Below are 72,089 nucleotides of genomic sequence, written 5' to 3'. Positions count from 1 at the left end.
GAGTGTAAACGAAAAAGGGTATGGTAATAAAATCCGGGATGGGATGGATGTATGAATTGGAGATCAAAAACGATGTTTTTGATTAAATAGATAATGTAGGGCATATAGTCCAAACGGGTCGAATGGTGGTGATAACACCATTTGACAATATCGACTAATGTGGTTGTCAAGTCTTATGTTAACAGGACCGATTAGCAAATCGGATAATTGCGCCACCATTGATGGTGTGATAATGAAAACGAGGTATAAATCGGGTCTACTTGTTGATCCGGGCCAGGTACGCATAATTATGTTGTAGTTAAAAGTGCTATTTTGGTCGAATAATTTGAGAGAGAGTCCTTCGTCGTAAAAGGACCAAAATCGACCAAAACGCCCTTGTAGGCTAAATTGAACAAACAACCCTTAAAGGTTGTATGGAAACGTGTTTTATGATTAGGTAAATACTTAGAATAAGTATAGAAGTTGAAAGAAGTATTGTATTAGTCAAATGGCACTATTTGAGTTTTTGCCGTAAAATAATGATCCGAGAGGTAAAATTTGGTTTATATAGATCACTACATTAAACCCACCATAAATATAGTTGTGGTGGGAGATTATAGGATAAGAAATGTAGTGATGGAATGCTAGAAGCAAATGAAAGCGATTTCAAGCTTTAAAGTGCTTAAATACCCCTAACGGGTCAAAATAAGCATATGAGCAAAAAACGGGTTTAAATCGTGAAATAAACCTATGATTAGAACCTAATAGGGTAGGTAACATTAATTTGAAAAAGTGTGTGTGATATAAGGATCAAACAAATATGTTTGTTTGATAAAATACATAAACGGGTTAAAAGTCGATAAAAAGGTAACGAGTCGAAGACGTAGAAGTCTCAAAATTTATTATGTTGGATGTTGGATTTTAACTCCACATGATGGAGAATTAAATTACGGACGCATAGGAAAAAGAATCGGGTAAAACGGATTAAAAACGAGAGAGTTATGCTCGTTTCCGTGAAATTGGGTCATGCTGGGTATGTACAGCAACTGATTAAGCATCAGTCTGTGAAAAAGGGGGCCTAGCGTCACGCGACGCCCCTTGGCGTCACGCGACGCCCCCTGTTCCGGAAATAAATTTCTTTTGTTGTTGTTTGACCCATGTAACTTGTTTATAGGTGAATGCCAAGAGTGCCCGGATGAAGATCAAGCTCGACGAGGAACCGAACACGATAAAATACAATCTTCCGCGCGACGTTTCGTCGTAACTTTTAAACGACGAACTTATTTATATTATGTTGAAAACTTTAAGTTGTAAAAGTTTTAAATTACTCGTATTTTCTAAGGATACTTAATCGTAATTACATGTTTATTTTCGTTATTTATACAAAAAACTTTAAAATAATAACAAGGGTGTTACATTTTAGTTTGTTTTCCATTGTGTCTTCATCTGCTCTCCATTGTGTCTTTTATCTGTTGTCATTAATTGTGTCTTTTATCTGTTGTCATCAATTGTATTTTTATTTAGTCTGATACTTATTGTGTTATATGTTATCGCCATTGTGTTATACGTTATGGTCATTGTGTTTTAGTATGTTGTCCATTGTGTCTTTATCTGTTGTCATTGATTGTGTTTTTGATCTACTTTACATTGTGTTTTACATCATGTCCATTTTGTTATTATCAAAACCTATAACATGATGTTAATTTGGGTTCTATCCATTGCGTTTTTATAAGAACCTATAACACAATATATGACACAATGAAGATGGTGTTATATCTAGGTTTTCTATAAATTGTGTTATTAGTTCAGGTCATTGTGTTTAATATGTTATTTATTGTGTTTTAATATGTTGTCCATTGTGTTTTAATAATTTGTTCAATTTTTTATTATCTTTGTTCATTGTGTTTTAGTTTGTTGTGAATTGTGTTTTTAGTTTGTTTTCCATTGTGTCTTCATCTGCTCTCCATTGTGTTTTTTATTTGCTGTCATTAATAGTATCTTTTATCTGTTATCATCAATTGGGTTTCTATTTAGTCTGATACTTATTGTGTTATATGTTATTGCCATTGTGTTATACGTTATGGTCATTGTGTTTTAGTATGTTGTCCATTCTGTCTTTATCTGTTGTCACTGATTGTGTTATTGATCTACTTTACATTGTGTTTTACATCATGTCCATTGTGTAATATGCAACTGGTTTTTTTTTGAAAAATATAACAATATGGTACTCATATTAAAGATAAAAAACGCTCGATTTTATGGTATCATTTTTTAAAAACAAATGATGTATAAAAAAGTTACGGACATTTAAAAATTGGGGGGGGGGGATAACATGTGACTTGCATGTGCATATTCTCTTTCCTCTTGTAGAAAAAATTACCCTTTCCATTTAACTTCTCCTAGGACACTTGTCACTCTCTACTCTCTGATGGCTTCTTACCCTTCTTATTTTTAAATACTTTGTATTATAACTCAACCCGTATTGTTAAATAGTCAAAGTAGAGTTACTTACAACAATTAGTTGACTTCCACATGTGGGGTAAGCAAACTGCCCAAGGCCTTCATAATTAAGAGTTTGAGGAGTATAAGGCTGAGCCACCCTCCATCCCGCACAGCAAACGGAGCGGACTCAAACGACGTCCCACAGAACATGTAAATCCCTTCAAGATGAGTATGTAACTTAGATATGCAATTTTTATGTTAAATTATTTTTCAAATACTCGCTGGTTACATACCTATAAGAATAATTTTCCAGTTTGGAAGATATCGTTGTGTTTATTCTTCAAGGATTACTTCACTTTCATTAATGTGTTGACCACTTACTTCATGAATTCCTTCACATTCATTAGATGGTCCACTGCCTTCTTCATGGCTGTCCAGGGACCTTTGTGTCGGGGTAAGTTCAAGGTCACAAGGAACATGATGCGTTGTTGGGGATTCGGGAGGGGTGAAGTATCGTGTTTCAATATTTGGTGTCGCTCCGATTAAGGGTACATGTGCGTTTACTTCTGCATCTCCAATTCCTAGCCAGAGTAGCACGTTTGCGTACCATCCCCAAAAAGAATTGATAACATCTTGCAACATCGGATGCATCTTTCCTTAATTTTGGTAATTTCCCGATAAAGAGAATAGAAAAATAGAGCTCATTAGTACAAGATAGTGTTTGATATGCATGGATGAGTGGTGTAATGGAATAGACTATTACAAGTTAATGAAAAAAAATGTGTTTGATTGGTTAAGGTAATGGAATCACCTCCCTCAAATGCATTCCATCCACACCCCTTGTTTTTTTTATTCCATCCCATCCCTCACCTTCATCACCAACAACTCCCACCACCTCCAACACTAGTAAACCACCGCCGCCACCACCACCCGTCGCCACACTACATCGTCGACCACTGGCGCCACCGCCGATCATGTTGCCGCCACCTGTCGGCACCACCGCCTATAACACCTCGGAAATTCCTGTCCAATAAAATAAAGACACGTGTCATGTGAAACAAGCGTGTCAGGAACCCGGATCAAATAAAAGATGTATGGTAGGATTTCAAAAAAGGGCGTCATGTTATTAAAATACCTCTGAACGACCCAAGGGCGACATGTTATTAAAACACCTCTGAGCGACCCAAATTATAAATCACAAGATCCTTAAATCGTTTGATAAACATATGATATATTAACCGATTGTTTCTAAATGAATAAAATTCCATCTTTTATATGGAAATCGGGTCATTAAGAATGTTACTACTAAAATCCTGATTTAAACCTTTGTATAAAAGGAGTTGAAAGTAGTTTAATAAAGCATGTTCAACCTTTATAAAAATCCAAGATAAATTCTTGTAATTTCTGTCAATTTAATCTTGGCATAAGAATCCAAAGTAAAGATGTTCATACAAGCATGCAAAACCTAAGACAATGGACCCTACACTGCAGTAAAAGCCTGAGAATTTGGCATTACACTTTTGCATGGTCAAGACTTGGAAGTTTGCAAGATTTTTGGCTTCTGGTCATCGGTTACGGACCGTATGGCTTTAAGCTTACGGTCCGTAAGGTGCATACCTGGGCGATTTCAGCAAAGGTCGATTACGGACCGCACCCGTTCCAGCATACGGTCCGCAAGAGCTGCATACGGACCGCAAGGACTTAGGCTTACGGTCCTTAAGCCTGTCGCTGGCAGCAGAAAATGGACAGCTGCCTGTTCAGCCTGTTGCACCGCCTTAGTTATATGGTTTTCGAAACCAGGGACTTGCTAGGCAGTATTTAGCTTATTAGGGACACCTGGGATGATCTTGTAACCATCCTAGACTTCCATGTCTTGATCTTAAGCTCCCTTGTTCACTATATAAGGACTTGAGTTGTGAAAAAGGGACTTGGTCATTCTCATTTGCACTCAAGGCTTTTCTCTGGAGCTCCTGGACAGCAACAAATCCTTCTTAGGCTCCATAAGCATTCTTAGGACTCTTGTAAGTGTCCTTAACCTCCCTTAATCCAGTTTAGCTTAGTTAATTAGCTAAAAGTCAAACCGTCGTAATTAAGGTTTGACTTCGAGATTAGTCAATAATTACTCAGTCAAATCTCGAATTAAAAATACCTATAAGTAGGTAATTATGTGGGTAACAAACCCTTAAAAGGGTATTTCCAGATTCCCACTCTAACCATGATAATTGTCGAGTCAAAGCTTACCTTAAAAAAGTCAACAGAATGCTTAAATCCAATTGAACACATAATTACCAATGTAGGATACATGCAACCTGTTTGATCATTAATATAACTTGGTAACTAATGTAGGAACATGTCCCAACATGTTCAACTCGACAATTTTCTGTTTAGACCCGGTTTGGAACCGAAAGTCGCATAGTTTGACTCTCGCTCTGATTTTCAGTTCTGACCCATTTTAGCCAAGTTTAGGATTGCCTTAGAGCTTCTTTGGACCTAGTTACATGTTAGTATAACCCTCTGTGATTATACGGCTTGGTTCACTAGTTGTCTAATTATTATGCAAGTTTCCGTTAAATGCCCATTTGTTGACCATTATGCCCAAATGTCCATAAAATGTGATTTTTGAAAATATAAAAGGGTAGACATCTTAGTTACTAAATTATAAACTTGTACCTAAAATTTAACATCAGTTTGAGGTCTAGATTAAGAGTTATACTCATTATCGTAATTAGAAGCTTTCTTAGTAATTAATTAGCATAATTAGCATATAGCCTATCTAAACCCAAATTTTTATATCAAACTTTATACCCGCTGATATATAATAATATTTTGGGATTTTTAGAGATTTTTATTTATTTTTAGGCTGAGCATAACTTAGAGTTCTAAGCTTAATTCGGTTATTGCCGGTTATGCCCTTCTAGGCTATAAAATGAGTTTTATAAGTCTTTTTGACCGCAAACCTTTTTCTACTGATTTATTATGTTAAATATATTATTTTGAACCTTCTGGAATTATAAAAATATCAGCTTTTCTTTCAAAACCCGGAAATGGCTCCAAATCGTCTTTTTATGCATTTTTACGACATAGTATGTATCAAAACTAGTTTATATATATAAGAGTTGATACCTACTGATATATTTAGTAAAATTTTATATTATAACAGTAAACTAAGGTTTCAAACTTAGGTTTCCAGTTTTGACCTTTTAGGCTTATGTGAAATTACCAAAATGCCTTTTCGGTGCATAAGATGATTATAATTAATAAAATTCACATATATTTGATACTATATTGTTATAACATAGTAAACTAAGTATATTTACTGATTTATTCAGATATGTAACTCAGGTTACTAGTTTAACCCTCTTATACCCCTTTAAAATGACCAAAATACCCTTATAAGGCATAATTTGAGTTACAATTATTTTGGGCATAATAGGACATATCTTACTGATATCACAACATATTTAGTGCATATAATCTCAGGAAACTTGTATATGATTATTATGGTTACCCGTTACGCACTTTCGCGTTCGGATCAGCTTATGTAACTAGTTTACACATATTAGCCGAAACGGGTCAAACCATATCATCTTTGTCTCAAAATCCATAATGTGATTATGTTACCCATATTAAACAAGCATGCAAGCTTGTTGGGTCAAAGCCACATTCTAAACCGGTTTTCGCCTTCCGCGCAATTAAACCGTATTCATTCCTTGAAACTAACCGGTCTAAGCTTAGGCTAAATTAAAGACTCATTAGGATTCTAATAGGTTATTATAAACCTTCGTTCCAGAATAGGAGATCCAGTAAAAGATACTTGCACTTGCTTGTTGTGGTTTATACTTGCTCAGGTAAATACTTTTAACATATTTTCCCTTATACGGCCTTGGGGTACGGTATATAAAATACCGCTTGGTCGGGCATTTGACCTTAATCGATTAGTGGTTAAGTATTATCAAGATGACCCGTTTGAAAATTTGTTTTGTTTGTTTACACCTTTGGGAGTTTAATGACCATGTCCCGGAAATCATTGGCATCATTCATGAAATGGCCATGACCCTGACACGCGGGTGTAGGCGTACACCCGACAATGTGTCTATATTTATTAAGGTATAACCGTTGGCTTCCCACCGCGGATTTATACTATGTGGTGTGTCTATTAATCTTAAACCCGGCACGAACCGGGCGACTGAACGCATAACAAACATGTAATTCTTTTACAAGTTTAGATTTGATTAATTATCCCAAGTTATAAAAAGTTTTGTGCCAAGTGCATTCAAATAAATTTTTAAAATGTTTTCAAAATGAGTCAGTTAAATTGTATTTACCAGTGTAAACTGATATATTTTCCCCAAAAAGAATAAGTGCAGGTTCTACACGTAATAGGCTGGTTACTCCTTAGCATCGTTAGAGTCTCGCAAGCCTGGATGCCATTTATCTGTTGAACAGTTCTCCTTTTTATTTTGATCCGCCTGTGGATCTATTCCAGCTACATTGTGATACTTGGATATTACAGTTGTTTGGTTGAAATAAATCTATCTTTTTGCTTCCGTTGTGCATTATAATTTGTGTTGTTTGACTATGATGATATCAACTACGTCACGATACTCCCCCACCGGGCCCACCGGTGACACGTAGAAATTTAGGGTGTGACAGGTTGGTATCAGAGGCAACACTGAGTGAATTAAACACTTGCCATTTGTGTTTAATCTCAGTGCACAAATTGCACATTCCTCGAGTTCCGAGTCTAGAAAATGAACATAGGACAAACTCTATTTTGTTTTTGTTTTTCGATCCTTATTTTTGTATATATTGGTCGTTATCTTAACCATGTTTGCAGGTCGAAAATGCCGCCAAGATTTTTGAGAGGAAGAGGCAAAGGCCCAGTTACGGGCCATGACCATGAAGCCGGGCCTTCGCACCGGCGAACGCCATCAATTACCATGAGTACAAGCCCTCAGGAGCCATGGAGGCTCTACGTCGAACCCGGGAGGCGGTCAGTCTCCCTCAGTTCCTCACCTTCGTATCTGCATTCATTTAGGCCCCAATCAGGGAACGAGCCCAACAACCAACCACCTTCTTTTATACCCTTGCAAAGGTCGAACTCACACCATTCCTATGGCGACCCTACCCCTGTCTTTCAGAGCCGGTTCAATCCAGCTAACATCATTCAGGAACCCGTGGGATTTAACCCACTAGGACCTGAGGATCATTTCTCAAGGGATCACGCTGACGACATGGACGAAGACACAGATCCCGTGGAGCCTGCGTCCGGAACACCGAACCACCCCATCGAAATCTCCGATGGGTCATCATTTCACGGATCACCTTTTCGTGGTCCCGACAGTTACCAGGCGAGGTTTAACAAGTGGGACTGGTATTTCACTCCCTCTCACCACTCTTCTCCATACCAGCAGCAGCAGCAGTAGCAGGATCCTTCCGAGGATTCTTGATTTGTGGCAGTTACTCCGCCACCACCACCACCAGTGGAATAGCAACCGCCTCCGGAGCCACCGAGGCGGAGAAGGTTAAACGCACGGATGTCCGTGCGAGGAGGAGTCCGTATCAGCACTCCTCAGCCCTCGAGTGGCAGTCACTATCCGCCACTCCAAGAAGAAGACCCGCAGATGGGAGGACCATCAAACCTTACCCCAGAGATCAACTCTGTGCCTATGGCGCCACCGTCGGGTTTTGACAACCCAATCCCTGCCTACGCTAGTTCAGCGGCGTATAACCCTTTCGAGCAGCCGGTGCATACTCATTACAACTATGCTAATGTGGACCCATACCAGGAGGCATGGGACTACAATGCTAGTCACCCAGAGGGACCATATGGTGGTCTTTGGACCACTGGTTACCCAACTTATGGGTACCAACGTCCGCCACCTCCTCAACCTCTGTACCAGCCGCCGCAACCGCAGTTGATCCCGCCTGAGCGCCAGCAAGAAGTCCTTGAAAGATTGGACCGATGTGAACGGGAAATCCAAACAGAGCGCAGTAACACTCGAGGCTTCTTCAAGGGATTGTCAGACTTGATCAAAGGGAAGTCCAAGAGAAGGGGTCATTGAAGGCCTTTGTTGTTTTATTTATTTTCGATGTAATCAAGTCCCTGTGTGGACTTTTTGTTTCAGTACTCAGCCCCTGTGTGGGCTTGTCTTTTAGTATTCTGCCCCTGCATGGGCATGTCTTTTAGTTAACCCCTGCGTGGGCTTGATTTGCTTTCCGCCCCTGCGTGGGTATTTATTTTCGTAGAAGTCCCGTTTAGGGCAAAAGATGTACTTGTTTAAATTATTTATGAGGTGTTTTAGTTTAAATTTTTCATTTTACTTATTATTATTAATTATGTGCATAAAACATGAAATAAATGAAAATAATTAAAAGATCTGCCATTATGCTAAAATGGTAAAATCTAAAAAGGGACAAAGACCTAGCCATATGTTATCATAAAACAAGGCCAAGATGGTAGTTCCATAATTAGATTAAGATCCATACTAACATCTCAACCTAGGACTATTCCGCATTAATTATTAAAGGAATCTTAGAAGTAAAACCTAGCCTATATGTTGTTGCAGACATGGCCAAAATGGTAGAACCCACACAATAGATCCCAATTATTGTTAACATCTGTAAGCGTGTTAACCTTCTTGGCAAAATGTGAATCGTTAAAGTCACACAGGCCATCCTTTAAAAAGGGTTAATCTAAATTCTCTTAATTATATAACCGCCCCTTAAGGGCGAAGTGCCTGTGGGCAATAATTAAATGTCCTCTGGGAATAAAAACAATGGTAGCTTATGACTCCCTGTTAATAAAGGGTGATGAACTGTGGTTCAAACCTGAATACCGGGACCCTGAAAATTCCTGGTTTATAATTAAATTAAATTGTCCTTGTGACTAGGCCTTATATTATCAATTCATAATTTAGGGTAATAATAAAGATCCTAAAATTTTAACAAATTAACCTAAAATGGCAATTTAAAACCATGGTTAATAGAATAGAAAATACTGTAAAAACCTCTATATAAAACCTTGCCCATTATTTATATGTAGCAATTGAAGCTACATGGCTGGGTCGGATGAAGTAAATAGCCATCCGGTGGAAAACCACGATAACACCAGAATACAGTTGACTGGTGCGGAGCTGCAAGCACTAGTGGACAACGCCATCACAAAAGCTTTGGAGAGGCAGAACAGTGAGTCCTCTGGGACCCAAAGTAGAACCCTGTCTACACCTCATTCCAAGCCAAAAACCCATTCTGAGGCTCATAGCAAACCACCCTCTGTCCAGCCTAAACCTAAGAAGGATGATGATCGACACTCATCAAATGAGAACAGTGTTCACCCTAAGAAGATAGTGTTCGATGATGCACCTCGTGCCAAGGGTTGCACATACAAGTACTTTGTTTCGTGCAAGCCCCAAGACTTTATTGGGGAAAAGGGCGCTGTGGATTGCATGACCTAGCTGGATGAAATGGACACTGTTGTGGACATTAGTGGTTGTGCTGAAAGGGACATAGTAAAGTTTGTATCAAAGTCATTTAAAGGTGAAGCCCTAGCATGGTGGAGATCATTGATTCAAGCTTCAGGAAAAATTCCATTGTACAACATGTCATGGGAGCAATTTGTTGCTCTTATCAAAGAAAATTACTGCCCTCAGCATGAGGTTGAAAAGATAGAGTCTGATTTTCTATCTCTGGTCATGAAAAACCTGGATTGCCAGGCTTATCTCACGAGCTTCAACGCCATATCAAGATTGGTTCCGTACCTTGTGACCCCGGAACCCAAAAGGATTGCACGTTTCATTAGGGGTTTGGCCCCAGAAATAAAAGCAAGCGTGAAGGCCTCTCGGCCCGCTACATTTAGATCCGCAGCTGATATATCTCTGTCCCTCACACTGGATGCAGTGAGACAGAGATCATTGAGAAATACTAACGTGGAGAAAAGGAAACGTGAAGATGATAATTCACGTCGGTCGGGCAAGAAGCACAAAGGAAACCAAGACCGCAAGAAGGGGTCTGAAACTAAAAAGAGTGATCAACCATCGGGTGATAGGCCGAAGTGCAAGATTTGCAAGAAGCACCATTTCGGGAGGTGCAGGTTTGAGCAGAAGTCCCAATCCTAGCCAAAGGCATGTGGATTTGCAAATCCTCCGAGCACAGGACCCTTGAGTGCAAAAAGCTGAAGGATGCAACTTGCTATAGTTGCAATGAAAAAGGGCATATCAAGACCAACTGCCTAAAACTGGCAAAGAAAGCTGAGGAAGGGGAAAAGACCAATGCCAAGGTCTTTCAAATGAATGCTCAGGAGGCCATCCAGAATGACAACGTCATAACCGGTACGTTTCTCATTAATGATGTTTACGCAAGAGTATTGTTTGATTCTGGAGCAGATAAATCCTTTGTAGATAATAAGTTTTGTGAGTTGTTAAGATTGCCTGTTAAAGCCTTAAGTGTGAATTATGAGGTAGAATTAGCTGATGGGACTATGGAAACAGTCTCGACTATGTTAGATGGATGTGTTATGTCCATTAGGAACCACTCTTTTCCTTTGTCCTTGTTACCCTTTAAGTTAGCCGGTTTCGATGTAGTGTTGGGTATGGATTGGTTATCGCATAACCAAGCCCAAATTGTGTGCAACAAGAAACAAGTGGTGATTAAGACTCCGTCCGGTGAACCACTTACCATTCAGGGAGATACTCATCATGGATTGCCTGAGCAAGTGGCTATGCTAAAGGCATCCAAATGTTTGAAGAAGGGTTGTGTCATTTATATGGAACAGGTAACCATTGATGAGCAGAAGCCCAAGATTGAAGACATCCCCGTTATTTTTGAGTACCCTGAAGTCTTCCCAGAAGAACTACCTGGTTTGCCACCAGATAGACAAGTGGAGTTCAAAATCGACATCATTCCAGGAGCAGCGCCTATTGCAAGAGCACCGTATAGATTGGCACCAACAGAAATGAAGGAATTAAGAACGCAGCTAGATGACTTACTAGCCAAAGGTTTTATTAGACCTAGTTCATCTCCTTGGGGAGCACCGATCTTGTTTGTCAAGAGGAAAGATGGGTCGATGCATTTATGTATCGATTACCGAGAGCTTAACAAGGTTACTATCAAGAATAAGTACCCTTCGCCCAGGATCGACGATCTGTTCGATCAATTGCAAGGAGCAAGCAACTTTTCTAAGATTGATTTGAGGTCAGGCTACCATCAGTTGAAGGTTAAGGATGAAGATGTTCACAAGACTGCATTTAGGACTCGTTATGGTCACTACGAGTTTCTAGTGATGCCTTTTGGGCTCACTAATGCACCTGCCGCATTCATGGATCTCATGAATCGCGTCTGCAAGCCTTATTTGGATAAATTTGTCATTGTCTTCATCGATGACATTCTCATATATTCGAAAAGTCAAGCTGACCACGAGAAGCATCTTCGATGTATTCTTAAACTGCTTCATCCAGAAAAGCTTTACGCCAAATTTTCTAAATGTGAATTTTGGCTACGAGAAGTCCAATTCCTTGGACATGCAGTCAGTGAGCGTGGTATCCAAGTAGATCCCGCTAAGGTTGAAGCTGTCATGAATTGGCAGGAGCCGAAGACGCCTACGGAGATTCGCAGTTTCCTAGGACTAGCAGGATACTACAGACGCTTTATCGAGAATTTCTCAAGAATTGCAGCACCCCTGACTTTGCTGACTCGCAAGAATAGCAAGTTAAATTGGGGGCCTAAGCAGCAAGAGTCATTCGATATTTTGAAGCAAAAGTTGAGTAATGCACCAGTGTTGACGTTACCTGAAGGAATTGATGAGTTCATAGTCTATTGTGATGCATCACACACCAGAATGGGTTGTGTGTTAATGCAAAAAGGCAAGGCCATTGCCTACGCTTCACGACAGTTAAAAGTGCATGAGAAGAATTACACCACTCATGATTTGGAGTTGGGTGCCGTTGTATTTGCATTAAAACTATGGAGGCACTACTTATATGGAACCAAGTGTGTGATCTATTCCGATCACAAGAGCCTCCAGCATCTGTTCAACCAGAAGGATTTGAATATGAGGCAGCGACGTTGGATGGAAACTCTGAATGACTATGATTGTGAAATAAGATACCATCCAGGCAAGGTCAACGTAGTCGCAGATGCCTTGAGTAGAAAGGAAAGAGTAAAGCCAATAAGGATCAATGCCAAGAGCATTGAAATCAAGAACAGTCTGAATGAAAGGTTGTTAGCTGCACAGAAGGAAGCTGTGTCAGAAACTAACTATTCTAATGAAAAACTAGGAGTGACTGAAGAACAATTATCCTATGGCAAGGACGGAATCCTGAGATTAAATGGAAGAATATGGGTTCCTAATTATGGAGGACTTCGAGACGTCATCCTTTAGGAAGCCCACAAATCAAGATATTTCGTTCATCCTGGAGCTGATAAGATGTACCAGGATTTGAAGGCGAATTATTGGTGGATAGGCTTGAAGAAGTCTATAGCTACCCATGTAGCTAAATGTCTGACGTGTGCTCAAGTCAAGGCTGAGCATCAGAAGCCGTCAGGTTTGCTACAACAACCTGAAATCCCCACTTGGAAATGGGAAATGGTAACGACGGATTTCATCACCAAGTTGCCAAAAACACAGAGGGGAAATGATACTATATGGGTCATAGTTGACAGACTGACTAAGTCAGCGCATTTCCTACCCATTAAGGAGACTTACAGTTCGGACATGTTGGCCCAACTGTATGTTGATAAAATCGTATCCCTGCATGGGGTACCAGTGTCTATTATCTCTGATAGGGATACTAGATACACTTCGCATTTTTTGGAAAAGTTTCCAACAGTCTCTGGGCACGCAATTGAATTTTAGTATAGCTTACCATCCTCAGACGGATGGGCAGAGTGAGCGTACCATCCAGACCTTGGAAGACATGCTTCGTGCATGTGTAATTGATTTAGGAGGAAGCTGGGATAAGCACCTACCTTTGGTCGAGTTCTCCTACAACAATAGCTATCATACCAGCATTCAGGCTGCGCCTTTTGAGGCACTATATGGTAGGAAGTGCAGAACGCCCATCTGTTGGGCAGAAGTAGGAGATACTCAATTGTCAAGTCCCGATCTAGTCTTTGAAACGACGGACAAGATTGTTCAGATTCGTGACCGCCTAAAAGCTGCCCGGGATAGGCAGAAGAGCTATGCTGATAAAAGGCGAAAACCCCTCAAGTTCGAGGTTGGTGATAAAGTTTTGCTCAAAGTATCACCCTGGAAGGGGGTGATGCGATTTGGTAAGAAAGGTAAGTTAAGCCCGAGGTATATAGGACCATTCGAGATCATCGAATGTGTTGGGTCAGTGGCTTATAAGTTAAACTTACCAGAAGAGCTCAGTGGTATTCACAATGTATTTCACGTCTGCAATCTAAAGAAAGTCTAGCTGATGAATCACTAGTCATACCACACACAGATGTGCACATAGACGAGAGCTTGAAATTTGTGGAAAAACCTGTGTTGATTGAGGATCGGCAGGTAAAGAAGCTTCGAAGGAAGCACGTGCCTATTGTCAAGGTCAGATGGGATGCCCGCAGAGGTCCCCATTATACATGGGAGTTAGAGTCCACAATGAAAGAAAAATACCCTCAATTATTTCAGTAAATCTCGAGGTCGAGATTTCTTTTAAGGGGGTGAGGATGTAACACCTCGGAAATTCCTGTCCAATAAAATAAAGACACGTGTCATGTGAGACAAACGTGTCAGGAACCCGGATCAAATAAAAGATGTATGGTAGGATTTTAAAAAAGGGCGTCATGTTATTAAAATACCTCTGAACGACCCAAGGGCGACATGTTATTAAAACACCTCTGAGCGACCCAAATTATAAATCCCAAGATCCTTAAGTCATTTGATAAAATCTGATATATTAACCGGTTGTTTCTAAATGAATAAAATTCCATTTATTATATGGAAATCGGGTCATTAAGAATGTTACTACTAAAATCCTGATTACGGTCCGTAAGGTGCATACCTGGGCGATTTCAGCAAAGGTCGGTTACGGACCGCAACCGTTCCAGCATACGGTCTGCAAGAGCTGCATACAGACAAAATGCCCTTATAAGGCATAATTTGAGTTTAAAATTATTTTGGGCATAATAGGACATATCTTACTGATATCACAACATATTTAGTGCATATAATCTCAGGAAACTTGTATATGATTATTATGGTTACCCGTTACACACTTTCGCGTTCGGATCGGCTTATGTAACTAGTTTACGCATATTAGCCGAAACGGGTCAAACCATATCATCTTTGTCTCAAAATCCATAATGTGATTATGTTACCCATATTAAACAAGCATGCAAGCTTGTCGGGTCAAAGCCACATTCTAAACCGGTTTTCGCCTTCCGCGCAATTAAACCGTATTCATTCCTTGAAACTAACCGGTCTAAGCTTAGGCTAAATTAAAGACTCGTTAGGATTCTAATAGGTTATTATAAACCTTCGTTCCAGAATAGGAGATCCAGTAAAAGATACTTGCACTTGCTTGTTGTGGTTTATACTTGCTCAGATAAATACTTTTAACTTATTTTCTCTTATACGGGCTTGGGGTACGGTATATAAAATACCGCTTGGTCGGACATTTGACCTTAATCGATTAGTGGTTAAGTATTATCAAGATGACCCGTTTGAAAATTTGTTTTGTTTGTTTTAAGCCTTTGGGAGTTTAATGACAATGTCCCGGATATCCTTGGCATCAGTCATGAAATGGCCATGACCCTGACACGCGGGTGTAGGCGTACACCTGTCAGTGTGTCCATATTTATTAAGGTATAACCGTTGGCTTCCCGCCGCGGATTTATACTATGTGGTGTGTCTATTAATCTTAAACCCGGCACGAACCATGCGACTGAACGCATAACAAACATGTAATTCTTTTACAAATTTAGATTTGATTAATTATCCCAAGTTATAAAAAGTTTTGTGCCAAGTGCATTCAAATAAATTTTTAAAATGTTTTCAAAATGAGTCAGTTAAATTGTATTTACCAGTGTAAACTGACGTATTTTCCACAAAAATATTAAGTGCAGGTTCTACACGTAATAGGCTGGTTACTCCTTAGCATCGTTAGAGTCTCGCAAGCTTGGATGCCATTTATCTGTTGAACAGTTCTCCTTTTTATTTTGATCCGCCTGTGGATCTATTCCAGCTACATTGTGATACTTGGATATTACAGTTGTTTGGTCGAAATAAATCTATCTTTTTGCTTCCGCTGTGCATTATAATTTGTGTTGTTTGACTATGATGATATCAACTACGTCAGGATACTCCCCCACCGGGCCCACCGGTGACACGTGGAAATTAGGGGTGTGACACCGCCACCACCACTCTCCGCCATTGAACATCGGTGCCACTGCCACCACTACTCTCCGCCACCAAACATTGGTGCCACCGCCACCCGCCGACCACCACCACCCTCCGCAACCAAACACCTGTGTCGTCGCCGCCACTAGTCGTTGCCGCCACCACCACCCGCCGTTGTTGCCGCCACCGTCGCCGACCACTCCCACCCTCCGCCACCGAACACGGGCCCCACCGCCCCCTCCGCCACTGAACACCGGCGTGTCGCCGCCACCGACCGCCACCGCTATTGACCGACGCCACCACCCGCAACCTCCACCCATCGCCGATTTTATTCCTTCTACTAAACAACACGAGGTAATGATTCATTCCATTCCCGCATAGTAACCAAACAATACCATGGAATGGAAATGGAATGATCTATTTCGTTCCTTTTTCCATTCTCCTAAACCTTACTCCTAAAGGATCATGAATTTATTCTCCTAAACCTTAATCCTAAAGGATCATGAAGACTATATCATGAATTTCTTCTCCTAGACCTTAATCCTAAAGGATCATGAATTTATTCTCCTAAACCTTAATCCTAAAGGATCATGAAGGCTATATGTATACTTATCAACTGTCTATCTGAAGACTATATGTATACTTATCAACATGTAAAAGAAACACATATGTAAATTTACAAAGAGTGGCAAAACCATAACTAGAGTCACAATAGTTTCTCCTTTACGATTCTAGGTATCTATCTACTATAATAAATGAAACCAAGTTTTAAACACATGTCAATAATTGAAGTCATCTATTTTTATAGATATAATTAATATCAATTAAAAGATAATTATACAATTAAATTTAAAATAAATTTAAACAATACATATAGGAGATAATATATATAATATTTTAAAATAGAGTAAATTACAAAAATCGTCCTTTATGTATGTCATTTATTGCAAACTGTGTACTTTGTCTTTAATAATTACAGAAAACGTATTTGATGTTTGTAAACCCTTGCAAGTTATGTCCTTTAGCCCTAACTCAGTTAATTTAAATGATTTATTTATTTTATTAAACTAAAATAGTTAAGGGTAGAATCTATTTCAAAAATGTTTAAAAGGTGTTTATTGGTTCTATACTTATATTTTCGTGTTCAATTCTCAACTCAAATACGGTAATCTACATCTATAAGAACAATCACCACAATCACCCCATCCATCATATATCGAGTATATCCGTTAGTTTTTTTAAGACATAAATTTTTATTAGATTCATTCAACCCGTGTAACAAATGAGGTTTTTTAAAGATATAACATTTTTTTACTATACAAAATTACATTTATGCAACTCGTGTAATACTCGGGGTTTTAAAAATATAACTATTTTTGTTATGTAGTATATAAAATTAGATTTATTCAATACATATAATACATAGGATTTATAAAGATATCACTTTTTATTGTTTGGCATATAAAATTACATGTGTTAAACCCATATAACACAGCCTCCCGCTTTAGTCTCCCTAACGGTCGAACTTAGTCTCGCTCCTCAGCTCGACGAGGTTCTTAAAAATGTAACTTTCTTATTATTTAATATCTATCTACTATAATAAAAGAAACAAAGTTTTGGACACGTGTCATTCATTGAAGCCATCTATTTTTATAGATACAATTAATATCAATTAAAAGATAATTATACAATTAGATTTAACATAAATTTAAGCAGTTCATATAGGAGATAATATATATAATATTTTAAAATAGAGTAAATTCCAAAAGTCATCCTTTATGTATATCATTTATTGCAAACTGTGTACTTTATTTTCAGTAATTACAGAAAACGTATTCGATGTTTGTAAACCTTTCTTATTATTTAATATATAAAATTAAATATTTTAGTCTCGCTCCTCAGCTCGACGAGGTTCTTAAAAATGTAACTTTCTTATTATTTAATATATAAAATTAAATTTACTCAACCCGTACAATACACGGGGTTGTTAAATATATAATTTTTTATTATATAATATATAAATTACATTTATTCAACCAATATAATAAACGAGATTTTTAAATATATATTTATTATTTGGTATATAAAATTGCATTTATTCAACCCGTGTAATAAACGAGATTTTTAAAGATATATTTTTTATTATTTAATATATAAAATTGCATTTATTCAACCCGTGTAATACACGGGGTTCTAACCTAGTACAACATAATATAACACAAATTATTTTGTTTTACCAGTCTATTTAAAAGAACAAACGTATTATTGCTACACAAATTAATGTTAAAACCATTGAAAAGGGATTTATTTTTTTAACTTGCAAAAATGTTTTCCAAACAAAGTACAGATAAAAAAACAAATAAAGTTATAAGTCTCGAATTTGTTATAAACCAGACATTTTAGGCACAACCCATTACTTATGGGCTTTAGGGTTTATGGTTATATTTATCTTTATATATTGTAATGTTGAATATGGTGAAGGATTGAATGAAGATTTATCTCTTTTCTCTTTGGTTACTGCTCGTCGCCAGGAACATCCATCGATCTTCATCAGGAATTCATTAACACCACTTTTTGATTCAGATAATTTTCCGTTCATCACAATCCGGGTACGCCAGACTGTATATGGATCAATATATTTTTCAACTATATATATTTTACAAGGTTTCATATATTGACGTATTCTGTTAATTTTCGTATATCTTATCATAACTATATATTGGTTAGGTGGGTACCACGAATTTTCCAATCTATATATAGTGGTATATATATAAAACATAGGATTTCCCTTTGATTTTGTAGCATATATTATGAACGCATACAACAATTTTGAGAATCGATCCACGTACAAATCAATGAATCGATCGGTACACAACGGCGGTCACTACCGCCGTACACAAAAATCTTACCCGGCAATTTTTTTTTTCCGGTGATTGTCCTCAATCGCCAACTGTTTCTGTTGTGGTTCTTCAACCGTTACTGGATCCCTCGACATCATCGTCCCCTGCGTGAATGCTTCAAATGATGTAGTGACAGTATATCTTTTCTCCGACATCATCATCCACTGCCGTGCAAGTTTTTCACCGGCGAATCGGTACCACCGGCGGTCGAGTCGTTAGCCATTGACCGGAGTTTGGCCGGATTTTGTTATCTTTTTGAGTCACGTATACTGGGGAAGGAGTAGGAGGGAGAAAGATGAAAGAGATGCCTAGAGGATTTCTCTGTAAAAGTTTCCAATCGAAAACCTAAAACCAAATAGTTCATCTTCAAGCGAACAATGACCGGTGTTGTATCTTGTTTTTGCGATTTTGCCAGATCTTTTCTTTCATGCTATTTTTGTGTAGCAATAACAATGGCAGTTCAAGCTCATTATCATCATCCTTCTAATCTTCTTCATCTCCACAGAAACGACGATTGCTCATTTGTTAACGATCAAACTTCTAATCAGATATTATTCACCGATTTTCCAGTAGAAAACAACAACGGAAATAATAACTCGAGAAAAGTAAGAGAAATCGATATCGTTTGATTCATATCGAAACTTAAAAGAAGATGCAATGGGATACAGCCCTTCTACCACATATAATGTTATATAAATATACTTTATATTATATTCAATCTTTGGCTTTTATTGGTAACTCTGTGGGTAGAAATATTTCTGTGGGTAAAAAAAAAAACATCCAGTGGTTTTCTAAAGATGATTGGATTATAGCTATTATTATTATTATATTATTATTATTTATATGATTTAATTTAGGGTAAATTACTTTTTGAGTCCCTGTGTTATATGTGTTTTAATTAGTTGAGTCCAAAAGCAAAAAGTTTAACGACCTGAGTCCCTATAAGCAATTTGTTTAACCATTTGAGTCCAAATTTCTAACTCCATCCATCAAGTCTGTTAACTACAAGGGCAATTTAGTCATTTACACACAAAGTACAACTCTAATATGCATAAGAGTATAATGAACAAGTCTTTAATGCACAGGAGTAAAATATTATATATTATTCTGCACATTCTCTCTCTCTGGAGATCCAACCACCACCACCACCCTCCATCACCGCACCACCACCATCCCTGCCACCGCACCACCACCATTCCCACCACTGAACCATCGCTAACAGACATCGCTGAATGAGATTTCGAAAAGCAGAGAAGACGGTACGCCTGATTGCTGCCAAAAACGATAGAATATATAAGAATTACCTACCTCAACGCCTCACAAACTGGTCTACACAAGCAAATATATAAATTACACGCTCTTCTACCGTTAACATCTTGCTGGAAATAGGGGCATAAATCTGAAAATAACGCAATAAAATAAGCGTGACAATAAACAAAACACAGTTCTACCCACTCTAATATCAAACAAAGATCCAACACCCAAAATCTCAACACCATTCTAGTAACATTTTAACATTAACCTGAGCCACAAGACATAGGTGTTCTCCACATGAATCACAGCTAAGAAGATCCGGTCTAATAGCAGACTCAGAACAAGGAAAGTCCTGCAGAATAATACCCGGTTCGAACCGTACCATTACCAGCCTAACCCAACACCTGAAATGGATCCGACCCGGCAAGAGAATCAACTTTGTATCCAAAACCCCTAAAACATAAACACTAATTTACATCGGTGGACGACTAAATGTAAATGGCAGCAATCAGGCGTACCGTCTTCTCCACTTTATCCAATTCTCCATCGCTGAATGGTGGTGACGGTGGAGATACAACGGTGGTGGGTGTTGTGGTGGTGACGGTGTAGTGGTGATACACTGCACACACACCCATTTCAGTTCACACCCATCCCTCCTCTCTCTCTTTCTCATCTAGACCACCATTAACACCACCGCACCATCAGTGCACCACCACCTGAACGTTGGAGGGGGGCTTCTTTCTTTCTTGTGAGACCTCTGAATCACCAGAAATTGACTTCTCCACAGAGTTAGGGTTCACCACATCTGGAATTGCTGTGTTGATGCTCAAATTAGAGAGGGGGCTTCTTTCTTTCTCTGCTCTCGATTGCTTGTGGATACCCTAACTGCTGGGAATCGTAGCTCCAGAAGAGTATTTCGCAGCCGGAGATGGAGCTTGGACATGAGGGTTTTGATGGTGATGATGGTGTCGAAGGTGGTATTGATGGTGTGGCGACGATGGTGTTGCTGGTGGAGGTGTGGTGGTGGGTTGGAGGTGGTTTTGGTAGAGAGAGAGAGAGAGAGAAAGTTCTGGAGGTAATGGTGAAGATGAAGATTGTTTATGATCTGGACATATATATATATATATATTTAATAATAAAATGGTTTTTTAATATAAAAGGGTGTTTTGGTCATTTTAAAAAAAGTTAACTGAGATTATCTAACTGAGGTTGAAATTTGGACTCAAATGGTTAAAGAAATTGCTTATAGGGACTCAGGTCGTTAAACTTTTTGATTTTGGACTCAACTAGTTAAAACACATATAACACAGGGACTCAAAAAGTAATTTACCCTTTAATTTATAACAAAACAATCATTTTATTGAATAAATAGAAAGAACCGAACACTTTTAGCTATTTGGTCCTATGGTCCACACCATGTGTTTTGTGTTGGTTCAGGCCCCACTCTACACACACTACAAAATCACTATGTATCTATATGTATGTGATCACTTTCTAGAGAAAGAAAATATATTGAGAATGAAGAACGAGACAGACTTCAGTTTCTAATGAAAAGTGGGTGCATTATTCAATAAAACAAGGAGGCTTTAAATAGCCATACATAATACAAAACGTGGGAACATGCAAAATAATAAAATACTACTTCTCCTAGAAATGAGGACTTGCTAAACAAGTCAGACTAATAATTCAAACTCACGTTCACAATAAACTCGGTCAAACTCAACGTCCATTTACCCTCTCATACGCAACTCACATGGATAACCCACTTTCTGCTATCCAAACCATGACATGTTGACCCATATACTGAACCGAAATAACCCTCAACATCAAGATTACCCAACATTCACCCCCGTAATCTTGATCTATATCGGTCTTGCTTCTTACTACGAACCACGCAGGCCCGTCTTCCCCTTTCTCTTTCTAGCGTGAACCGTTTTCGGTCTTCGGCTCACGGCTCGGTGTAATGTGAACACTTTCAGTCTTTGTTCACAATCTCGGTCTTTCTTTCTCGGTCATTCGGTCTAAGCTTTCTTTCGATAAAAGCTTCTTTCGGTCTACGATCTTTAAGTCGCCGGTCTCGTGCGGCTTCTTCGGTCTTCTCGGTCTCGGTCTCACTCCGAAATTAATTTCTAGAAACGGTCTTTGTCTTGCCGGGTCTGATCCAGCGTCGGTCTGTAGCGGTCTTCTCTATTTCCCACCGGAACTCTCTTTCCGGCAGCGGTCACGGTCAAGGTCTTCGGTCTTCGTTGTCTCCCGTCAGAACAAGCTTTCCAACGGCGGTCTAATTGTCACCGGTTCCTCTTCTCCGGCGACGACGGTCTTGTTACTTTCTTTCGGTCTGGTTGGCAGCGGCCACTTTCTTCTTTCTCTTTCTTGTGGCACTGCTACGGTCTTCTTTCTCATTCTTTCTGGTTAACGACGATTCTTTCTTTCTCGTGCCCTTAACGACTTGTTTCTTCTTCGATCACCGACAACTTTCGCTGTTGTCGTAAAACTAACAGCCTTCTGCGAATTCATTCTCTCTTCTTATTCTTGCAGTTTGAAGGGTTGCTACCCTCTTCTTGCATAACGACTCTCAAAATGGCCCTCGTTTCTCACCTTGCTCTGATACCAAATGTTGGTTCAGGCCCCACTCTACACACACTACAAAATCACTATGTATCTATATGTATGTGATCACTTTGTAGAGAAAGAAAATATATTGAGAATGAAGAACCAGACTTCAGTTTCTAATGAAAAGTGGGTGCATTATTCAATAAAACAAGGAGGCTTTAAATAGCCATACATAATACAAAACGTGGGAACACGCAAAATAATAAAACACTACTTCTCCTAGAAATGAGGACTTGCTAAACAAGTCAGACTAATAATTCAAACTCACGTTCACAATAAACTCGGTCAAACTCAACGTCCATTTACCCTCTCATACGCAACTCACATGGATAACCCACTTTCTGCTATCCAAACCATGACATGTTGACCCATATACTGAACCGAAATAACCCGCAACATCAAGATTACCCAACATTTTGAATAGGTCTGCACTACTAGCCCATTCTTTTGATGGTTGACCTACTACTCTTAGAATTATATGAATTTTTTTAATAAACTTTTATATGATTGTTGTAAGAAATTACCAAATATTAGAAAATTTCAGAGATAAACCTGTTAATACAACACGACACGATACGAACCACATTAGGGTTCCAAAATTAATAAACGAGTTTGTTTTTCCTTCTCTATTTTATAAACATACTTAAAGTTTAGAACCTGCAGTTCTAGCAAAATAGAACTTGAAGTTCTCATCCAATATACATTTCATTTGAAGGCTTGTTTTTTTTAAATGCCTTATTCTTTCCTTTTGTAGAAAATATGTCGAACTTATCAAATCTTGAATTCACTGTACTTGAAATCTCGGGCAACAACTACCCATCGTGAACTCTTGATACTAAAACTCATCTAGAAGCAAAGACATGTTAGAGAAAATTTTCTCAACGTTCCATTCATCCAACATGCTCCTGACGCAGTATTACAGAAAACATAAATTTACCAAATATACTGATCTAATACCATGTTAGTCGCAGAGCAAAATAACAAGCTCCATCTACAAAATCAGTAAATGCGACCCGTTATTTAATGTTGAAACTAATATTTTGTTTCATTTAAAAACTAGTGATGTTCGATTCATAGTTGTATGATGTTTTTTATCATACTCAAACATGCAATTTCTTATATTTAACGTGTTTCATTATTTCCAGAAGAAATATGTATACCAGCTCCAGCAGAGCTATTATTGGTGATGAATGTCTCGTAGACAGCGGTAGTACTAACACTATTCTCAAAGACATGAAATTTTTCTCTGAGTTGTCTCCGGTAGAGACACCGATTGGTACTATATCTGGTGTCAGTAACCTTATCGAAGGCTCCGGTAGAGCACACATAATATTATCTTCGGGTACCCAACTAACTATTGATAATGCATTATATTCTAGTAAATCCAGAAGAAATTTACTCAGCTTTAAAGATATTCGAAAAAACGGTTACCACCTAAAAACAATATCTGAAAATAATATTGAATATCTTCAAATTACTTCAAACAAAAATGGCAAAGAAATAATTGTTGAACAATTAGAAGCCTTATCCTCTGGGTTATATTGTACTAATATCAATCCTATCGAATCATACATGGTGAGTAACCAAAAGCTGTTAGATAAAGATACATTCAATATATGGCATGATCGTCTAGGTCACCCTGGTAGCATAATGATGAGACGAATAATCAAAAGTGCAACCGCGCACCCTCTCAAAAACTTAAAAGTTCTGCTACCACAAGACTTATTATGTGCAGCATGCTCTCTGGGCAAACTTATAACTCGGCCCTCACAAACTAAATTGATACATGAAACCCCCTCATTTTTGGAAAGAATCCAAGGGGATATTTGTGGGCCTATCCATCCTCCGTGTGGACCATTCCGCTATTTCTTGGTCTTAATAGACGCATCCTCTAGGTGGTCACATGTGAGCCTTTTAGCTACTCAAAATGTAGCATTTGCCCGACTTTTAGCTCAGATCATACAATTGAGAGCAAATTTCCCCGATAATCAAATTAGAAACATCCGAATGGATAATGCGGGAGAGTTCACATCTCAAGCTTTTAATGACTATTGTATGTCAATCGGGATCAATGTTGAACATTCAGTACCTCATGTTCACACACAAAACGGTTTAGCTGAATCTCTGATCAAACGATTACAAATAATCGCTAGACCACTCTTAATGAGATGTAAGCTACCATCTTCTGCATGGGGTCATGCTATTTTGCATGCCGCTGCACTGATTAGATTGAGACCAACTGCTGATCACGAATACTCCCCATTGCAACTGGTCTCCGGACGAGAACCAAGTTTGTCCCACCTTAAAATCTGTGGTTGTGCGGTATATGTACCAATACCGCCACCACAACGTACTACAATGGGACCCCAAAGAAGATTGGGTATCTATATTGGTTTTAACTCCCCATCCATAATTAAATATTTAGAACCAATGACGGGAGATATGTTTACAGCACGGTATGCTGATTGTCATTTTGATGAAACAATGTTCCCAATCTTAGGGGAGATAAGGGCAAAGAAAGACTGGTAACACAAGAAATAACGTGGAATGCATCATCGTTATCAAATCTCGACCCCCGAAGTGGTCAATGTGAATATGAAGTCCAAAAGATCATACATTTGCAAAGAATAGCGAATGAATTACCAGATGCATTCACAGACACGAATAGAGTGACAAAGTCACATGTACCAGCATTAAATGCACCTGCTCGAATTGAAGTAATCCCAGAAGCGATTACTATACAACGAAAGCGTGGGAGACCAATCGGTTCCAAAGATAAAAACCCACGGAAACGAAAAGAGCAAAGTAACGCACTTGGTGAAAACTCACAAAAGATTATAAGTGAAACCCCGGTAGAGGTAAATGTCCCAGAAGAGACAACTATGAATCCAGAGGAAAATGAAGTTTCAGAAGAAACACCGGTACCGAACGAAAATGAGATCTCTATTAATTATGTACAAGATAGTACAATGTGGAACCGGAATAAAACACGTGTTGATGATATATTCGCATATGCTATAGCAACGGATGTAATCAATGAAAATGATTACGTACCTAAAACTTTAGAAGAATGCATGCACATAAATGATTGGCCAAGATGGCAAGAAGCCATAAATGCCGAATTAAATTCGCTCGAAAAGCGACATGTATTCGGACCTGTAGTCCGAACGCCCATAGACGTCAAACCAGTAGGTTATAAATGGGTATTTGCAATAAAGAGAAATGAAAAGAATGAGATTGTGTGATATAAGGCTCGACTTGTAGCACAAGGGTTTTCCCAAATCCCAGGAGTTGATTATGAGGAAACGTATTCCCCTGTAGTGGATGAGATAACCCTTAGGTTTCTAATCGGCCTCACAATCTCTGAAGGACTTCATATGAGACTAATGGATGTCATCACAGCATACTTATACAGGACACTCGAAAATAACATCTACATGAAAATCCCTAAAGGATTAATTTTGCCTGAAGCATTAAAATCAACACCTCGAGATATGTGTTCTATAAAGCTCCAGAGATCTTTATATGGTCTCAAACAATCTGGTCGTATGTGGTACAATCGACTTAGTGAATATCTCGAAAAGGAAGGATACAAGTCTGATGTAATCAGTCCATGTGTCTTTATAAAAAGATCACTCTCAAATTTCACTATAATAGCAGTTTATGTTGATGATACCAACATCATCGGATCTCCTGAAGAGATAGAGAAAGCTGCTCAGTTGTTAAAAAAGGAATTTGAAATGAAAGATCTTGGTATGAAAAAGTTATGTATCGGACTACAATTTGAGTATCTGTGCAATGGCACATCTGTCCACCAATCAAACTACATCCAGAAGATGTTAGTACGTTTCAATATGGATAAAGCACATCCGTTTAGCGTACCTATGGTTGTCCGACCGCTAGATCCGCACAAGGATCCTTATCGCCCTCAAGAAGAAGGCGAAGAAGTACTTGGTCCAGAAGTACCGTACTTAAGCGCGATCGGTGCCCTTATGTATCTCGCAAATAACACAAGACCTGATATTGCATTTGCAGTACATGTACTAGCGAGATACAGTTCGAATCCAACACATAGACACTGGAATGGCATAAAACATGTATTCCGGTATATTTGCGGGACACAAGACTTAGGTCTTTTCTATCAGAGAGATCAAAAGTCCCAGCTTGTTGGGTATGCTGATGCCGGATATCTATCAGATCCTCACAAAGCAAAATCTCAGACAAGTTACGTATTCACATACGGTGGCACAGCAATTTCTTGGAAGTCAACTAAGCAAACACTTACAGCAACATCATCAAACCATGCCGAATTGATAGCATTATATGATGCTGGCCGAGAATGCGTGTGGTTGAGATCAATGATTAATCACATACAAGAAGCATGCGGATTAGAACAGATCAAGAAGGAGCCGACAATTATTTATGAAGACAATCCTGCTTGCATAGCTCAGATCAGAGAAGGTTATATCAAGGGTGATCGAACAAAGCACATCTCACCAAAGTTCTTCTCAACATATGATTTGCAGAAAGAAAGGGAAATCGATGTTCGTCAGATCAAGTCAAGTGAAAATCTAGCAGACCTGTTTACAAAATCTTTACCTAGAAGCAGTTTCGAGCAGCTATCACACAAGATCGGTCTTCGTAGATTAAAAGATGTTTATTAAATTCAGGGGGAGAATTATACACGCTGTACTCTTTTTCCCTTAACTAAGTTTTGTCCCACTGGGTTTTCTTAGTAAGGTTTTTAATGAGGCAGCATAGCTGATCCAGTAGTATCAGTTTATTTATTCAGGTCCTGAAGTACCTATTTAACATCATCCTAAAGTATGTTGTTAACTGTGTATAATTCTAAATGTCTGAGGGGGAGTGTTATAAACCAGATATTTTAGGCCCAACCCATTACTTATGGGCTTTAGGGTTTATGGTTATATTTATCTTTATATATTGTAATGTTGAATATGGTGAAGGATTGAATGAAGATTTATCTCTTTTCTCTTTGGTTTTTATCAGAATTAAAAATAACTGATATCTAATGCATGCATGCAATAACCAAGGACGGTTAGGAAGATCCATTAGAAGTGAGTTGATTTTGGTTGGAAACTTTAATTAATTAAGGAGATGCAATTAAAACGTTAAAAATGGAATCAAAAGAATAGCGATTTGTGAGATAATAGGATTGGGGATGATCCATACACCCAATACATACATGTTTAGAATGAGTATATACAACAAACAAAAAGTCTATATCCGTAAGTTCATACTCATTATATTTAATAAAAATAATCTAACTTTTCTTATTGTGTCGTAAAATGTGGTTGTGTTGTATAAGCATTAACTAGATGTGATCGGTTAGCTCCATTGATAGCATTTTCTCGTTTGCCCGGGTTTCTTCGGTTTGTGGCCGAACGCCTGTCTGAGAGCTCTTCTGAGGCATTTGTCGGATCATAGTCCCATCGTGCTTGTTACTAAGGAGTCTAATTTTGGTCCTAAACCCTTCAGAGTTTTTAACTCTTGGATCGGGCGGCCGGGTTACCATAACGTGATTTGAGATGCAGCCCAATCGTTTACTTGGGATGGGAAGGCTGATCTTCGGTTGCTAAAAAAATTTGAACATATTAGAAACCGAGTGAATGAGTGGAGGGATGAGATGCTTAAGAAGGAAGGTGAGATAGAAGCTAATGCGAGGTCGGAATTAGAAGAATTGAAAAAAATGATGGAAGTTAAGGAATTATGGGAGGAGGAAGAGTGGGTTTTTGCGGAAAATATGAAGCGTGTTAAAGAGATTGAAGAAAATAAGACGAAAGATTTAAGACAGCGAGCGATCGAGGGTAAAGTGGGCCAAGGATAGAGATGAAAACTCCAAATTCTTTCATACTATACTATGATTAATTGTCGGAAAGCAAATAATTGGATTCATGGGTTGCATATTAACGGTTCCTGGAGCTCTAAGCCATCGATCATCAAAAAGTATGTTTTTGAATTCTTTCGGGGTAAGTTTAAAGAGGATTTGGGGGATCGGTCGTCAATGCTTTGCGATAATTTCAAAAGACTTTGTCAGGTGGATGCAGACAGTTTGGTTTCGGATTTTAAATTGGAGGAATTAAAGGCCGCGGTTTGGGATTGTGGCAGTGATCATGCGCCCGGTCTGGACGGGCTGAATTTTAAGTTTCTGAAACACTTTTGGGATGTTTTTGAGGCTGATTTTATGTAAGTCTTGAATGATTTTCACGTTAGGGGTTCGGTTAGCAGAGGTTGTGCCTCGACGTTCATTACGCTTATCCCAAAAGTCCGTGATCCTACGGACCTGAACGAGTATCGTCCGATTAGATTAGCTTGGTTGGGCTATCAATAAGGTGATCTCTAAGGTCCTTGCGAACCGCCTGAAAAAGGTCCTTCCTACGGTCATCTCGGAAAATCAGTCGGCCTTCCTTAAAGGGAAGCTTATTTTGGATGGGCCTCTTATTATTAATGAAACTATCAACGAGATCAGAAAGAATAAAAAGTTGGCGTTTTTATTTAAATTGGACTTCGAAAAAGCCTACGATAATGTGAATTGGGGTTTCGTTAACTTGATTATGTCGCATATGGGTTTTCCTCAATTACGGTGCAAGTGGGTTCACGGGATTTTGTCTTCTGCTAGAGCGGCGGTTTTGGTCAACGGTTCTCCGACGTTTGATTTTCAGTGCCAAAAGGGTATGCGACAAGGAGATCCCTTATCTCCTTTTCTTTTCCTCATAGTGATGGAGGCTCTATCGTGCTATTTTGCGAAGGCTATTGAGATCGGTGCTATTTCTGGTGTTCGGCTTTCCAATAATGGGCCGGTCCTATCGCATCTTCTTTATGCGGACGATGCGTTAGTTATTGGGGAATGGTCTAAGGAGAATATTCTTAACGTGGTTAGGATCCTTAGATGTTTTCACATTTGCTCGGGTCTCCGGATTAATTTGAATAAGTCGAATATTCCTGGTATTGGTGTTCTTGGTCTTGAGCTGGTTGCGATGGGCTCAGTGATTGGCTGTAAAACGAAGCAGTTTCCCTTTAAGTATCTTGGTTTTTCAGTGGGTGCAAACATGAACCGTATATCCAATTGGAGGCCAGTGATTGAAATTTTTGAGTCTAGGCTTGCGCTTTGGAAGGCCTCGGTTTTGTCGATCGGAGGGAGACTCACACTTATTAAGTAAGTCTTGCAAAGCCTTCCTATTTATTTTTTTCTCTCTATATAAAGCTCCTGTTGGGGTGATTTAGCATCTGGAGGCCATTATGAGGAAATTCCTGTGGGGTGGTACCGGGCCGGTTAATAAGATGAGTTGGGTTGCTTGGGAGCGTGTGGCGTCTCCTGTTGATCGGGGTGGTCTCGTATTCGTAAACTTAGTTATGTGAATATTTCTCTTTTGCTGAAATGGGCGTGGAGTTTAAAACAGAATTTAATCCCTGTGGGTGAAAGTCATCAATGCGATTCACTCACATTGCAGGAGCTGGGAATTTTTACCGGTTAGAACGTCTTTGGGTGGAGTGTGGGGGAGTATCGTCAAGGCTGCGGACAGACCTCTGTGGGGACAGGAACTGTTCTGACACTTGATTAGAGGGATTGTCGGGGATGGGCTGAACATCGCTTTCTGGCTGGACCCATGGCTCTGCAAGGAGCCGCTGAAGCTGTGTTATCCGAACCTTTTTCGGTTGGAGCTCGACAAGAATTGGTTTAAAAATATGTCTAAGTGTATAGATATTACATGGGAGGATTGGTGTAAATTTGTAGTTGGTTTTTGTTTAGTTGGCTGCCCGGTGTTTTCGGACTGACCATTTTTTAATGAAGTTTTCCTTTTAAAAAAAAACTCTACTAGTTCACTAGTGATCCAAATTTGCCATCCCAAAATATTGGTCAGACTTAATATAGTTCTAATCGTAAATACACATATGTCCATCATGGTGATTTGCCAACTATACATATATATATAACTTAATAATTTAGTTCTAAGTGTAAATAGTAGTTAAATACTACTTATGCGATCCCATGTATAACCCAGCAAAAATAAACATTTAACGAGGTTTAGGTAGTAGCATTTTTGCACATTTGATCATGTTGTCAATCAAATATTTAGAGGGTGTGTCACAAGTCACTTACCCAATATTTTCTCTCTTTTCTTCTCACAAATAAATCATCCATAAAAACTTATCTTCTCTGTCCTACTCTCCAACATGATACTCACAATTCAATCCATTTTTCTTTTCATGTTTACTCACATATATTACCACACCCTTTCTCCTCTGCCTCACATCCTCTCTCCTCCATGTCACACCCACCCTCTTTACAAACACTAACAAATGCTTTTATAATTTGCCACATATTATTAGAATACTTAATATCAAATGAAATGTGATTGTTAAATTTGTCATCATCTCAACTGAGTGACGAATGAAATAATCTACTGTTTGATTACAATTTATAAGTTTACAAATAATAACATGATCACTAGGTAACTTGTATCTTCTTAAAATATATATAAAAAAACAGTTCGAAACGATTTTAACGTTATCTTAAACCAAAAGACGCAGTAAATCAATTTACAAATTTGTAAATGAGGGACTCAAAACAATAGTTGATTTCTAGTCCCGGAGTTAATGGAGAGAGTACGAAAATGTGGAAACCAACTCTCAGCGAAACCACCAGTACAGCAGCGAAACCTACAGTCCGGCGAAACCTCCAGCAAACTCCGGTCCGACGAAACCTTCCGCAAACTCTGGTACGGCGGAACCTCCGGCAAACTACGGTCCGGCGAAACCTTCGGCAACTAAGGTCTGGCGAAACCTCCGGTCTCCAAAAAAACAAAAGCGAACTGATTTACTCCTTGAGTTTGTTTTCAGATCAATCCAGAACATTCAATACGTAGTTTTCAGCACATACAAATGATGAACTTAATACTATACGTTCGATCAATCAAATCGTACGTAAAACAACTCACTTAATCAATCAATTTACACGTAAAATAACTCATTCAATCAATCATGAACTCAAACAACTACTAAATACGAATTACAATCATGTAAATACTAACAAATGAAAATAGATAACTCTTAAGTTCAGTTCACATGCATTAACAGATTTCTTCAATGAAATCAAACAAGTTTAAAGACGGAAGAAAATGATAATCGAATCAGTACTAATTACAGCAATAGATATCATTTCAAAGAAAAAGTTAAGTTCGTTTACCTCAAAACCGAGCGAAGATTCAAGAACCAAAGAGAAACCGACTAATAACTTGCTTAGGAGAAACCGCACGACTAATAACTTGCTTGAGCAGCCATTGTGAGGTTCAAGCTTTGTGAAAAATCGTCCGCCATTGTTAAGAGTTTCAAGCTTTTTCAAAAACTGTTTTAGAGAGAGGAGAGAGGAGTGAGAGAGAATGTTTGTTAGAAAATTTGCAGAGTGAGAATGTCAGGTGCAAAATGTTATTGCCCAGCTCACATGCTTAAATGGATTTGGATAAAAAAACATACGGAGGAATCATGATTATTTACTGGAGTTTATATTTTTGTGAGGTTGTTAATATCGGGAAATGGATTTTGGGATTGTCAATAATAACTAGGGAATATATTGTCAAAGGATTCAAGTGATCGAACCAATGAAAATATCATCGGGGTGTCACTGAATTGAAGTCAGTTCAAGAGAAATGAGGGTTTGCATGCTTCCTTTATTAATCTAAGAATGGATTATTAATGAGTCTATGTCGAATAAAAAATCATCAAATCCTAGACGGATTTGAGTGGAAACGTTCAAGTTATCCTAAAACAAATAATTCAAGGTTTTAACTTAAGGTGTTATTAAGTTGGTTTGATAATGGGGAAATGGGATAAGATTAATCGTAATACATAGGATGTGAATTAAATCGTAACATTTAAGATATACAAAGAGAGAAAAAAACCTACTGTCAATGTTACTTTGTTCCATATTCGTACACTAAAGCATAGAATAACGTCGTAACTATTTGGATTAAAGAATATAAAAATCAGAGGCCATGAGGGTGATATAGGTGTAGATTCAAGTTAAGAAGGCACTTTAATGGAGGGATACTACAAGTGATGAAGGAGGCGTTGATAGATGGTAGAAGAAAATCCTGAATTAGGAGAAGGATATATATAGAAAGAGGAAAGTGAATTAGATGAAATATATATAGAATTAAGACGTTAATTGAAAAATAAAAAGTTAAAATTGATTTAAAGACTGTTGAAATATGATTGGTTGGAGGGGTTGTTTGACCAGCTTGTTTCTTCTTCATGTTGTACGAAAGCGACCTTACGGGGATATCCCTTCTGCTAGCGACTCATGTTTTGTTTTGCTTTGACTTTTGCTGGAACACTATCAAAACTTAACAAATCAATAATTATTTTGAGTTTTCACCTACAGTATTACTATACTCGTCTTTTCCTAATTTTTATTATCATGTAACATGCATGTATATGGTACATGCATGTATACGCCATGAAACGTTTTTCTTTTTGCTTTTTTCATGCAATTTATCACTCAAGACACAATAATATGATTTGTGTAACAAACAATACATTATTCTAGAAAGCTTGTAAAACTTCTAAATGAGATCATTTAATTGTAAAACTTCCAACAAATCGAAACCCTAGCAATTTATTAACCCTGCTCATCGGCTCCAATTAATCTATGATTATCTCAATTCTGCGTTGTTTTGGTTATGTTTTACAGTCTCCGATATTGTCTCAATTCCTTCCCCCAACATAGAAACACTAGAAATCGATGAACGAGAGTTGAAATCAATTAAATGGTACCTGTAATTGCACTCGTTTTGGGTTAGATTCAACAAATGGTGAAGAACCGTTGTCCTATGGTTCCGATGGAGACTTCCTGAGGTATGTTTTTGGGTTTGATTGCACTCGTTCCTGGGTGTGTTTGTGAGTTTTGTGGCGGTTTGTGAATCACATTACTTGAATGTCTTTGTGGGTTATGAGGGGTTTTTAAATTTGATTGTTGTTCTTTTTTATTTAAGGTTGAGTTAATAGCCAAAATGGTCCCTGAGGTTTACTCACTTTTGCCACTTTAGTCCAAAATCCAAAATTTTAACATCCGGGTCCTTGAGGTTTGCATTTTGTTGCCATTTTAGTCCAAATCTCAAATCAGGTCAGATTTCTAAAAAAAAAAAACTGGTTTTCGTCATTTTCTTCAGGGGCAAAATAGTCATTTAAAAAACCTTGTATCTCTCTCTCTCTCTCTCTGCATATATAAACACACACATCCTCTCTCTCTTCACAAGCACCACCACCACCATCTCCCTTTCTCCCTCTACTCCTCTCTGCCGCCACCACCACCACCACTGCTACCGCCACCCGCACACCACATGCTTAGAGAGAGAGAGAGATGGCATCAGGAGAGAGTGAGAGAGAGAGCGACGGTGGAGAGAGAGAACAGTGAGAGAGAAAGAGAACAAAGAGGGGAGACAGCGCCGCCACCTCCACGGAGGTGCGACGACGGACTGACGGCGACGCCACTGCTTACAGCGACGGCGGTGGTGGATTCTGACGGTGGTTCAGCGGCGAACTTCCCCAAATCGAGTCCCTGAACGTGATTTCCGGCGGAACCCTAAACGCCGGAATGCTAACGCCGCCGTCATATAATCGAGTTCTGAAGCCTTTGCCAGAACCCTAACAACTTCTAATCGGGGCCTGAAGCCTTTGCCGTCATCCAGATTCATCCTCAACTCATCCAGATGTAACACCCCGAAAACAGGTTTGGAAATTAAACCCCGTTAATACTAAAGACGGGGAAAGTACCGTTAGCGGTAAAAGTAAACCGGAAAATATTAGGAATCAAGTGAATAATCCTAATATTAATTAAAGGTGAATAAGAGCTTCCAGGAAAATAGAATGGATAAAAGGCCCGATTTAACGGGACTTAAAATAAAACGGGTTTTAACTCCCGGAACCCACTAAGTTAACTAGGTAAAATTAACCTAGTTAGTAATGAGTAACTAAATAATAAACTATGGGTTATAGTTTCATTTATGAATCTCTAAACTTGAGGGGCTAAACATGGGCAACTAGAGAAGTGTTTTATTAAAACACTTAAATAAAAAAAAAAAAAAGAGAAAACACACATACATGTGTGTACGTATGCGATCAGAAGAAGTAGCCGGGAGAGCTCAAACCCTAGTTCAGCAAATCCTCCAAATCGAAGCTCAAATCAAGCCCGAATCGTCTGCATGATTACAAATTCGTGATCGCCTAGTCGTGGGGATCATAAGGTATGTAAAAATTTGATGATTTGTGAAGTTGTAAAATTTGAATAATCTTCATAATCGCGAATTATGTATGGATTAGAGAGGCTATGGCTGAATTAGTGTTGTATGATTTCTTAAAAACAAACCCTAGATGTAAACTCGCTAATTTAGCACCATAAATTAGTGTTTTGATTAACTAGTTATGTAGGTGCTAAGTGGGTTTTATGAATATGGGATGAACACTAGAATTATAGTGTTAAAATAGATGAACATTAGGTAAGTAATGCAAGTTCTAGTTGTAACTTATAAACACTAGACATAAGGGCTTGAAATTGATGCTTGAAGCTTGGTTGGAAGTTAATCAAGAACTTGACAAAAGAAGTATACGAATCTTGCACACTAGGTGTTTGTTAAAATGCCTAAATGAAAACTAAAGTGCTGAAATAGATGGTATTTTTGACATCCCTTAGCCTACAATCACTGTGTTATAGGTTTCTAACCATTACCAAGAGTTTAATAAGGGTTATAGCCATGGAAATAGGTTGCATTTGATGGTTTGGGTCGAATTTGAAAGGAACCTAAACATGATTTCCGTAGCTTTTTATATGGATTTTGACTAATCATAAAAAATCATATAAAATCAACCGTTTATCCGATTTGGGTGTTCTATACCTTTTCGGAAAGCTTATGAAGTAAATCTTTACTGTTTTCAATCATAAGAAACAAATGTGGTTGTTAAAGAGGTCAAAAATGTGATTAAAACTGCTGTTCAGAAAACTTAAAAGCTGATTGAAAAATGAAAATATAGTTGCTGTGCTGATTTTATAAAAATCATATAAAATCATAGAAAATTCGTTAGAAGGTGTACCTTATATGCTTGCGAAGGTATTGAAGTTTTCTATGATCCATTTTTGAACAAGTTAATCTTGTTCGGACTTTAAATGGGTCATAATGGTCGATTACAGCAGCTGAATAGAAAAATCGCTGCACATTAATAATGTTATTATTAATCCGGAAAAGGCATATGATTGCGTATACTTGTTTAGTCATGAAGTATTTATTGTTAGGAACAAATAGCACTTTATGTGACATGCTTAAAGTGTTTAAAATCACTTACTAAGGGGGTGTTTGGGGTTGAGTTTTGAAAATAGATTATGCGTTTTGAATAATCAGAATCAGATAATTAGCTGTAACAAAACGTGCTGCAGAAAGATAGTGTTTGGATTTGATTATGTTGTTTGATATCACAATAATCAGATAATCAACATTGTTTGGATTTGATTATGTTGTTTGATATCACAATAATCAGATAATCAACTATTTAGTGTTTGGCAAGTATATATATTTAAAAAAATAAATAAGTGAAAACGTAAAAAATCAGTTTTTGGATTATCACGTTTTCCTGCAGCAAGGGGTAACCTACTTATGGGTTATCACGTTTTGAACTCTACAAAACGTAAAAAATCACTTTTTATTAATTTTTTACCAAACACTCAAAATAGATTTTTTGCGATTTCAAAACACAATAATCAAATAATCAGGTTGAAAACGCAATCCCAAACACCCCCTAACTTGTTATATAAGTAATTTCACTAACGGGTCAAACGATTAGTGAATGAAAATAATTATGGTATGAAACTAGTTGTTGAATATATGGCATGCTTTGATTTATAAGTGTGTAAAAAAAAGGGGTCCATAGGGTGATGGCCATTATATAGAATGACCAATCTAACCATCTTATGGATGTTATGATATAGTTGACTCTAAACAAGCTAGGTGGGAGCTTGAAAAGGAACGGGTCAAACGGATCATGGATGCGAAGAATGTTTGCGCGGACGCGAGGTAAGTAAAGCTTACACTTTTTTTAGGATACGTATTTACTTTATAGATTATAAACACGACCAAGGTTATATCCGAAATATGGGTTCCGACACGAAATGATACGGGTCGGGACGAATAAAAGGATAAAAACCATGTTTAATAGCAAAAAGGGGCGAAATGGGTTAAATAATGAAATGGTAAATAAATACCATTCAAATATAAGTGCAAAATGTTGGTCGTTTAGACTAAACAGGTCAAATGGTAATGTTAACACCATTTGACGAATAACGACTAACAAGTGCATGTCGAGTCTAATGCTCACAGGGTAAAACGGCTTGTGGAATTTACGTGGCTATGAATCAGCAAATTATTAAGGCAAGGCATTAAAACGGGTCAATACTTTGACCCACGCCAGGTACGCGTAAATTTGGTGGAAGATATGTGAATACCTTAATGTAGAAAAATGACATGTGAAAGTAGAGAGTGGGATTTAAACTTAAATGATTAAATTCTCTCTAACGGGTCGAAATATGCATTTAAGCGTAGATGGGTCAAAATCTTGTAAAAAGGTAATAAGCCAAATGCATAAAAGTCTCAAAATTTATTAAGCCGGATGTCGGACTTTAACTCCATATGATGGAGAATCAAATTACAAACATGTAGGAAGAAATGGTAGGTCAAACGGACAAGCGAATTTAAAGATACGAAAGATTTCGTGTCAATTACGGCAAAATGGAAAGGCTGAATGCAGGGGCCACCGTAACTTACGGTGCCACCGTAAGTTACGGTGGAGCTGAATTATTTACGGTGGTTGCCTACTGTTGTACGGTAGGAAAATTTTATTACAGAGGCCACCGTAACTTACGGTGCCACCGTAAGTTACGGTGGAGGTCACTTTCAAATTTTTGTTTTTGGAATCAATGGTTTCCCGGACTCGTTTGGACACGTTTTAAAGCCCGTAAGACTAAAGCATTTCGTGTTTATGAAATGTAGGTACATTTTGGATGCCGGAAGACGATCAAGCTCGACGAAGGACCGAACACAATATAGATACATGCTTCCGCACTTTAACACTTTGCAAATTTTAAACAACGAATTCAACCACGTTATGTAGAATAACTTATGAATTATAAAAGTTTTAATAAATTCGCATTTTTATAGTATGTGTAGGCTTAACTACACATCTAATTGTTGGCGTTTACATATAAAATTGTTAATTAGTTAACTAGGGTGTTACAAGTTGGTATCAGAGCCCTGGTTTAAGAGATTCAAGTATGGTGGGGAAAACCATGCTTGGACTTAAACCTTATGCTCTTGACAAAGATTGGTGTTCGGTTCGAGGCTTGATCGCAAATCCGGTAAGTACATCTATGCTAATAGTTTAGCATGCTAAAGTGTTGTAAACAACACATGGGGTTATCGTGTGATACACGTTACCTCAATTAAGCGATAAATGTAGTTGACAAAGTTACGCGTGTTGACACATATAGTACAAAAGTCTTGTATTATGATACGGGCATTTAGTAAAGTTGACATTACTAACTTTTGTGAATGTCTTGATTGAAGGACACTTGCGTTTAAAGATGACAAAGGTTAAACAAATTAAAGATGTGATAGAGGAACGCCCGAGGCATGACGAGAGGAACATGCTCACTAAGGACTAAATCGCGTAAAGACCGCGAACAAGGTTAATGGCAAGAAACGCCCGTCGGGGCAAGCATTATCAGGTGCGTGCTTTTAAATATAATCGCGCAATTAGCAATGTGCAACAAACATGTAAAGAATGATTGTCGCATATGTAAATTAGAAACTTAAGAAACCTGAATAGAATACCTATCCAGGATATTATCTCCAAGAAAACTAAATAGAGGTGTTACTTACATGGGGTATGATGTGAAAACTATAAAAAGGTCGTGTATGTCATGTGTTAATCGCTTACTCTGGCCAAGTAAGTAGTGGCATATGATACCATGAGTTTCTAATAGCGGACACATTATATCTGATGTAGTAAGGACGGGGTAAATGGGACAAATTAAAAAGTACCCAAAAGAGTCAAGTGAGCAAAATATTTGATAATAATGTAAACACACAGCCGAGTGACGGAAGCGTATTACATTAAGATAATGAGCCCGAGTGAAGGGACAAAGAAACACGTAAGATGATCAGAATATGTATCGGGAGGGGGGTGTACTTACACTCAAACCCGGAAAATGCAAATATGTAAAATGATGTAGACATGTATTGGGAGGTAGTGTACTTACACTCGAACCCGGAAAATGCAAATATGTAAAATGATGTAGACATGTATTGGGAGGGGGTGTACTTACACTCGAACCCGGAAAATGCAAATATGTAAAATGATGTAGACATGTATTGGGAGGGGGTGTACTTACACTCGAACCCGGAAAATGCAAACATGTAAAATGATGTAGACATGTATTGGGAGGGGGTGTACTTACACTCGAACCCGAAGAATATAAACATGTAAAATGATCAAGATATGCATTGGGAGGTAGTGTACTTACACTCGAACCCGAAGAATGCAAATAAGACTCTTAACGGGCCGATTTTGTAAAACACCAAATTTGAGAACAAAGTAGGAATATAAAAGCGAAACGAAGTCATAATGCATACCGTAAGGGTTGCAATAATAACGACTTCGGTAAAACACCCGGTTGGTGGGTAAGGATTTAAACACATGCGTAGACTGAGAAACAGGAACGCGCATGGAAAGTCAAAAGACTCGGGTTTTGGGTCATGACCAAAGGTCGATAAGATAACGGCAAATAGAAATTTTGATGAATTACGCTCAACTATTTTAAAGTTGAACGGGTCGAACAAAGATTGAAGTTTGACATTTATAAGTGATGAAATTTTCACACGAACAAGTCAAACAAAATTTAAAAAAAAGGATGACTCTTGCTAAAGTAAGTAAGCACGAATCAAAAAAAAAGTGTGAAATATTAGTAAACCTATGTAAAAGAGTTAAAGGTGTTAAAAACATTAGAATAAAAGAACCCGGGTAATGGGACGTAAAGAAGTATAGGTAAGAACTGGTTAACAGTAAGTGTAGGGCAAACTGACGTGTAATTGACGTTAGAAGTCGAGGAGTCAGAAGGATAATTCGAAAGAAAACAATGTAGCCTTAGACTACGGTCAAGGTCAAACGAAATCCAAAAAGTAAACGTGAATAATTCTAAAACATAAGAGGGGGTGCCTTAATGCCATATGCGTATATAAATGTATACATATTTGAATAAAGACTTGAATAAAAGATGATCTACGGGATCATCATAACCTGCGGGATATGAATTAAAGCAAAAGGATCATAAGGGTCTCACCTTAAAAAGGTGAAAACATAAGGAAATAGCCTACGAGGTTAAGTGAAGGAACCTACGGGTCAATAGTGTAAGGTGAGGGAATTTGTTACGATTCCCCGCATAAAGTAAGAACGGAAAACAATAAATTATGAGTTATCAATTTCCTTGATATGGATAATTGACAAAAGTTAAAAGGAAAATGCTAAACTAAAACTCCGGTTTTTGCAAGAAATGACGTTTTTACGAATATGAATTTTGATAGACGAATATGTAATAGGCATGAAAGATATAAGTCTTGACACTGATAAGTGCAAGACGATACATTTGAAAAGAAAGGTTGGAATAGACCTAAACATGACGTGATGCGATCACGGTCAAGAGAAGTAATGTGAAGTAATCATATTATGACCCGAGTGATGGGTACAAAGTAACTGGACTGATAAGTCTAGTTAGTGAGATCGGTTAAGGTCGAAACCCAAATTAAGAAATTGTTTAACACGTTATTCACTACGAAGATTAATGTAGAATAAACATAATTTATAAACCTATGTGACTAAGTGGCCAACGTTTGGCGACTCGGTCAAGTAAACAACAAAGGTATATAGATCCAAGAGATAAAGTGACGGCCCATGAGACCTCACTAACAGAAAATATTGATCACTTATTTGAGGGATCATAAAGCTATAAGTTCATGAACAAAAGAATAGTTGCTAAAAGTGAAAGATTTCACCAAGGACCTTTAAACGGGTCAAAACGACGGATTCATAAATAATTTGATAGTATATGAAAGCGATGAATATCGCTAAGTTAACCGGACTAGTGGAAATAACGAGGTTACGTTATTTCAAGATTGCACTATGTAGTATGAGATACGTAGACAATTAGTAACCAAAAGGATATTGCCATACTTTTCTGGTAATACTAACAATTGGTCAAAGTAAAAGTAACGTTTAAAAGATTTCTCGGATCAAATGCATTGAGTTTGAACTCGATGAATTAAGCAAGAAAAGGTTTCGAGGACGAAACCTCTTTAAGGGGGGTAGACTTGTAACACCTCGAAAACAGGTTTGGAAATTAAACCCCATTAATACTAAAGACGGGGAAAGTACCGTTAGCGGTAAAAGTAAACCGGAAAATATTAGGAATCAAGTGAATAATCCTAATATTAATTAAAGGTGAATAAGAGCTTCCAGGAAAATAGAATGGATAAAAGGCCCGATTTAACGGGACTTAAAATAAAACGGGTTTTAACTCCCGGAACCCACTAAGTTAACTAGGTAAAATTAACCTAGTTAGTAATGAGTAACTAAATAATAAACTATGGGTTATAGTTTCATTTATGAATCTCTAAACTTGAGGGGCTAAACATGGGCAACTAGAGAAGTGTTTTATTAAAACACTTAAATAAAAAAAAAAGAGAAAACACACATACATGTGTGTACGTATACGATCAGAAGAAGTAGCCAGGAGAGCTCAAACCCTAGTTCAGCAAATCCTCCAAATCGAAGCTCAAATCAAGCCCGAATCGTCTGCATGATTACAAATTCGTGATCGCCTAGTCGTGGGGATCATAAGGTATGTAAAAATTTGATGATTTGTGAAGTTGTAAAATTTGAGTAATCTTCATAATCGCGAATTATGTATGGATTAGAGAGGCTATGGCTGAATTAGTGTTGTATGATTTCTTGAAAACAAACCCTAGATGTAAACTCGCTAATTTAGCACCATAAATTAGTGTTTTGGTTAACTAGTTATGTAGGTGCTAAGTGGGTTTTATGAATATGGGATGAACACTAGAATTATAGTGTTAAAATAGATGAACATTAGGTAAGTAATGCAAGTTCTAGTTGTAACTTATAAACACTAGACATAAGGGCTTGAAATTGATGCTTGAAGCTTGGTTGGAAGTTAATCAAGAACTTGACAAAAGAAGTATACGAATCTTGCACACTAGGTGTTTGTTAAAATGCCTAAATGAAAACTAAAGTGCTGAAATAGATGATATTTTTGACATCTCTTAGCCTACAATCACTGTGTTATAGGTTTCTAACCATTACCAAGAGTTTAATAAGGGTTATAGCCATGGAAATAGGTTGCATTTGATGGTTTGGGTCGAATTTGAAAGGAACCTAAACATGATTTCCGTAGCTTTTTATATGGATTTTGACTAATCATAAAAAAATCATATAAAATCAACCGTTTATCCGATTTGGGTGTTCTATACCTTTTCGGAAAGCTTATGAAGTAAATTTTTACTGTTTTCAATCATAAGAAACAAATGTGGTTGTTAAAGAGGTCAAAAATGTGATTAAAACTGCTGTTCAGAAAACTTAAAAGCTGATTGAAAAATGAAAATATAGTTGCTGTGCTGATTTTATAAAAATCATATAAAATCATAGAAAATTCGTTAGAAGGTGTACCTTATATGCTTGCGAAGGTATTGAAGTTTTCTACGATCCATTTTTGAACATGTTAATCTTGTTCGGACTTTAAATGGGTCATAATGGTCGATTACAGCAGCTGAATAGAAAAATCGCTGCACATTAATAATGTTATTATTAATCCGGAAAAGGCATATGATTAGGGGTGTTCAAATTCGGATATCCGGTGTTTCGGATATCCGATTTTTGGATATCCGCAAATTTCGGATAGTGGATTTTAATATCCGAATCCGTATCCGAAATTTCGGATATCCGAAATTCGGATATCCGAAATTTCGGATACGGATTCGGATATTTGAATCGGATATCCAAATTCCTATTCTTGAATAAATATTAAAAAATCTATTTCCAACATTCATTAAAGATAAACCTCATCTTCATCGTCACCTAAATTAGCCAGCCATTATTTATCATTCTCTGATTCAAATATATCAATCTACAAACAACGAACATATACCAATACAAGGAAGTAAATATTTTATTTAATTTTCTGGAGTATTAACAGATATGAATCTACTTAATAAATTGACAATTCATCAAAAAGTTACTCATGAGCTTACATTAATCGTGTAAAGGGGATTAAAGAAGATACGATGAAGTTTAGACCAACCAGTTAACAGAAATCGTTATATACTTACAAATCGAATTGTAAAACTACATCTTTCTTAAAAATCCGATTAAACGATGGAAAGGCATGGAAGAGTGTAGATTGAATTCATCTAAGCAAGCGCAAGTTGAGTTAGAGGAAGGCCGGTGACTAGAACGATGTGGAAGAAACGAAACGGCGAGTTGTAGATTGAAAGATGAAGTTTGAAGAATGGGTTGGACTCTCAGTAAAGAAAAGGGGCTGAATGGAAGCCAGGAAAGGAGGGTTTCTAGAAATAAATGGTTATATTTATATTTATTATTTTAAAAATATAGTTAATATTTCGGATATCGGATATCCGAAATATCCGAAAATTTCCCATATCACTATCCGAATCCGAATCCGAATTTTCGGATATCCGCGATTCGGATATCCGAAATTTCGGATATCCGAATTTTCGGATAATTCGGATTCGGAATTTCGGATAATTCGGATTCGGTTTCGGATTCGGATTTTTTTGAACACCCCTACATATGATTGCGTATACTTGTTTAGTCATGAAGTATTTATTGTTAGGAACAAATAGCACTTTATGTGACATGCTTAAAGTGTTTAAAATCACTTACTAACTTGTTATATAAGTAATTTCACTAACGGGTCAAACGATTAGTGAATGAAAATAATTATGGTATGAAACTAGTTGTTGAATATATGGCATGCTTTGATTTATAAGTGTGTAAAAAAGGGGGTCCATAGGGTGATGGCCATTATATAGAATGACCAATCTAACCATCTTATGGATGTTATGATATAGTTGACTCTAAACAAGCTAGGTGGGAGCTTGAAAAGGAACGGGTCAAACGGATCATGGATGCGAAGAATGTTTGCGCGGACGCGAGGTAAGTAAAGCTTACACTTTTTTTTAGGATACGTATTTACTTTATAGATTATAAACACGACCAAGGTTATATCCGAAATATGGGTTCCGACACGAAATGATACGGGTCGGGACGAATAAAAGGATAAAAACCATGTTTAATGGCAAAAAGGGGCGAAATGGGTTAAATAATGAAATGGTAAATAAATACCATTCAAATATAAGTGCAAAATGTTGGTCGTTTAGACTAAACAGGTCAAATGGTAATGTTAACACCATTTGATGAATAACGACTAACAAGTGCATGTCGAGTCTAATGCTCACAGGGTAAAACGGCTTGTGGAATTTACGTGGCTATGAATCAGCAAATTATTAAGGCAAGGCATTAAAACGGGTCAATACTTTGACCCGCGCCAGGTACGCGTAAATTTGGTGGAAGATATGTGAATACCTTAATGTAGAAAAATGACATGTGAAAGTAGAGAGTGGGATTTAAACTTAAATGATTAAATTCTCTCTAACGGGTCGAAATATGCATTTAAGCGTAGATGGGTCAAAATCTTGTAAAAAGGTAATAAGCCGAATGCATAAAAGTCTCAAAATTTATTAAGCCGGATGTCGGACTTTAACTCCATGTGATGGAGAATCAAATTACAAACATGTAGGAAGAAATGGTAGGTCAAACGGACAAGCGAATTTAAAGATACGAAAGATTTCGTGTCAATTACAGCAAATGGAAAGGCTGAATGCAGAGGCCACCGTAACTTACGGTGCCACCGTAAGTTACGGTGGAGCTGAATTATTTACGGTGGTTGCCTACTGTTGTACGGTAGGAAAATTTTATTACAGAGGCCACCGTAACTTACGGTGCCACCGTAAGTTACGGTGGAGGTCACTTTCAAATTTTTGTTTTTGGAATCAATGGTTTCCCGGACTCGTTTGGACACGTTTTAAAGCCCGTAAGACTAAAGCATTTCGTGTTTATGAAATGTAGGTACATTTTGGATGCCGGAAGACGATCAAGCTCGACGAAGGACCGAACACAATATAGATACATGCTTCCGCACTTTAACACTTTGCAAATTTTAAACAACGAATTCAACCACGTTATGTAGAATAACTTATGAATTGTAAAAGTTTTAATAAATTCGTATTTTTATAGTATGTGTAGGCTTAACTACACATCTAATTGTTGACGTTTACATATAAAATTGTTAATTAGTTAACTAGGGTGTTACACCAGATTCCAAACTTCATATGGTAATCGATCTCGAACAATACATACCGGATAGAGACAGTGATTTTCTTCGGTCAATTTCACTGCATTTAGTGTTTAGAGGTGGGTGATTTTGAGAGACGGTGGTGGGTTTTTTTGGGGAAGATGTCGACGGTGGTGGGTTTTTTGGGGAAGATGGCAGGTTGTGGTGGTTATTGGTGCAGGTAGCAGGTGGTGGTGGGTGTTAGGGTTAATGGTAGCAGGTGGTGGTGGGTGTTAGGGTTAATAGTGAGTGGTGGTGGTGGTGAGGTGGTCACGGTTGGTGGTGGTGAGGTGAGGTGATGGTTTGTGGTGGGGGTTGTTGGTGATGAAGAAAAGAGAAGTGTAGAGAGAGAGGGTACAGAGATAAAGAGATGATCAGGGTTTTTTTATTTTTTTTAATATAAATTAGTTTATAATTTTCTATAATGACAATTTTGTCTTTATGAGAAATGAGGAAGAAGACAAAAGTCTGTAAGAAATCCTGACAAAATTACATTTTTTGAAATTTGGACTAAAATGGCAACAAAATGCAAACCTCAGGGACCCAGATTTAAAAATTTTGGATTTTGGACTAAAGTGGCAAAAGTGAGCAAACCTCAGGGACCATTTTGGCTATTAACTCTTTAAGGTTTGATTAATTTTGTTGAATTAAATTTTAGAATCGTGGAGCGAAATCAAAGGGAATTCCAAGAGCGATTACTGTGGTTTTCAAGTTGGGAATTGCTCAGAATTAAACTGACCCTTGATTTTTATTTTTGAAGCTTGATTTCACTGGGTTAGTGTGATGTGGACTAATCAGAGGTGACCTTATTCCATGACATAGCGAGTGCAGATTACGGTTTCTTATCGATGGATGTGAGTGCACTTCATCCTCACTTTGGACAATTTGTTTAGTTTTTATTTTCTTTAAGTGGTTTATATTTATTGGAATTTTGATAAAGTTTGCTTTAGCATCTCTCAGTATCTGCTATTATCCTTTATTTATCATGACAAGTGTCTGACTTAAGCACTATTATTGGTTTACTAAACATTCAAATTTCGTGTTTTATACAGCTTAATGCATTCTGGTTGAAATGGGCATGTTTCGAATTTGCTTTATATCAAATTGGCCAGATATGATATGTTTTTTTGTAAATGGGTAATCATATGTATCTGTAAAAGTTAATTCTTTTTTCGCAATAATCAGAGTATCATATAGTATAAGATTTGTAATTCAACATGTGTTGTTGGGTTGATGCAGGTACAACTAGGTAATTCTCTTATATATATAAGACTATTAGAAAGTTGAGTGATTGGCGAGAAATTAAGTTGAGTGATTGGTTAGGGACTCCACAAGTTGCTATCTCTCGTCGACGGTTATTTCTTGGAACAAATACTTTGGAAGATTGAAGTTTCATAGTCACAAGTCTCCAAAATGAAGGACAATCTCGACACAGTAATGACTGAAAATGCTGGAAGGATCTCATCCACTAAGGACTTGATCTTGCAAGAATCTAATAATCAGCTGACTTGACCGGTTGGGGGACTGGATTTTTCAACCAACATGGAAGGACCGTCTATAGTTGCTACATTTGCCATCTCAGCTAATGAAATTAAATACAGGTGATGATGTTGTCAAACCTGAAAATGCAACTTTTGAGTCCACTCATGTTCAAAATGCAAATGAACCCATGGAATAGCCTCGCGATGCATCAAGAAAACGAGTTACATTTTTCTTGGATTTACATAATATCTGAACGCATAACCTATAAAAACTTTTGGGCAAGAGTTGTTTTAGTCAACGTGATCTGACTTGACTGGTAGTAAAGTTGCTCACTTGACCGAAATTGGTTTCGACTTGTCATGTAACCCGCCTCGTTTTTATTTTTTATTATTTCAGAGTATGGATGTAATTCTATAGAGAAGCTACCAATAATGGAAGAAGAAAAGAATAATAACAACACAGCTCCTGTTTAGGTTTATGAAGATGCAAGCGAGAATGAACGACCACCTCCAAAAATACGCTCCATTTCCAAATTACCACCCCAAAAAACACAAATAGCGGCTAGACCTTTGCACAAGAGTGGCTCGAGCTTGTGGAGCCGAAGAACCTCAGGTTAGGCCTTGCATCATCATGTACATTCCCTAACTTTCTCTGTTATTATTATTTTCCTGTGAATAAGAACCATGATAATTCAACCATCTCTGTTGAATATTGTTTTTGGAGATACATGTATACGGTTTTTAGTTTGATCTTATTGTTGTGAAGTAATTTGATTGACATTTGTTCATCACTTGAATTCAAGAGGAACAAAAATTTATGATGCTGACATTTTCTACGAATATCTTCTTGGATAGCTTAGGGGTTAGGTGGTCACTTATCATCGTAAATGAGTCAAGCTGAACCCGAGCTCGTATAAACTCGAACTTGGCTCGTTAACTTAAGTGAGCTCAAGCTCAAGCTCGGCTTATTTCAAGTTCTATATCCAAAGCTTGAACTCAACTTGTATCTTTTCAAGCTCGAGATTGACTTGTTGTAATTTTTTAATTACTTAATTGTTTATAATATGAATACATAATGATGCATTATGAGTCTTAATAGGCTATAATTGGTCTACTAGGCTTGAGTGGGTTGTATTTGGTCGTGTTAGAGATGTGAAATAAGTGTTAATAGGGTTGTAAACGAACCGAACGAACACGAACAAGGCTATGTTCGTGTCCGTTCGTTAATGAAATTAACATGTTCGCGAACTGTTCACGAACGTATACCGAACATAAGTTTATGTTTGTGTTCGTTCGTTAAGGAAATTCAATTGTTCACGAACAATTCGTGATGGTTTCGAACACAAATGAACGCAAGCAAATAAAAACGAACATTTAACTTGAAAATAAAAAATAAAAACATTGTTATCCTTAAACATTGGATATAAGTAGTTAAATACAACTATCAAATGATAAATCAATACACAAGAAGTCTACTACACCACCAAACGACGAATCAAGTTTAACTAACTTAGATATAATTATCCCTAAAAACGTCTTAGACTGTCCAAATTTTAACTAACTTAGAAAAAATAGGGTTTTAAGTTTTCAAGATGTTTAGAAAAAAATGTTTATTATTTAATATTTTTTAATATAATCAAAGGAACACGAACGAACGTAAAAGAACGAACATGAACGAACGTAATCGAACACGGTAAATTGACCAATGGAATATGAGGTATTTTGGGTAAGCATAGGAACCGTTTAATAATTAAAAATACATTATGTTTGAACCTAATTCGTTTTTAATGAAACTTGGTTCAAAATGTAGATAAGATTATTCTAGTTCTAATGACATATCCATTGTTTTATAAAACGTCATACACGCCAAATAAGTGAAGTAGCTGAATTAATTATAATATATATATATATATATATATATATATATATATATGATAAGGATCATTACAGAACACTAATTATTGCGAGAACAAAAAGAACAACTCTAAATCACTAAATTTTGGGATTTAAGGTTCATATTTCTTAAAATTTATGTTTTTTACATTCATATATGGATTATATATACATAAAAAATCATATATTTTCCCTACACTTAGTCTACATACATGTATGTAATTTAGCCTACACATAACCTACATGTGTGTAGGTTATTTAAAAACTGAAGATTTTTTCATATTTTGTTTTAAAATTGCAGCGTGAGAAATAATAAATCTTACATTTATAACATTTTCATTTACTTTTTACGTTTTTAAGATTGAAAAAATGAGTGATTTATTTTGTTCTGCGTGTTCTCGCAATATTTAGTGTTCTGCATAGAACCTTCCCAATATATATATATAAACTAAGTCATGAAAGTTTAGATACCTGCATGTGTAGAATCTAAATTGTAAAATGAATGTTTGTACGTGGATGCCACCAAATGATTGAAATTAAGAAAGATACACGTGGCTCAATTTTTAAGAGTGATATCAATTTTTGTGTGAACTCCAAGTTCACAAAAATGTAGTATATATAGAAGATAACTTTCAGCCTTTCTAAATGCTCAGTTCCTCCCTCTCGATATTTATGTCATTTTGATAACTCCTTTTCTCGTTACTAATTCACCCTTAAATTCTACAAAGCCTTGTTCCGTTTTAAGTGTTTTAACCCTTGACCACTGATACCTTGTCCGACTGACGTAGGGCCCCGTAACGTATGTCAAGGCTCTGCCTAAATTCATTGGGGTTCTGTCTCGTGACGTAGGGATAAAGTGAAATTGGATTACTATACTTAATGTAAGTGCACTATATATTTTATTAAATAATCCAGGAGTTATACCCAAGATATACCAACCCTCCTTAAAATATTTTAGACACCCTCAAATATCCTAAAACACCCCTGACACCATACACTTCCTAAAATACACCCCGTATGTGAAAACCGAACCCGAAATACAATATATTATTAAAAATAATTAAAAACAAGAAAATATAAGTTTAGGTTGTGGTTGTGCACTTACACCGCTCGAACCACCACGAGACGGTTGCGAGCCCCGTCCCTTAGTTTTTTTCTTGGCTTCGCGGGGTTGGTTCTCCATTGCTCGGTTTGAGAGTATAAAAGCTTGAGAGTGGTGGGTGTGGTAAAAGTTTGAGAGTGGTGGGTGTTGTAAAAAATTAGTGAAGTTGGTTATTTATATTTGTTTAAAAATTGATTTTTTTTTTAAATTTGACCGTTTGAAGATGACCGTTCCTCGATCCATGTGCACATTAAAGCGGTGAACCAACCCCGATTCCCCTCCCCGATTTGGGTCCCCGCGGTGATGGCGGTGGTGTTCCCGATCGGGGAATCGGGTCACCGAAACCCCTCCCCGCTAGTTCCCCGTGCACCCTAAGGTAGTTTGTCACAACCCTTTAGATATTTGTTGAGTTAATTAGATAGATGGACCCTGTGTTTTATAGTTAGTTTTCGTCTTTATGTACTAATTTTTTTTTAACAAGTTCAGGTTTTATGGTTTCAATTTTGTAACACCTTTGGTACTAACACCAGAGTTAGTTAATTTTATCAATATAATGACTAAAATACTCTTCCATTTTTTTTTTTATCAATGTAACACCTTTGCGTAGTAACACCTAATTTTATTTAAGTTTAAATCAATTTTACAAAATCTATTTATTTTTTTATTTTCATCTTTTTATTATATATCTTAATTAACATAAAATCTTTTATTTTTATTTATTTTCATCTTTTTATTATATCTCTTAATTAACATAAAATCTATTTAGTTTTTTTTATTTTCATCTTTTTATTAAATTTCTTATAACAATTAACAATATCAATGCAGATTTTAATAACTTTAATGAAAAATGATAGATAATAATAAATATCTTTCATGTAAATTAAAAAATAGACCAATATTTTTTTTGTTCGTATACATTTTACTATTTTAGAACTTATACAGTTTCTATATTTATTATATCGATCACTGAGATATAAAATATATATTAATATAAAACTAATTATATACACAATTCCGCTCTAAAAAATTAACTACACGGTTGAAAAGTTTACTCGATACATGTTAGTTGAATCAAAAATTGAAAGCGAGTAAGGTTTACATTAGTTAAAACTAACAGCTTTCTACATGTCTATTTTTTAATTTACATGTATTATTATCTATCATTATCCATTAAAGTTATTAAAATCTGCATTGATATTGTTAATTGCATCATAGTTATTAAAATCTGTATTGATATTGTTAATTGTTAAATAAGAAATTTAATAAAAATATGAAAATAAAAAAAAATCGATTTTATGTTAATTAAGAGATATAATAAAAAAGATAAAAATAAAAAAAATAAATAGATTTTATGTTAATTAAGAGATATAATAAAAGGATGAAAATAAAAAAAAAATTGATTTTGTAAAATTGATTTAAACTTGAATAAAATTAGGTGTTAGTACCCAAAGGTGTTACATTGATAAAATTTAAAAAAAATGGAATGGTATTTTAGTCATTATATTGATAAAATTAACTAATTTTGGTGTTAATATCCAAAGGTGTTACAAAATTGAAACCACAAAACCTAAACCTGTTAAAAAAAAGTTAGTATTCAATGGTGAAACTAGCAATAAATCATAGGGTCCATCTGTGTAATTAACTCATATTTGTTTTACCTAAAATAGTATTTAGATAACTTTTGAGTATGGTTGTAAAAATCCCGACTAGCCTTCGATTAATCACTAATCGGTGGTTCACCGATTATTCGCTAGGCGGTCAATGGCTAACCTATTCTGGCTAAATTTTGGTCGATTCCGACCGAATTTCAACCAAACCTTATAAATTCTCATCACTTACTTAAAAATTGGTTAATGAGGGGTTAAAATATGTTACCTTTAAAAAGCTACATATAAAAGTGTGTGTATATAACTAAAAATTACATATAAAAATCTCAATCTGATTAATCCCTATTAATCCCGAATAATCATTAGTCGATACCTTAGTGACCGACTATCACCTAATGATTCTTACAACACTGGCTTTGACGTACACCTACCAAGAATATATAATTAATGTAGTCTCATAGAGTAGATACTCTAAGGTCGTGGGGTATGGGGCGGGGGTTTGGGCGTGGGTTGGGGTAAAACGCCCAAGGCACCACCCCGGATGAGCTTGGGTTGTGGCGTGGCCCCTTGGGGCTTGGCTTTCAAGCCGGGCGTGGGGCGGTTTGGCCAAGCTAGCTGGCGGAATATCATTTGCTCACCGCGCCACGTCAGGCTGTCACCCCGCCACGTCAGGCGGTCAAAATTTCAAATTTTGAATTTAAAATTCAAACGGTCCCCCCAATACCACCAAACCGCCACCCCGGTCTTCCAACAACCCTCTAGATATTTGTAACCCCCACCCACTGGTCCCCCCATCCCACGAACCGAAACCCCACCGGCTACCCCTTCTCTTGAACCCGCTACCCCACTGGTCCCCCCCCCCCCATTTCACGAACCCAACACCGCTATGGCATCGTGGACCCATGAAGAAGAAATGGCATTCGTCACTAGCGTCGTCGACGCTATGAAGGGACGGCCACCAGGCCAAACAAAATACTGGGTGGAAGCAATCACGGCCTACCGACATAACGTCGGTATCGACCGCCACAACCTCAACGCGTGCCAACATAAATGGCGCGAGCTACGGCCCAAGCTCGGCCGTTTCAAGGCTTACTACGAAGCGGTTCCGAGCGGCGAGTTGAGCCACGAGGACCGGGTGGCGGTGGCGAACATAGAGTTTCGAGGCAAGGAGCGAAAGGCGTTCGACAAGATCGACCTTTTTGAAATTTATTTAACGCTCTAGGTTTATTTTGTAATTTTTATAAATTATGTAATTTTTAGGATTATGTAATTTTAAATTTTAATGAAGTTGTAGGTTTTTTTTTCTAAATGTTGTGTGATTTTTTTTAAATTTTTTGTAATTTTCTTTTTAATTTATGCCACCGGTGCACCCAACCCAAGCCCAACCCACGCCCCGCCATACCCCGCGGACACGTAACCAGGCGGTGGGGGGGGCTCCCTTTACACGTGTCACCAAATGCCCAACCCAAGCCCCAACCCAAGCCCTACCATACCCCACGGTCTAACAAAACACTTTGATTGATTGAACGTAATTCAAAGTGTGTGTATTCTTACAACACTGGTTTTTATTATTTTTTATATCAATGAGAATCTTTTGAATGGTGAAAAAATCTTAAACTAGTTGAGAGAGATCTCATACCCTTCCAAACAGAGGGTCCTAACCCCACTCTGGCCAGACTATGTTGTCTTAATCGGGCCCACGCTGGCGTCAGAGTTTGGCTAACAACGTTCCCCGGGAAACCATATCACCCATTGTAGGAGCTTTCGCCGCCACAAGAGAGAATCTCTCTGGCGTAACGCACGGTGGACTAAAACCCGAGGTGGATTTGGGAGAACTAACCTTCATTACCTTTATCCATCAAATGTAGCACTAGTCGGGATTAAACCTAGTCTCCAAGAAAAACCAAGGCAATCCAACCACAAAATGCTGAATCTATCTCCATAGTTGGCCAATAGTACCCAGGGTCATCAGGTGATCATATATCTTTGCACCGCCAATATGTCCTGATGGATTCCTCCTACTTATTGTGAATATCGAATTTGGCTATCATTCGAGTCTTTCCACAAATTATTCATTGAGCCCATGGGCAGTCGAGTTCATAAGGGGATTGCATCACCAATTTTTGTTTCGCATGATGAGATCCGTTGTATCTTGTGGAAGGTTCGATTGGCTTCATCTTCATCAAGGCGTCTAATCGTCTTTCTAGTGTTATTGATACCGTCAACGACCGCAAGCTCCCCCCTGAACTCCGTGGCTAGCCTAACAACATTAGGGAGGAGGATGTATCACTATTTTCCCTTTTCCCAGTTTGGATTTACTATAAGCCTGAAGTCTAAAAAATGAAAACAAAAGCTTTGTAAAATGACCATTTTACCCCTGAGCTAGCTAAGTTATTTTAATTGAGGTTAGTTTTTTGGACTAAAATGACACGTTTCTAATATATCAAGAAGATAAATGGTGCAATTTTAAAAATTGGTCTGAAAAGACAAAAGAAAAGACAAAAGAGAACAAACCACAGGGCGAAAAAAGAAAGTTAACTCTAGTATATAAATGTCTTTATAGGTACTTAAAGAACAAACAGGCACCGGCGAGTGGAACTCAGGTTCCTTATCTTGACACGTAGAAAACAGAGTCTTTCCACAATTGCGACCCGAGTAGCCGATGGGCAGTGGAGTTGGTAAGGGGATCCGGATGGCATCACCAATTTTTGAGATCCGTTGTATGTTGAGGAGGGTTCGATGGGCTTCATCTTCATCGAAGGCGTCTGATCGTCTTTCTGGTGTTATTGATACCGTCAACGACCGCAAGCTCCCCCCTGAACTCCGTGGCCAGCGTAACAACATTAGGTAGGACTTAGGAGGAGGTATCACTATTTTCCCCTTTTCCCGGGTTTAGTATAAACGGGTTCGGGTTGGAACCTGCAAACACCTTTAAGCGACTCGGGTATTTTTGGATGTGATTTATCTTAAAGTTAAAGACAAAATTCAAATACAAATAGCCATACCGTGCAAAACGTACGAAAGGCGTGACATGTTTTGATTTTGTAGGGTAATTTTGATCCTTTAGGGTAATTAAGAGTAAAATAATTACGAAAATAGCAACGCGTTTTTTTTTTTTTTTTTTTTGCCTTTTCACGTCTTTTGTACCGTTTGTTTGACAAGGCTAGTATGTGGCAAGTCTGCGAACACGACCCGTTTGATACCCCTAGGATTTCAAAGAATAGGGTTACCTTGATCACTAATGTAGGTTATATATATAATGGTGATAGTTAATTTAAATCTACATTCATATTAAGAAGTTGCAGCAAATATGTTGAACTCTGATTGATCTTAGGGGTGTTTGAGCAGGTCAGAAACGGATATAATAAATGTTGTTGAGCAAAGGATTTGGCATTCTATGGAAGAGGGTCATTTCGAGAATCTACCCGGGAAGGGGAAACCGCTAAACTTAAACACAAATCCTCATGCAGATCCGGCTGAGGACACGTTGTATCGGATACTTTCAAGGAACAAATGTGCACCCGAATGGGTCGAACTTAACAAAGGAATCAGGAGTGATGTTGCTGAATGGCGCTTGATATTAAAGAAAGCATGGTCTCACAAGGAGACTGGAGATATGAGTAAATGGAATGAATATTCAGATTCATTGAAAGATCAGCTACGTAGCATTAACAATAAGGTGCATTATAACTCAGAAAGCATATGTGTTTAGACCATAGTTCGCACTCAACGCGCAAAGGGTGAGCCTTGGGCCTCCTTGCAAGGCGCTTAAAGAGCGACAACCTTTTTAGGCGAGTCGTTTAGTATAAAAATACAGTTTTTAGGGATTTTTTACATGTTTTAGGCTTCTTTAGGGCTAGTTTAAGTTGTTTTAGGTTGTTTCCAGGCTTGTTTAGGGTTCTTATAATTGTTTCAGACATGTTCAAACGATTTTTGACCGGAATTTTGTTGGAATTTGGCCTGAAAATGCATCTGAGGACCTGAAACCGGGGCTTTTGAAGCGAAGCGAGAAGGCTGGGCTGGGCCTGAAAAGTGGGCCTAGGCGCACTCCTGAGGTTTAGACTATAGATTGCAACTAGGACAATTGTTTCTTGATAGTCTATATAACCAATTTCGTCTTGTATCCTTCAAGGGAACCATTAACATTGCACCTTATGTATGGTCTGTTCAAAAAGCTCACTTGAACTTCACTCGAAAAAAGCTCGTTTTGTGGCTCGCTAAGAAAAACAAAACTAATACATGTGTGGGTGTATGGTAGACTTTTTTTTGTCTTATATATCAATGTGTAAATAACTAATTAGAAATTTTGAAATGAATGAATAAAAATAAGTTGGGTCGAGCTTTTTATGAGCCAAGTTTCAAGCTTGACTTTTCAGCAAGATAACATTATCAAGCCAAGCCGAGCTGGCCTCCCCCCCCCCCCCCCCCCATTTGATTACTAGATATTTAACATAATTCGATTTGACCCGTATCTATATTTAGTCTGAAATGTCACTTTCACAACCTAACACGACTATAAATGACCAATGTTGCAGGTTTTCAGGTATAATCTAATTGTACCATTTGGACGCCAGATGTTCGGATTAAAATGGGAGAAAGAAGTTTCCCGCATCGAACAAGAAGCGGCTGATGCCTAAGAAACAAGAATGCTTGTTATCTTCAGCTTCTATATAAGCCTTCAGCCTTCCACTGCTATGCTTTTTAAAGATTTGACTTGTAATGAGTCATATATGTGTGTTGAAATGATTGTAGAACTCCACTGTAGATCTTAATAGAATAAGTATCTCCTTTTTAGGTGGAATAGGGTAGTGGTGTTTAGTATTCGGTTTGAAACCGATGAACACCCCTCCATGGGACACTAGAATGTATCTTGGTTATAAGTTAAAAAGTTAAATTGTAGTTAGCCTATTCATGAGGGTAGCCTCTTAGTGTGGGTTAACAGCATAAAAATGGGAAAATTATGAAATTAGCCATTGAATCACACAAATCACGAAAATAGCCATTTGTAGCGTCTTTATGGAGACTCTAGTGTAGTGTCTCTATGGAGACTCTATACCTGGTGTAGCATCTCTATAGACACGCTACAATCTTTTCATTTTTTCCCTTTTTCCACCATGATTTTTAAACAGATGTAACTTTCAATCGTTTAAAAATATCATCGTATGGAAAAGTTATACCCTAAAAACTAAAGCCTAGTAAAAATTCAACACAAATATCAATTGTTTGCTAGAGTTTTCTTACGTTTAAAAATATTGTCTCTAATATCTTTACTTTCATTGGTTGAGTGATTAACTTCCTGAGCTACTCTTGTGAAATATAAAAGGTTTTAAGACTTAACCAGTAAGCCATCGGGGCTAATCTGATGAAGGTTTGTGTTCTGTTTGCATCTCCATGTGTCGCATGAAAGAGTGATCGGCTGCCTTCCATTTATCCTCATCGTTCTATCTTCGCTTAGTCAACAACATGACCAACAACCAAAGACCCATATCGATAATCGCATTCCATCCATGAGCACCTTGAAGTTCCCAAAAAAAAATACCTTACAAACTCATGGTTTGTACACCATGATTCGACCCCAAAATCTAACCTGAACCAGTTGATCATGCAGTCCAGATTATGATATGTTCTTGCAGCCATTACTGTCGCTTTATCATGGTTGTTTAGACACTTTTGCCCTGTACACCATGAATGTGCACTGAAAACCGCCCCAGAAAGCACGACGTTGTCGTCTCATTCGCTGAGCTTTTTCAGGTAGATTTACGTCACGTTTCACTGCTGTGACACGGCCACCAATCACATTATTGAGCTTAGTTTATTGTTAAGGATCCGAACATCTAGTGGGTTCATACCATCCGTTGATTCAAGTTCTCCAAAAGTAACAAATGTATAGTTCAACTCATATCTAAAATATACACGAATTCGAAATAAAATTCATTCCAACTTCAGCCATGTAACAAATCCTTTCTCTGTAAAACAAATAAAAAAAAGTAAATAGATCAATAAACGAATTCATCGCAACAAATAGAATGCGTCTAAGAGAAAGAGGCGTGTAAGGAGAAGAAGATTGTGCTGTTTTGCCGCTAAAACGAATCCAAAGAGGAGGATTACAATGACACGTGGCAATTAATAGCTTGAGTGGTTGTCAAGTAGCTAGAGTTTGTTTTAATTTATTATAATGCATAGATGTACATGTTTTAAATATATGAAAATGAATAACATAGATAGATGTTTGGTTTTGATTAAGATAATAAAATCATTTCGTTACTAAGAATATATGAGATTGAATTAAAATCATTTTCTTATACAGGAATTAAATCTAACTTATAATAAAAGACTCCAAATAATGTCACATGACATTTTCTTCTCCAACCTCATAAATTTTATTTATATCTGTTTAATAAATTTCTTTTAATATTAATATTAATTAATGACTAATATATAAATATCACTTATTTTTATCCTTATCTTTATCTAAAATTAATAAATAACTTCAATTTTACAATTTAGACCCTTTGTTTTTTTACTTTTAACCAAAAGTTTTTCATCTTTTACAATTTAATGCCAACTCTTTTTTATTTTCAATTTTGGTCCACCATACTTTTCATCTTTCCCAAGTTTTTCGTTTCGTTCTAAATTTTGTGAGTTAACGCACCGCAACATGCGTGTGGGGTTCAACATTTTTTCGTATATTTTTTTCTCGTTTGACTGCCCCGTCGCATCACATCTATTTTTCTGCATTTGACAAGTTCGTCCTACACGCGGGTCCTGGATGGACTTAGTTATTTTTTCTATGTTTTACGTTTCAGTTTAATTTCCCAGCAACGAGCGCGCGTGACTTAAAGATTTTACGTCTGTTTTTCGCTCGACGTTATTTTTTCCCGTTTTTATTTATTTTATTTTTACGAGCTTTTCCGGTGTTGGTGGTCGATGACAATGGTATAGTATTGCTACTACTTAACGCAGTCTTATGACAACCGCTGCAAAGCAGGGGCTTAATACTAGTAAGGAATAATCAACTTTTAAGGATAATATTCACTTTTCTCTCAATATATACTTTTATGGCCTAAATTAGTTTTATGGATTTTGCAATAACAAATAAGGTTTGTCAACTCAAAATGTGATCGACAAACAAAAGAATGATGGTATGGATCGTAATAAACATAGGAATTTGAGGACAATAGTCAATTAGTCATTTACTAGCTGGAATTCCAAGAATAGGAATGAGCAAATGGTAACCGAACAGATACCGGTATCAAAGCGTATCACACCGGGTCAATTTTAGTATCGATTTGTTACCCACTTTTTGCCATTTTCAGGTGGTTAATTTACCTTTAAATACCATACCGTACCGTAAGAGTACCCCATCTTTCGATACCAGTACAGTACCAAACTCATCCTACGAAGAAAGGTTCCATGTTGAGCACAACATAGTCGATGATTGCTATAGTGCCAACAAGTAATATTGTAACAATGCCTACACAATCTTTGTAAATTGATGAGACTTTTGACTTTAACAAAGTCAAAGATCATTGTGAAGAATAGATCATCCCAATATTGAAATGAACATAAGACTAATAATACAATTTAAAATTGTTTTAAGCTACATCATATTGTTCATGGCTCTCTGGGTTTCAAAATCCATGAATTCACCACCCATGGGTCCAAAAGGACCGTTATAACCATACATGTTATCAAAAAACCCTTCATTCGGACCACCCATAACACCGCCCATCGGAGGCCCCCACGGAACCGGACCAGAGATATTAGAGCTAGATGCTTCTTGGTTCATTCCCGGTCCATTGTGGCTAAGCGGGTCGTTGCCACCTGGCCTCTTGTTGCCACCGCCGCTACCTGGCGTAAGCGATATGGTATTCGTCTGTTGAGACTGCTGCTGCATTTGAAGTTGGTTTTTCATTGGTGATTTCGGCCTGAGAGCTTCAATGTCTGGAGTTGTCAGCACGAGATGACCCGCTTCTGGCGGTGGGTTTCTTCCGCCTCCTCCTTGCCATACTTTCCCATCCTTATCCGCAAAATTACGAACATACCCCTAAAATTTCAAAAATAGAATACAAATTATTATAAAGGGTAGGCATCTTTCATTATTGTATTAATTTACTTCCTTTAAGCACTAAAACAAAATAATGATTAAAAGTTACCTCGGAGTTGAAATTTGACGAGGACAAGTCTTTACCGACGGTCAACCAGCCAGCACGTATATTATGATCTTCACCAAAAAGCTCAAGCCTACGGCGACCAAGTGAAAAATGCTCGATAATTCGGTACATATCTTCAGGTTTTGCAGTAGAGCCTGCAATCCCATTTGTAAAAAACTTGAGTTTAACATGCATGTTAAGTAAAACGGTTTGATATCTATAAATATTTAAAAAACTGACCGTATGGAGGCTCCTCAGCGATTATTACATCAGTATCAATGTTGGCATGAATTATGTGTCCATCAGTGCTGCGTCTAACAGTTCCTTTTATCCCCATCAAACAGTGCTCCTTAACAAATATAACAGATAATTTTGCAATCAATATTTCATAAATATAACTTTAAAAGGATAACTGAAGAGATAAAATAAAAGGTCAACCTTTGAACGCTGAAATAAAGTATGAGAATCATGGCGTAATCCAGGTGTTGCGGTGGTTTTGTTAGTCTTCACCCAACATATATCCTCACACCTACGGAACCCCCACTGGAATAATGCAATGAAAAAAAATATTATTAAAGTTTGACCATTGGTCAATCGAGAGGATCGCTAGTGGATTTAAAATAATAAAAAAATAAAGAAAGAGTAAAATGCCATTTTCGTCCCTCTGGGGTTTGGCCAGAGTTGTAACTTTCATCCAAAGGTTTGTTTTTCTGCATCTGGATCCAAAAGGTTTAAAATCTTGCCATTTTCATTCGGCTCGTTAACTCCATCCATTTTTCTCCGTTAAGCCAGGGGTATTTCCGTCTTTTTTGCTAACTTTAAGAGCAATTCAGTCTTTTTCATGGGTATTCACCGTCTTTTAAGTCGGCAAAAAAGACGGAAATATCCCTGACTTAACAAAGAAAAATGGATGGAGATAACAAGCTGGATGAAAATGGCAAGATTTCAAACCTTTTGAATCCGGATGCAAAAAAACAAACCTTTGAACGAAAGTCGCAAAACTGGCCAGACCTCAGCGACGAAAATAGCATTTTACTCAAAAAAAAGTTGAAACATAAAAAAATGGTTCGGTTTTGGCACCGTCTGTACCTTCTTTAGACATTGTCGACCCTGCTCAAGGCCAACTCCGTCACCAACCCAGAGGAAAACAAAACACGGTGTGTCTGCGATTGCCTCAATCTTGAGATTCATTATTTCCTCAAAAGTCCAATAATCCATATGATCGGTAACACCAGGAGCCCGATGAACATATTCCTCCCAAGGTGGGTCCACAAGAATAACATCAAACTTGGTCCCGAAAAACTCGGGTGACAGAACATGCTCACGCAGATCACACTTGTAATACATAGGGGCAGAAGCGGAATTAGCAACAATTTCATCTTTTTTCTGTATAAGCTCCCGAAGCTTTGGATAATCTTCAACAACACTAGTGAGTTCCAATTCCCTGATAAAATTCTGGGGCCGCATACCAGTGTCAACAAAGTTTTGGGAATAATCGTTTTGTTCTCCTCTAGATGGAGCTTTACCGGGTGGCCCGTTGTTTCTAGGTGGGATCCACCCTCCGGGCCCCTTGTCCTGTTGCTGACCACGACCCATGGGTCCTAACGGGTTGAAACCAGGGCCCAGGATGTTTGGAGGCATTCCTCTTACAGGTCCCGGTTGGTTGAAAAACATAGCAGGGTTTTGTGGGGTCCCGATATTTGGAGGAAATATCGGTCCAGACGGCCCGCCAGGTGGGACAACTCCAGGCCAAACAACGGGAGGAGAAAACGGCGGGATAAAGACAGCTGGAGACATGGGAGGACCGGGACCAGGTGACATGGCGGGAGTAAGTGGTTGCATGCCGCCAGGTGGCGGCATCCCGAGTGGTCCGAAAGGTGACCCCATCATTGGCACTTGCATGTTGACTGGTTGACTGTCTCTCCCGGTGGGCCGTACCCTTCCTCCTCTCCCCATTCTGTTGTTAGACTGTCCTTGCCAGCCGCCACCTGGACGACTGGGTAAATTACCTTTTTGCCCTCTACCTATCCCGCCCTCGATATCATCCTTATTTCTATCGTCTCCATATCGATCTTTTGAACCTTCAACAGATTGATCATCAGTGTTTCTTGCAATAGCAGATTGCTCATCAACTTCATTCTTCCTCCCATAATCATCATAAGCTTTAGTTTCGATCTCTATCACATCATAGGTCCTGTTCCGACCCATATGTCTTTCCGGGTCGACCCGATCACGATCACGACCACGTCTTTGAGATGGTGACTCCCAATCTCTAGTATAGTCATAAGGGGCATCACCGTCTTTTGTTTCCTGCCTTCTTTTCCAGCTGTCATCTCTTCCTCGTGATCTTTCATCCCTGTAACTGTCTTTTTCTAGATCCTTCCTTCTGTAACTGCCACTTTTGTCAGAATCCATTTCACTGTATTCACTATCGTGATGACGTCTTGTGCTTCTCTCAGGTGTCCTAGACCTTGTAGAGCGATCAATGTCTTTTTTACCCTTGTCCCGTTTCAATGTGCTGCTATCCTCGTCAGCATTATAGGATCTTTCAGCTGTATCAACTTTCTCCTTACCTGACATGTCATCAGTTTCACTTCTTTTTTCGTCTTTTTCATGGTATTTAAGATTTTTATCACCTTCACCGTGTCCGGTTTTTTTATCGTATTTTTCCGCATAATTTTTACTTTCTTCTACCTTGTCGCCAATATTCGCATCATCCCATCTTTTTCTCGGATTTCTTCCTTCTTTTCGCGTATCCTTTTCTGGCGGCTCGACGTCATGCATTCTTTCATCTTTAACCTTACTTCTGCTTTGAGAACTCTCACGGCCGGTCAACTTAGAAGTTGACTTTCTTCTCTCGCTTCTTTCTCCACCATCATGTCGGTTTTCACCGTCTCCGTCTTGATACCAATTGCTTAACGACTCCAAAGCACTCTCTTCTTGTTTCTTTTTCATTTGTTTTGCTCGTGATTCTTTCCGTGACTCATAATCATCCTCCTCACTCACTGCCTTGCTGGCGCCACCTGGCCTCTTTCTACTCTCGCTTTTCTCCTTTCTTCCGTTATTTTCCCCTCCCTCGTTTTCCTCTCCACTTCCGGGTTGCTTTGACTTTCCCGACCTCCGTTTTCTTCTCTCGTCAGCTTCCCATGCTTCGTCATCTCTGCCACCTGAACTATCTTCTATATCCCGTTTCACGTGACCTTTTACGCGTTCGGGTGAGCCCATTAAATATCACCCCAATCTATAATACAACACAAATCAAAAACATTACAACCACACCACCCTGAATAATTCAAGTAAAACACATATGCACACAAAATTCAATTGACAACAATATATGCAAAACAGAAAACAGGGGGTTCTAAAATAAGGTCTTGGTAAGCTACTAATGATCGTATACTAAGAACAGATAACACATCCTGTAGACATACCGACAAGCGGTAACATGTAAAGTAAGTAAACCCCTAAGGCAATAAATCTACAACAAAACTAAACTGCGAAAGAACATATCAGGTTGCTATCATTTTCTCATTAATCATAATGAACAATACAATCCTCTATATATAGAGGTGAGTTTGTGATCTAACTAACTAACTAACTAATCCTCAACAACTCAACAAATCCTTAATACTACGTCTTCATGAACTCCTATCATCAACCGCCATAACTAGGGGTAGCAAAATGGGTGGGTTGGGTAGGTTTGGGTAATGGGTTAGGATGAGTATGGGTTAGGATGGGTTTGGGTTAAAATGGGTTTATTAAGAAATGGGTTAGGATGGGTTTAGGTCAAGATAGGTTTTTGTCAAGATGGATTTGGGCATTAGGCTAAAAATATAAATAAATAAAAAAAATCAAAAAAAAATTTTAAAAAAATAAAAAATTTAAAAAAAATAAAAAAAAGGTTCGGTGCTAAATAAACACTTTGTTGAAATTTGATTGTTGATTCATTTTCAGCTGAAACAATAGAAAATCAGTTTAATACCCCTCTTTGTTTGCGTCTTTAGCTTCATATTCTGATATTCTACAGAATTTGATTGTTTTTTTACAGGTTGCGCGCGTTATAATGGCCGGGAACTGGGATGAAAGTCTTGAAATCGGTAGCCAATCAGATGACAGCTTCCAATATGAAAGACTACACATGGAGCTTATTTACGATGCGTTCATATGCCCTCTTTCAAAACAAGTAATGACAGACCCCGTAACCATTGAAAACGGGCAAACATTCGAACGTGCAGCCATTCAAAACTGGTTCAACGAGTGCTAGAAACGAGGCTGTTCAGTTTGACATGGCCCGGGTATCGTTGAATCTCAGTTGCCCCGAGACGGATATCTTGCGCGCTCTAAGATTTGTTAACGTATTTGCCAACAAAGTGTTTCAAATAAGCATAAAGACATTCAGAAACAACCTATGACTATGGAGTCAAATTTTCATATTGCATACAATGAAGACCAAATAAACAGTCAAATAAACAAGCTGCAAGTAGCCAAATAAACAGTCAACTAGACATCAACTTTACAAAAAAAAAAAAAAAAAAAAAAAAAAAAAAAAAAAAAAAACCTAGACATCAGCTAACTACTAAAAAGTAGAAGTCGACTTTTTTGTGTTAAAAAGTGATTGGAAGATAATGTTTGGGGATTAAATTATTACTGTTTCTTTTATCTAAATTGGTTTGATAATTACCCAAATTAGGTGACATTTTTAATATAGGATTCAAGATTGATCTGAGTAATACATTAATTTTACACCTATCTGAATATGTCTATAAATCGTGTTACACAGATCAAAGATGGTATACATAAGAACTTTATGTGGCATACCCGAATGTTCTTTTTTGTCTTAGTTTTTGATTCTACAATATTTGGTTCCATATTGAATTTACTAATAAGATTAGAAAAGTTTGGTTCTTGTCAGTCCATTTACATAAACTCGAACCAACTCCTCAAACTTGAAAACAAGTCGTTTGTTTGAATGAAAACAAACCCATTGATTATGTATCTAAGATTGAAAAACAAACGGTTTAATTGTTGGTAATTTAAACGGGTGAAAAGTTTGGACCACTATATGTTTCACACTCACTCAAGCATTTCATCAAACACCTGGTAGGCATTCATTCAACACACTACATAAACATCATATCGTTCAACACCCCCTACCAAACAGCATAGAAACCCAACAATCAACACATCATTATAACCTATAAAAGCACAGAAACCCAACAATATTTGTAAACAATAACATAAAAAACTAATTGTTTCTGGTACGTACCAAACAGAGGGATCTGATGCTGAAGGTGTAGGCAAATTAGTGGTGAAAACAGGAAGAATTAGAAAGGATAATCACTGGTTTGAAATCAGATGATGATGGTGATTTAGGGTTGAATCCACGATGATGGTGATTTAGGGATCTGATGATGAGGTTTGACACAAGTCACACACCGTTCCCATTGAAGTATGATGGGTATTAAACAATTAAAAATAGGTTAAACATATAAGTCAATTTGAAACCCTAGCGTATTAAAATCGACTAGCATACAAATTTATCAAACTTGTGATTGCAAATCAAGATAATTAGGTTTAACCTAACCCTAATTTCATTCAACGAAAATAACTGCTACAGATTGATGAATGTAGGGAAGCAGTAATGATTGATTGGATGAATGAATGGAAACATACCTTTGAAGATGCGTGTTTGGCGATTGTATTAAGAAAGAATTGGGGGCGAGTGAGTGGATCTTTGATTTGAAGCTTCAAGTTGAGGAGGGGATTTTGTATGCTAGTGGACGATAATGTTTTAGCCGGATGTCCGTTAGGGTGCCATTTAGGGTTTTAGCCCCGTACTTTCAAAACCAAATTGTTGTAGTAGCCGGTAGGCACCGTGTTTCGGTGGCATTGTTGTTTATCGTTGACGGCATATCAATGTGATGCGTTAATCATATGAAAATGTGTGTTTTGACGTATCCGATCTAACTCAGTGTAACCTATATAAGTATTGTGGTTACAAAAGAAATGGAATCAAACTCGGGTTGGTTCGTTTAGTAAGGGTTCCACTTAACCACTACACCACCCTTACCTTTACATCAAGACTTAAGCGTCAAAAAAGTAGTGTAACTCGAATTTATGCCGCCGAATGAAAACATATTATATTTGACCTGACTTGTTTCTGAACACAATTTACAACAAAACATAGACCAACAAAAACGTACACAAAAATAAGCATGAAAACGTATTATATTTTACCAGGCTCGTTTATGAAAAATCAATGTATCAAAGCATGAATTTATACCAACACGTACATTATAAAATAAGCACGTGGGAAAATATTGTTTTTACCTTACGTCAAAACGTAGACCAACTAAAAACATACATAAAAATAAGGATAAAAACGCATTACATTGACACGACTCCTTTCTGAAGAAAAAATTACGTTGAAACGTGAATTTATACCGACACGTACATAAAAAATAGCCACGTGAAAGAAATAGTTTTTGTTTTCTTTTAAGCTAAAGAATGATAATACGGGAGGTGAACTTAAAAAGCTAAGAGGTGTTTTAGAGCATTCACATCCAATCCATCAAATTATACATACATTCCACTACAAAACAACTCCTATATCAATATATTTCCACTAAAAACAAATACTTTTTCTCTTTCATTTCAATTAAATAATATTATCATTACCTTTTTCTCTCACTTCCACTCACAACCACTTTCAAAATATATTAAAAAATTATAACGGGTGAACAGTGTCCCCCCAAATATACAGATAAACAGTAACATTTTCTCTCTCCTCTACTCACAACCACTTTTTATACCCTTTATAATATAAAAACTCCTCCTCACATAATTTGATGGTTAGGATGTGAATGCTCTTAGTCATAAGTTTCTTACTACCCTTGTCTGTAATTAGGAGTGTAAGTGTCAATTTTCAAAAAATTTAGAAATGTAAGGGTGAAAGTGGCAATTTTCAAAGTTTAGGAGATGTTTTTATGAGTTGTATACAATTGTCTCGTTAAAAAAGTATAAATATTTAGAACTACATAACCTAAATGTGAAATTTGCTTATTACTTGGTAATTAAGTTTCTCTAGCAATTGGCACACCATTATAGGGTGGAGATACAATAGAAAGTTTATTTGGTTAGGAAGGATAGGAAGTGATCTTGACCATCCATTAAGTTAATCAAGGGCTAAGATTAAATCAGGGAAATTGAAAGTAAGAAAAGAGGCGCGTGAGTTTGTTCAAGAGCATTCTAGTCAATCCAAGCCAATAGTTTCTCTCTCTTCCAATTCCCCCCCCCCCCCCAAAATTTTTAAACGTTAATAACTCTTTCATACGACATTATTTTTTTATAAAAATTGCACCAAAAAAACGAGCGTTTTTTTATCTTTAAAACGAGTATATTATTGCTATATTTAAAAAAAAATTAAAACCCAGTTGCGTAAAACGCAATAAAAAACCACCAGTTACGTAAAACGCAATGAAAAAAAAACCTAAAAATGACATTTTTCTAAAACGCAATGCACAAAAAAACAAAGAAATGACTTATTTGTAAAACGCAATGGCCAGAAAACACACAGAAATGTCTTTTTTGTAAAACGCAATGCACAAAAAACACAAAGAAATGACTTATTTGTAAAACGCAATGGCTAGAAAACACACAGAAATGTCTTATTTGTAAAACGCAATGGCCAGAAAACACATAAAAATGTGTTTTACCTAAAACGCGATGCACCAAAAACACAAAGAAATGACTTATTTGTAAAACGCAATGGCCAGAATACACTTAAAATGTCTGTTTTCTAAAACGCAATGGACTGAAAACACATAAAAAAGTGTTTTACCTAAAACGCAATGCACCAAAAACACAAAGAAATGTCTTATATGTAAAACGCAATGGCCAGAAAACACTTAAAAATGACTCATTCTAAAACGCAATGGACTGAAAACACCTAAAAAATGTGTTTTATCTAAATGAGCCAATTTATGGAAAATTAATTTTTCTGATGCGTTTTTAGTACAGCAATCCCAGCCAGGGGCTCTGCCCCTTGGACCCCGCCAGGGGCTGCCGCCCCTAGGACCCCGCTACCGGGGGCTGCCGCCCCCGGACCCCCGCAAAGATCGTAAAACGCAATGACTAAATCAAAAACCCAGATCATGAAAATGAAATTAAAGAATTTCTTACATGGATTGAAGCCGATTTCTTCATCAGTTGACAAAATTTGAATGATAGAAACACTTATCAACGCTCGAATCGAACGAATCGAGTGATTATCTCCAAAATCACCGGAAAAAACGAGATTTTTTTATGAAAGTAAACTGGGTTTTCTTCAAAAAAAAACTGAAGAACACGTTGATCGGGTTCTGAATCATTGATTGGTGATGAAAATCGCACTATAATGTAGTGATTATTGAGATAGAAAGTGAAGAAATAGTTGAAGATGGTGGGTTTTGAAAATTGTGGGTTTTTGAATTTACTGGGTTTTGAAAAAAGGAAGAAGAAGGAGTTGGATTGACTAAAATACCCTTTCTCTTTATTTTAAAATTTGCCACATGTCATAATCCTATGGCTTTCTATCCTTCCTAGCGAAAATTAACTTCCTATTTGATCTTTTCCCCACCATTATATTATATATTATCAATTTGCAACAAATTGTTGCAATGTAAGTTGTACTTTGTGTTTGTAAGGTTGTATGGTTGCTTTGAATGAATCCATGTGTTGGTTACATGGTTTTAATTTTTGGTGGTTTTCTTGATCATTAAAACTGACATTAGTGTTCCTTTTTCTAAACTTTGTTTCTTTTTCTAAATTGTGAGATATTCTATCTAGCTCTCTCTATATGAGGCTCCACCGCCCCATCTTCGCCCCTTCTCTGCCGTCCCTTACGTTTTATACAACCACCACATATATTGAACGATTGTGCGGACCTCAAAGAGGGCTTTGGCCGGAGGTGGTTAACCGGTGCGGTGGAGTTTGTTGGAGCACTGGTACGATAGTTTGGAGGTCATTTAGGCTTCCATCCGATGGTGATGAACCGATGTGATATTGGTTGTTGGATCATATAGCATATTAGTGTGCAATGCCGATTGTACTCTTTGTTTTAGAAGTTGTACGTTAGTTTCCTTGGAAACTATTAGCTGGATCATTGGCTTTGTGTTCGTGGTTAAACTTGATTCCTTATTTCATTTTATCATGACTCTTCTCAGATTTGGGTGTTGATGAAGCCGATCGGTGAAGCCGTCAGATGTTGGTGATGAACCCAGTTTGAAAAATGTTAAATGTGAGTGTTCTTGAGGGCGATGGTGGTGGCCGCTACTTGGCATGGCAACTCCGATTGCAGCCGTAGCGGCATTGAGCCATGCGTTGTTGATGATGGCAATGATGACGTTTGAGTGTGAGCCTCTTCTTTTCATTTTTTACTTCTTATTTTTCGAGTTTAATAAAGTGTTCTGGTGTTGTAATTGGTGTTTTTTGGATGTATTGACATGATAATCCGTCCATGTGTGTTATTACCTAAATGCAAATGAAAGCCCCCATACATGGTTCTTGCTTTACTAACAAACATTGATTATTGATGAATATCGGCTGTTAAGGAAAAAGCGAATGAGCTTTTTAGCTGAGATATAAAGTTGTCGTGAAATAGTAAAAATGTATTGTACATTAGCGGCTGAAGTAAAAGCAGTATTTGATCAATTAGGGTTTGGTGTGTGGTTTGGCGTGAAGAACAAAGAAGAGACAAAAATTAAACATATTGATATGAGGTTAAAAACAAGAAAATAAATCAAGTTTTTCAAACAAAGAAGCATAGCATGGAAAATGATGATGGTATTTGAACAATTTGTATCGAGGAGTTGTAAAGTGTGAACAAATAAATATTTTTCATGATACTACTTCAAATGGTTTTTCGTCTGTGCACCCGCTGCATCGTGGTGGGTCTCTCGATATGACTATTGAAGCTTGGTGTAACAAACACTTAGGTTTTAACTATGATGCATATGAAATGGATCCCGTCGCATCGAGGCGGGTGAAAAATCTAGTTTAGGTTGTATATTGGACAATTAATATACAGCCCATCGATGGTATTTTACAGCCTACGACATTTTCTTATCGATACCTTTTAGCTAATTTTATTTGAATTTCTTCAATTCACTATGACTAGACTCTCTAATGGGCTCTTAGAGATCAAGCTCTTGAAGGCCCTTAGCATTGTAGTTTACCCATCCTAAGAAGCCTTAGGGTGAGATGCCCCTGCATGGGTTTAACATGATTCATGTGATGAGGTGGGCGTAGGAAGCCCTGAGGTGAGATGACCTCGCATGTTTTGTATGGTTATAAATGAAATTGAGGTTTCAAGAATTTATAAGAATATTATATGACAGGTGATGTGACGGCTAAAAGCGCACGTAGCATCGAAGATAGTCTTAGTTAAACATAAATGTCCTAGACGTCATGATGGTTATATGGTATATGTTACGCCCTAATTCGTATTTGTCAAAAGTCGCAGCGGAAACACGTATCATAAAATTTCTTTCACTATAAATACCTCAACTTATTTAAGATTTAACTTTAACACAGTTCTTTCTCATAAATCCGTCATCCTCTTATTTACTACTTAAAAACATAGCTTATGTTTACTACATTATGTACATCAACGTTTCCGTACAATCTCTCTAGTGACTCGATCTTCGATCTCCAATCCTTGGATATCCTCATGACTGGTACTACCTGCGCTCACCACATAAAATTTCACATCATTAGTACGCGTTATAAACATACAAGGTTTGTTCACGTTTACTTCTCGTTTCGTTAACTCTTGACATCCCAGCTTTCCCATCCTGATCATATGATCCGTAGTGAGACTTCTTTGGTATTCCTGCGTTACACTTCATTCACCAAGCACGCAACTATTACCGTTAGTACTCAATTTCATTAGATGCATGCGTACATACCTTTCATACAAACTGATACATACCTTTACGGTCACAAATAACAACTGTCCTACATACGTACCTGCATACATACGTACGTACCTACGTACGTGCATACCTAATTACATCCATTCCTACCTACATACATACATACCTACATTCATACATACATATATACATACATACATACATACATACATACATACATACATACATGCGTACATATATACATACATACATACATACTTATTACGTGCCTTCACACAAACCTACATACGTGCATACCTTCGTGTATGGATCCCCTCGTGAGCCCATATTCATCTAAACGCATACATACGTTCTACCTACCTACACACCAACATACATACATTTAAACGCAAAAGACATTCATACGTATATACCTTTCTTACATCTTTACATCCACGCATATGCTTGTGCCTATCTTTATGCATACGTACATGCACCTCTACATACATACATACATACCCTTCCTATATCGTTACGTACATGCATACACTCGTACATATCTTTATACATGCATACATACACATCTACATACGTACATACTTTAACAAACACGTACTAGATCACGCGTACCTCTTACATAATCATACATCATTAACATGGGTCTTAGACTTAGCTTTATAGCCCATAAACATCTAAGGAACCATCAAAATCATGTTTGGAAAGTCCACCGTAGTCCACGGATATCAAACCGAAGCCCACGGTACATAAATTAACTTAAATAACAAGATTTCAGCTTTTGGGACTTGGGAAGGCCGTCGCTGACGCCCCTAGGGCCGTCGGCGACGGGCCTTGCATTTACCCGTAGCCCAAAACCCGTAGACAGGTAATTAACCCGTCAGCACAAAAACTGGTTTTCTAGAGCCCGTCGGCGACGCCCCCATGCCCGTCGGCGACGCCCTCTAGATTTTGCATTTTTCTGCAGCTCCGTTTCGTCGTCCGTACGCACTAAAACGCGCATAACTTTTGAACCGTTTACCCGTTTAACCTCCCGTTTCTTCCTACATGCTTGTAAATTCATATTCTATCATATGAACTTAAAATCCCACATCCGGATTAAGGAAATTCTTATCTTACGCTCTATTGACTTATTGTCATTTCCTAATTATTTGACCCGTTATGGGTGTTTGCGCATTAATTGATCTAAGACTAGCAAAACCATACTTCCCACTTCCATACTTGTCCAAAACATTACACTAATCGTATAACTTGTTTCTAAACCACTTATTAAAATCGTTTGCCCAAAATACCCATCAAGGGCATTTTGGTCAACTTAATCCCATCCTTTACGACATAAGACTACGACACATATTTGACCTCAACCATCATGTTTAATTAATCAAAACGCCATATCACCTAACCGAACATAAGAAGTGATTACAGAATCACTTACCTTATACGTCCGTGCTCGTATCCGATTCCTCGCCTTTTCTTGACCCGTTATCCTTTCATGCTTGAGTCCGTCACGACGTGATTCCTATACTTTCATTTCATCAAAACCACGCTCATATTAGCATACTCATTTGTACATGTAACAATCATATCATCCGCATAATTCATACTTAACTTTCCATAGTCATTACTATCAAACATTAAAACATCTAATCAACTTCATATCCTTTCCAACACACATAATTCATCGGGTAATCCAAATTAACACATATTTACCTATTCTTACCAACAACGATTTTCGCTAACATGCATACGACATAATTTGTCAACCACGATATTTAATATCTTCGAAATCCAAATTCATTATCACACATAACACATAATTAATGCCCACATACTCATATCTTCATAACGCTACATTTGACAACCATGTCTTATAAAA

At 37.5% G+C, this 72,089-nt stretch overlaps 3 protein-coding genes and 2 long non-coding RNA genes across 9 annotated transcripts; 3 read left to right on the top strand and 2 right to left on the bottom strand.

The window, feature by feature from the left end:
- Positions 1 to 19,663: 19,663 nt before the first annotated feature.
- On the bottom strand, positions 19,664 to 20,955 carry LOC110872454. Of its 3 annotated transcripts, XM_022121251.2 has the most exons (4): positions 20,433 to 20,955; positions 20,183 to 20,318; positions 20,027 to 20,059; positions 19,664 to 19,932 (listed from the first exon to the last, which is right to left on the bottom strand). In XM_022121251.2, exons 1-4 carry the CDS (start codon positions 20,585 to 20,587, stop codon positions 19,876 to 19,878), a joined length of 381 nt encoding a protein of 126 aa, XP_021976943.1. In that variant the 5' UTR covers positions 20,588 to 20,955; the 3' UTR covers positions 19,664 to 19,875. The 3 variants fall into 3 exon arrangements, 2 of the variants coding, with proteins under 2 accessions (XP_021976943.1, XP_021976944.1); XM_022121252.2 differs by lacking the exon at positions 20,027 to 20,059 and having other exon boundaries at positions 20,433 to 20,948; XR_002554443.2 differs by lacking the exon at positions 19,664 to 19,932 and having other exon boundaries at positions 20,024 to 20,367; positions 20,433 to 20,948.
- A 13,707-nt stretch (positions 20,956 to 34,662) lies between these two features.
- LOC110872453 lies at positions 34,663 to 37,707 on the top strand. Its single transcript, XR_002554442.2, has 3 exons — positions 34,663 to 34,790; positions 36,524 to 36,608; positions 37,581 to 37,707. It is a non-coding gene; the product is annotated as an uncharacterized LOC110872453 (long non-coding RNA).
- A 3,617-nt stretch (positions 37,708 to 41,324) lies between these two features.
- Positions 41,325 to 44,963, top strand: LOC110872452. Of its 2 annotated transcripts, XR_002554441.2 has the most exons (4): positions 41,325 to 41,482; positions 43,749 to 43,833; positions 44,138 to 44,228; positions 44,806 to 44,963. It is a non-coding gene; the product is annotated as an uncharacterized LOC110872452 (long non-coding RNA). The 2 variants fall into 2 exon arrangements; XR_002554440.2 differs by lacking the exon at positions 44,138 to 44,228 and having other exon boundaries at positions 44,806 to 44,960.
- Positions 44,964 to 53,714: 8,751 nt separating this feature from the next.
- LOC110872451 (dnaJ homolog subfamily C member 28) lies at positions 53,715 to 56,103 on the top strand. The gene is made up of 3 exons (XM_022121249.2): positions 53,715 to 54,000; positions 54,502 to 54,832; positions 55,689 to 56,103. Exons 1-3 carry the CDS (start codon positions 53,816 to 53,818, stop codon positions 55,788 to 55,790), a joined length of 618 nt encoding a protein of 205 aa, XP_021976941.1. The 5' UTR covers positions 53,715 to 53,815; the 3' UTR covers positions 55,791 to 56,103.
- A 2,510-nt stretch (positions 56,104 to 58,613) lies between these two features.
- LOC110872450 (N6-adenosine-methyltransferase non-catalytic subunit MTB) lies at positions 58,614 to 65,158 on the bottom strand. Of its 2 annotated transcripts, none has more exons than XM_022121248.2 (6): positions 64,980 to 65,158; positions 60,396 to 62,547; positions 59,745 to 59,849; positions 59,547 to 59,655; positions 59,310 to 59,461; positions 58,614 to 59,200 (listed from the first exon to the last, which is right to left on the bottom strand). In XM_022121248.2, the coding sequence occupies exons 2-6, from the start codon at positions 62,529 to 62,531 to the stop codon at positions 58,754 to 58,756; spliced, it is 2,949 nt and encodes a 982-aa protein (XP_021976940.1). In that variant the 5' UTR covers positions 62,532 to 62,547; positions 64,980 to 65,158; the 3' UTR covers positions 58,614 to 58,753. The 2 variants fall into 2 exon arrangements, with proteins under 2 accessions (XP_021976940.1, XP_021976939.1); XM_022121247.2 differs by lacking the exon at positions 64,980 to 65,158 and adding an exon at positions 64,573 to 64,757.
- Positions 65,159 to 72,089: the final 6,931 nt, after the last annotated feature.

This window comes from Helianthus annuus, chromosome 8, assembly GCF_002127325.2.
Source record: "Helianthus annuus cultivar XRQ/B chromosome 8, HanXRQr2.0-SUNRISE, whole genome shotgun sequence".
In the NCBI taxonomy this organism is placed as follows: Eukaryota; Viridiplantae; Streptophyta; class Magnoliopsida; order Asterales; family Asteraceae; genus Helianthus; species Helianthus annuus.
Note: the sequence above shows the minus strand (reverse complement) of the source record. Positions and strands in the feature narration are given on the sequence as shown.

Excerpts from the sequence above, each read along its gene's own strand:
- LOC110872450 (XM_022121248.2), bottom strand. The coding sequence starts at position 62,531 with ATGGGCTCACCCGAACGCGTAAAAGGTCACGTGAAACGGGATATAGAA. Across the intron at positions 59,656-59,744 it reads CTTTATTTCAGCGTTCAAAG|GAGCACTGTTTGATGGGGAT; the intron begins GTTGACCTTTTA and ends ATATTTGTTAAG. Across the intron at positions 59,201-59,309 it reads CGTCAAATTTCAACTCCGAG|GGGTATGTTCGTAATTTTGC; the intron begins GTAACTTTTAAT and ends TTGAAATTTTAG.
- LOC110872451 (XM_022121249.2), top strand. The coding sequence starts at position 53,816 with ATGGGCAGTGGAGTTGGTAAGGGGATCCGGATGGCATCACCAATTTTT. Across the intron at positions 54,001-54,501 it reads GGCCAGCGTAACAACATTAG|GTCAGAAACGGATATAATAA; the intron begins GTAGGACTTAGG and ends GTGTTTGAGCAG. Across the intron at positions 54,833-55,688 it reads TACGTAGCATTAACAATAAG|GTTTTCAGGTATAATCTAAT; the intron begins GTGCATTATAAC and ends CCAATGTTGCAG.
- LOC110872454 (XM_022121251.2), bottom strand. The coding sequence starts at position 20,587 with ATGAGAAAGAGAGAGAGGAGGGATGGGTGTGAACTGAAATGGGTGTGT. Across the intron at positions 20,060-20,182 it reads ACCTATGTCTTGTGGCTCAG|ATTTATGCCCCTATTTCCAG; the intron begins GTTAATGTTAAA and ends CGTTATTTTCAG. Across the intron at positions 19,933-20,026 it reads TTTCCAGCAAGATGTTAACG|CAATCAGGCGTACCGTCTTC; the intron begins GTAGAAGAGCGT and ends CGTTTTTGGCAG.